The sequence below is a fragment of the Colius striatus genome, chromosome Z (genome assembly GCF_028858725.1).
Source record: "Colius striatus isolate bColStr4 chromosome Z, bColStr4.1.hap1, whole genome shotgun sequence".
Lineage (NCBI taxonomy): Eukaryota > Metazoa > Chordata > Aves > Coliiformes > Coliidae > Colius > Colius striatus.
The window spans coordinates 18,126,769-18,198,857 of record NC_084790.1 but is presented as its reverse complement, the minus strand read 5'-3'; the positions used below and the strand labels follow the sequence as shown (position 1 = coordinate 18,198,857).

The 72,089-nt window shown below is 38.3% G+C and overlaps 1 protein-coding gene across 6 annotated transcripts; it reads left to right on the top strand.

The window, feature by feature from the left end:
- The first annotated feature begins 13,491 nt into the window (after positions 1 to 13,491).
- Positions 13,492 to 60,265, top strand: ELAVL2 (ELAV like RNA binding protein 2). 6 transcript variants are annotated; one of them, XM_010195496.2, is made up of 7 exons: positions 13,492 to 13,578; positions 15,936 to 16,176; positions 36,749 to 36,852; positions 53,349 to 53,502; positions 55,944 to 56,169; positions 59,434 to 59,472; positions 59,935 to 60,265. In XM_010195496.2, the coding sequence occupies exons 1-7, from the start codon at positions 13,507 to 13,509 to the stop codon at positions 60,263 to 60,265; spliced, it is 1,167 nt and encodes a 388-aa protein (XP_010193798.1). In that variant the 5' UTR covers positions 13,492 to 13,506. The 6 variants fall into 6 exon arrangements, with proteins under 6 accessions (XP_010193798.1, XP_061873939.1, XP_061873937.1 ...); XM_062017955.1 differs by having other exon boundaries at positions 13,495 to 13,578; positions 15,939 to 16,176; XM_062017953.1 differs by having other exon boundaries at positions 13,507 to 13,578; positions 15,939 to 16,176; positions 59,938 to 60,265.
- The last annotated feature ends 11,824 nt before the right edge of the window (positions 60,266 to 72,089 follow it).

The window sequence follows — 72,089 nt, the reverse complement described above, 5'->3', positions numbered from 1 at the left end:
TACTAGGAAAATGTGATTTCTTTAAGTGGTTACCTACAGTGCAAAGAGGGAAAAATCCTGGCTTTCTGGCTGTGAGACGGAGCAGCACTTAAGCTTTTCAGATTTTGCCTATCCAGTGAGTGGTTGATTGCCTTATGCTTATGTTCTTAATTATTTTGTTCTTTTAAATGCACACACCTAAAATGTGAGCAGCAGAGCTTAAATGAGCAGCTTGTCCAATGAACAGTGTGCAGTAAATAGTTTTCTTCCTGATAAGATTTCTTGTACTCAAAGCTACTTCTATTTGAATGTGTTGAAGGATCCATTATCATCTGGGTAGTGCTTTTTTGAAAATGGACTCTATGGAAGTTCAACTCCTACAGAGAAAAAACTACTTAAGTAGTATAACTTCTAGTTTTTAAACTGTTTGGGACTCCAGTCCATACTGCGTGGGGATGTATGACCATGTAGGATAGGACAACAAGAACCCATATCTGATACCAGTGAAGTCTTTACTCCTGGCAGCCATTTGTTGAAACTTCTCCGTTATACTGATGCCTTTTGTGTCTGTTGTCAGCATGTTTCCAATGCTTAGTTATGATTTTCTTATTTAATACTGTAGTAAAACATATTCTTGACTTCATGCTAGGAAAGTGTATGTATAAATACCTCATAGATTATGAGGTTCAGTATAAACCACTATCATCTTTTTTCAAAGATAATACCAGGAGGGAAGGTGCATACTATTTCTGAACAGACTTATTAATGTACTGATACCTTTGTTTTGCAAGACATCTCTTGCTCTCCCAAAGCATGATGTTCACCCTATGAGAGTGGAGTTGTTGCTGATTGGAAGCAATTAATTATGAAACAAAGAAACTTCCATATCATAGGAATGTCACAACATAAAATCTACCCTCTGGTTCATTTTGAAGTATTCTTCAGCACTTGAGAGGTCAACCTTTGGGTGGCAAATAATGTTGTTTGACAGGTCGGCTGTAAAGAATACTGGAGGTAGGCAAAGTCTTAACTTCCTGATCTCAAGCTTGTGTGCTTAGTGAAAACATACCTTTCTCTGCCTCAGAGCTGATCCACTGCTATAGTGAAAGGACAAGGAAAATATTTGTTAGCCCATACAGTAAGCAAGGGTATCTTAAGCCAGGTAGCATCAGCATCATATTTTCCACCTCTTGATGTTCCCAAAGTAAAGTTTGGGTTGCGTGCTGTGTGTTTGATTTCTCTGTCCAGGCTTTTGTGTTTTTTGGTTGTTTTTTTTTTTTCTTTGTCCTGTAGTATGTGTTAACAAGAGGTTCTGGAGACATGGGAGACATGATAGTGCTTGAAGTGCATTGATACAGGGCAGGAAAATACAATTTTTTTTCAGAGCTGTGTGCTGTTGGACTGACATTCTGCTATTATGCCATCTTGAGACTTCTCATCAAGTTTTTTTGTAAACAGTTTTCTTGATTTAATATCAAAGTTTGAAGGTAATCACAGCAGAATAAAATAAATTGAGAAAGATATGATTCTGAGTGTTTGGGAGCTCCATTGAAGCAGTGTACTTCTGTGACTACCATTTTGCTTGCTATTAAATTATGCATATAGTTTTACTTTAAAATGGGATATTACTTCAGTATTTTGATGCAGTGATAAATCTCTAAGTCAATGAAGCCAACTTTTAAAAAAGAATTTGGAAGAAAATTACCTAACCTAAAGTCTGTTGGTATGTATATACAATGGTGGGTTAGATATAAGGAATAGAAATGTTTACTGCATAAATATATCTAGTTGGAGTTTTAGTAAGTTAGTGTGTAACACCTAGCATAAGATAACAGGTAAAACACTATAGCACCAGAGTCAGAGCCATATAGGTCAGCCTGTCTAAGGAGCAAGGGTATCCCAAGTCAATGTAGTGATAGCTAAATTGGAGTACTGGAAAATGCTAGAGTTGTAAGACAAATTGGTTAATTACTTGCCACAAACAAAAGGTTAGGAGAAATGAGCTGGAGTGTGTGGAGGCCAAATGGTCCAAGATACTTCATATTTTTCTAGACAGAATGATAGGTAAATATTAGAAGTATAAATAATGATGTATCCAATTAGAGATTTGACAAAGGGTTCTAGAGTCTTGGCTGCTGTATTTCTGTCTTCTTGAATTTGTTTCTGCAGAGATTCCTATCCACAGAGGTCAGAAACCTTAAGACTTGGGTAAGACTTCTGTGCTGACTGAAATCGAGAGCAAGATTAATTTAGAATAGGAAAACTTATGTGCAAAAGTCTGTATAATCCAACTCCATACAGTATATGGTTCTGTCATGTTATATCTATATTGCGTTATTACTCATGGTATAGCAGGATTAGGAAATTAAGTTCGTTTGTCTGCTACTGGTAGCCTTTGTGCTGCGTTCATGGAACTCCAGTGACTTCCTACTCCTGGTGGGGCAGGCAAAGGGAAGTAATAACTGTGTTTTATAAAAAATGGTGCTACTTGGAGACTGACTAGACAGTCTTTATCTGTAACTTGTTGTGGTTTGGCCCAGCTAGCACAGCAGCACCACAACAGTCTCTCGCTCGGTGCCCTCATTCACCCCCACCCTCGATAGGATGGCGGAGGCCTCAGCGAAATGGCAGTAAGAAGGTAAGCAAGGTTGTTGGGGATTGAGACAAGGGCAGGGAGGTCTCACTGCCAATTACAGTTCCAGGCAAAACACTTCAGCACTTGACTTAGAGAGGAAAGTAGGAAAGTTTATTCTACAAGAAACAAAATGAATTAAAAGCAAAAAGGGAGTAGGATGATGAGAAAATTCCAACCAGCACTTTAATATCTCCCTCCCCCATCCCTCCTTTCTTCCCTGGCCCAGCTCACTGCTCCCGATATCTCTACCTCCTTCCCCCTCAACAGCTCAGAGGGGCAGGGAGTGGGGGATGTGGTCAGTCTCTCACGGATGGGCTCTGCTGCTTCTGTCTTCTCAGATGAGGACGACTCTTGATATTCTTCCCCTGCTCCAACATGGGGTTCCTCCCCCGGGACACAGTCCTTAACAAACTTCTCTGGTGTGGGTTCTTCCCAATAGCTGCGGCTTCTGCTGATACAGGGTCCCTCACATGGGATGCAGTCCTTAGTGAATATCTCTGGTGTGGATTCTTTGCCACGGTTGCAGTTTCTGCAGTTACAGGGTCCCTCTCTCAGGACATGGTCTGCTCTGGCCATAGTGATAATGGGTCTCTCCTTCGGGATACGGCTTCTTCCAGCCATAGTTTTAAAGCAGAAAATCACTGCCCCTGGCTCGGCGTGTGCAGTGAAATGGTTGAGTCCCTGCCACAGGACATGGCCTCCTCCAGACATAGTCATTGTCCCTTGGTCAGGGCCTTTAATGAAGTGAATTGCTGCCCCTGGTCTGAGGCCAGCTTTAGCAAAATGAGTCTCTGCCCATGATATGGGCTCATTATCAAAATGAGACAGATGCAGGGTCTTTAAAGAAATGCAAATAAATTTCAGCTTCACCAGTCCTCTCCATAGAATGCAGGGGAGTCTCTGCTCCAGTACACCTCCTCCTCTCTTTCATCACTGACCTTGGAGTCTGTATGGTTGCTTCTCTCACTGTTCCTACTCCTTGCAACACCAGCAGCCAGAAGAAAAAGAAGGGGCAGAAGAAGAAAAAGATGGAGGAAGAAACCTCCTCTTCTGGCTTTTTCTTAAAAAGTGATTGTGGAGGCATCTAATTGGCTCAGCCCAGAAGTGGGTCTGGCTCAGAGCTGGGGAGAGTTGCGAGCAACTTCTTACAGGAGCCATGTTTACAGCCCCTTCCCCCTTAACAGAAAAGGCTGTCATGTCAAACCATGACACAGGTGGTGTTGGACAAGAGTAGCATGTTTTCACTCTTCCTGGGTGACCTCAAATCTTTTAAGTGTAAGAATGGAAACCTTGTAAAGCTGCAAGTGACATTTGAGCAGAAAACTGAATTGGGCAGAAAATGCTGACTGGAAATGTTCTGGTTTGAACAGTGTACCTTTTGCTCTTCCAAAGCCTTATGCCCAGCTCTGAAGAAAACCTGTGCAGTTCAAATCTGTTAGTTCCACAAATCCCTATTTTTTGCCTAATGCACTACATTAAGACCCTTACCAATGAGAGAAGGCAGGTATTTAGTATTTGAATAGTGTTTAATATTTGCAAGATGTGATCCTGGGTCATCAAAGCATTTTGGCACATTGTTTTGTTCTGAGCTGTTGGGATAGTTGATTTGCTGTAATATCTGCTGTAATGCTGAGTTCATGGCAAACTCTAGTGCGTCTTGCTCTGCCTTACTAATTGAGCTCTTGTCCTACTGAAGCTCTCTTCTTCTCTAGAAGGTGTAAGAGAAGGATTGTTTCTTTTTGGGCAACAGTGACTTGGGTTTACATGTATGTGGTGGTGGATGTTTCAGTTGGTTTAAATCCAGTTTTTTGTTGCACATAAGCTTTGCTGGGTATCAGTTTTAGAACTAAAAGGATGCTTACTCCAAATTGTGACATGGCTATGTCAGGCCACTAGTGGTCTGAACTAGTGAAGGTGTGTGAGTGCACAGGCTTTGTGTTGCACTCTACCTGAAACCGCTTTGAAAATGCTTATGAATTAAGGAAGGATGAAGAAAGAGGAGCGTGGAGTCTACTGGCTTTTGACTTTTAGCTGCTTGCTTTTATTTTTTCTTTCTTTGTATGGGATTGAGTATGTCAGTTGCTTTTGACAGTTAAAGGGTAGGAATTTTCAGTCAGGCAGCCTAATGTACATTTAAGATCAAAGTTTACTGTGAATCATAGAATGGTAGGGGTTAGAAGGTACATTTAGAGATCATCTAGTCCAAGCCCCCTGAAGAAGCAGGGTCACCTAGATCAGGTCACATATGAACATGTCCAGGCGGGTCTTGAAGACCTCTAAGGAAGGAGTCTCCAGAAGACCTCTAAGGAAGGAGTCTCCAGAAGACCTCTAAGGAAGGAGTCTCCAGAAGACCTCTAAGGAAGGAGTCTCCAGAAGACCTCTAAGGAAGGAGTCTCCAGAAGACCTCTAAGGAAGGAGTCTCCAGAAGACCTCTAAGGAAGGAGTCTCCAGAAGACCTCTAAGGAAGGAGTCTCCAGAAGACCTCTAAGGAAGGAGTCTCCAGAAGACCTCTAAGGAAGGAGTCTCCAGAAGACCTCTAAGGAAGGAGTCTCCAGAAGACCTCTGGGCAGCCTGTGCCAGGGCTCCCTCACCCTCCCAGTGAAATAAATATAAGAAAAAACAAAGTGGAACATTTTGTGTTCCAGCTTCATCCCATTACCCCTTGTCCTGTTGCTAGCTACAATAGAAAAAAGGGATGTCCCAACCTCCTGACACCTACCTTTTAGATAATTGTAAATGTTAATAAGATCTTGCCTCAGTCTCCTCTTCTTCAGACTAAACAGTTCCAGTTCCCACAGCCTTTCCTCTTATGAAAGATGTTTGAGTCCCCTGATCAACTTGGTGTCCCTGTTCTGGACTCTGTCCAGAAGTTCTCTGTCCCTCTTGAGCTGAGGAGCCCAGAACTGGACACAGTATTCCAGATGAGGTCTCGACAGGGCAGAGGAGAGGGGGAGCAGAACCTCCCTTGACCTGCTGGCCATACTCTTCTTGATGCATCCCAGAATGCCACTGGCCACCTTGTCCATGAGTGGTCATTGCTGGCTTGTATTTAGCTTACTATCAATCAGGACTTCCAGGTCTCTCTCTGCAGAGCTGCTCTTCAGCAGTTTGACCCCCAGTTTGACTGGTGCATGAGGTTGTTCCTTCCCAGATGCAGGACTCTGCACTTGTCCTTGTTGAACCTCATGAAGTTCCTCTCTGCCCAATTCTCAAGCCAGTCGAGATCCTGCTGAATGGCAGCACAGCCTCTGGGGAATCAACCAGTCCTCCCAGTTTGGTGTCATCAGCCAACTTGCTGAGGGTACACTCTGTCCCCTCATCCAGGTGGTTGATGAAGATGTTGAACAAGACTGGCCCTAGAACCCATCCCTGTGGAACTCCGCTGGCCACAGGCCTTCAACTCAATTCTGTGCCATTGGTCACCACCCTCTGGGCTCTGTCATTCAGCCAGCTCTCCACATCACTATCCACTCATCCTTGCCTTGCTGAACTCAAGGTAGATGACATCTTCTGCTTTCCCCTCATCTAGCCAGCCGGTTATGCACTCACAGAAGGCTATCAGGTTGATCAAACAGGATTTCCCCTTGTTGAAGCCATGTTGACTCCCCCTGATAACCATCTTTTCCTTCATATGTTCAATGATAACATTCAGAATGAGTTGTTTCATTGTCTTTCCAGGGATGGAGGTGAAGCTGACTGGCCTGTAGTTTCCTGGGTCATGCTTCCTGCCCTTTTTGAAGACTGGCGTGACATTGGCCTTTCTCTAGTTCTCAGGCACCTTGCCTGTCATCCATGATTGTTGAAAAATGATGGAGAGAGGCTTAGCAATCACATCAGTCAGCTCCCTCATCACTCTAGGATGCATCCCATCAGGACCTATTGACTTCTGAGCCTTAAGCTTGGCCAACAAGTCTTTAACCTCTTCCTCTTCTGCCGTCCTGACCGTCCTGTTATCCTTGCTGGATTGGGCTTCCCCAGCCTCAAACTTGGCCATAAAGACTGAAGCAAAGAAGACGTTCAGGACTTTGCCCTCAGCATCCTCAGACACCAGGACACCCTCTGTGTTTAGCAGCGGGCCCACATTTCCCCTCGCCATCCTGCTGATGATGATGTACTTGAAAAATACCTTATTACTGTCCTTAACTTCCCTGGCTAAATTTAATTCTAAGAGGGCTCTAGCCATCCTAGTTGCACCCCTGTGTGCTCAGGCAGTGTTTTTATACTCTTCCCAATAAGCCAGCCCCTGTTTCCACCTCTCATAGAATAAACTAACTCCACTGAGGAGAGGAAACTGGGGGATTCATCCTGCTGTTGGAAGGGCAAGGCTGTGATGGATTTGCCAGGTTCTCAATATCTGGCCCTGTGAGTCTGCTTGGTCGTGTCTGATAGTGCTGGGTTTTAGGCCCAACCAAACCCTCTATCTTAACTGTGAGCAAGGGGAGTGCTGCCATGTAAACTCAGCAGCGTGGCAGTGATCTGCCAACCTCATCAAGGAAGATAAATCCTGTCATCCACTACTGGGCCTTCTGTTGCACTGTGGAAAGTTGAGTGCATCAGGTACTAAACTTCTTTAGCTATGCTTTCCTTCAGGGAGAGAAATGAGGGAGCGAATGGAGTAGTGGGTGGGCTTGAATTTGACAAATACTTGCTTGATTAAGAAGAAGCTGGATTTTATAGGTTTTGGGAACTTAGTTAGAAAGTTTGCTTGCTTTTCATGGCTGTGGGTAAAACTTGTCAGTTTGGTAGAAAGGTGTAACTGCAGTGTACAACTGCAAAAAGATTTACACAGCCCAATTGGATAGTGAGAAATGTTGAAAAATTGAAGTAGGCATCCCAGCCAGTTCAAATGAGGCAGGCACTATATGTCTAAAAGTGAATGTTGACTTTGAAACCCTCGAAGCTATCGAGATTGTGTATTTGAAGAATACTTAAGTTGTCTCTTTACCCCATTGAATATTTTCAGTTGCTCTCAGTAGACTCAAGGACTGCAGATGTCTAAGGCTGAAGGGAAATATCTGCAGTAAGATACTGTTATGTCTTGCAGGATACATATGCATTTTGACAGAATGGTACTGCCTTGAGAGAGTGCTTTGCTAGGAGGCCGGCAGATACCACACAACATTGGGACAGCATACACAAACATTTAAGTGAACAAGAGCAAAAAATGTAGCTAGCAAGATACTGTGAGTAGTAGGGTGTAGTTAAGTCTGGCATATCCTTTCCTTTAAACAATGGTGTCATTTAAAGTATCAGTCAGGTCTGGATTTGCTGACAAATTGCTTGATGCTTGCTGTTTGTTAGAGGTCTGAAAAGCTTTGTGATCCAGTTGTAGTTTTAGTGGAGCTCTTGATGAACATAAGCAATGTTGTCTATGTTCAGACAAGCCTAAATTGATATTTAGTTAGAATGTCAAATATAACAAAAGTAATTATTTCCCATCACATGGGTTTAACCTTTAAGTGAAAGAGGGCAGTGAAAAGGAATAGTAATTTTGTACTGAGTTCTTTCATTGTGTGCATAAGCTAATTAGTGCTGCATATTGGTGCTGTCTTGCTCAGGGAATAAGTTATGTTGGTAGAAGTGGTTATGTGCCTATATTGACCTGAATAATAGGGAACATAAAAATGATTTTACCTTATTGGAGTCTCACTTCAAATGATCAATTAACAGCATGCAGGTGTGTGTTTTCTTTACAGAAGACTATTAGAGTTGACATTTGTAGTGTGATTTCTAAGATAACTTAAATGACCCTGTGTGTTTCCCTTCCTTTACCCCATCTGAAAAGGTACTTAATTGCAGGCACACAGAAGAGCTCTTGTATGGTCTCTAGATTACTCCATTGTCGAGTGATGTCCTCACATAGTAGTACATAAATAATTTCAAGCAGTTCTGAAAAAATCTTTATGCTGATGTCTTTCCTAATAAACTAGTAGCGTTACTGCAGCCTTGTTTAGAGTATGCCATAGGTTTTCGGTTTCTTTGCAGGAATGGTAAGAGTTTCTAAAAGCATTTCATACTGTGTGGAGACAGTTTTTAATTTGTATATACATTTTTTTTTTTTTAGTGTTCCCTACAGACTTTTACATTCACTAGGTAACTTACCCTTTCTTCCTTTTGCCCTTTGATAGTCCTAGTGATTCCAATAAAACTTTTTTCCTGATAGCAGAATTCATGCCTATAATGATAATTATTTCTTTTTCTGCCTGTCTGCAGTTATCCATTTGTCTTCTCGTTGCCTACCTGGTACGGACAACTGTCTTGCTGCCTCTTCATCCTTTCTGAAAGCTTCTGCAGATTTAACTTTTGCAGCATCAATCACAAGGGTGTACTAAAATCCTTTTGCTTCCATCCTGTATAACTTGTTTCATATTCACCTTTCATCTCTTTTCTCGTTTTCTCACCATGTCTTTAAGTGGTATCATTTAGGGATTCATACAAGAGCCAGTATAAAAAGGTTTCCTTTCTAACCTTCCACTTTAGAGAGGCTGCTTACTTGGGGTTTATTTTTTGCATAGGACTCTCACTTTCTGGTCATACAGTTGCCTTTGTTTACATTAGCAACGTTAAATTGCCTTGAAAATTTTGAGACCGCTTTTATTACCAGAAACTAAGCTTTCTGTGAGGTTTTCTTTGCCTTTGATCTGTAGTCTGTCATGAAGTTCTTCGTTATAAGTTTGTATAAATAGATAGTCTGCTGGTTGGTTCTCTTTGGATGAGTGGATTTTCTTCAGGAGTAGTACCCTAATCTCTTTTGTGCTATAGATTTTTTTCACTAATGGTAGTGAAGAAGACACAGATGAATGGAAAGGGAGAACTGCTAATGAGAAAATACTGGTTTGTGTTGTTTTAAAATAACAGTGGAAACACAGACTAAAAATTTAGCATTGTTTAGCTTGTCTGTGCAGACTCACCAAACACAATATGTACTGTTAATATCTGGGTATCAGAGTAACTGTCAAGCTCTCCTTGACAGCTGTTTTTCCTACAGGGAAACTGGAAGAGTGAGTAGTGTTTTGTTCTAACATGAAGGCTGGTGACTGAAGAGATGCCTTCTAGCTTGTATGTGCCTTTACCCATGAAGAAGTTTGGGATGTTATAGCAACCTGTGTAATAGCTTTTGCATATGCTGGATTCAGCAGCCTGCATTATCTCTTATTGTGCAGCTCTTTTGACTATGCAGGAATTAATGTTGCGCTTTCATGCAGACTCATAGATTTAAGTATTTGAGGAAAAAAAGATGAGCTCTTCAAATTAACACTCTGGTAAGGATACAAAAGAGTAAAGAAGCAGCATTAAGAATTGCTGCTATTCAAAGTACAGATGACTCTGCACTAGTTACATTATGAGGTACCTTTTTCTGCCAACTTCTGCTTTTTAATGTGAACTTCAGTAATAAGCGTGTGTCAGGACTGTTGGCTTTCACTGAGCCCTCAAATAATGATGTCTATTTTTTTCTTGTTAAGGTTTCCTCACAGACAATAAACAGCTTATCTTTGCTAAACTACCTTCGTAACTTGTAAGTCAGTGTGGGTGGTATAAATCCTTTGTAAAGCACAGTGGGTATTTAAATTTTAAAAAGAATAACTTAATTACAAGCTGAGACTGAAGTTTTAGGCTAGAACTTCTTATCTGGAAGATATAAAGGACATTGTTACTCAGCCATGGGGTTCTGCTTGTTCTGCTCTGATATTATAAAAAACAAAGCTGTAATAACTACTTATCAAAATAGGAACATGTGATAATTGTCACTTGCTTCTGTCATGTTTGTACTGAAGAAGGGCAAATACTGAGTTCTGAAGCATCTTCCAAAGCACTCCTGGTCTGTAACTCTTGAGAGGATCTTAAGGAACATTTTTAACATCTCTTATGATTTTATCAAGAGCATTGTGCCATCTGTGACCCATGAGGCATCTCATGGTGCAGCTTCAGTTATCTCTGAACAGTGATAACCTATTGGAAGAGGCAGATCTATTTTGTATATTGTGTCTGGCCACTTAGATTCAGGGTATTGCTGTTTCTGTAGTCACCTGCATACTTGTGAATGATATCATAACCTGTAACATTGCCAGGCATCTGTGCAGTGAATCTGTGGTATCTGTGCAATGGTGTGGTATCCCTAAGTAGAAGTAATGTTTATATATAAAACCTATATGAAACTATTATTTCTTCTCAATGGGAAAAAAAATACCGTGTGCACGTGTATGAAACAAACCAAGTGAAAGAAAGGCTTTGGCCAGAAGTGTGATGGACTTAAGTTTCTTGTTAGTATATGCGTCTGAGGTGGTAACAGTTGCTGAAGGCTTTTTGTTTGATCACCTCACCTTGGTTCTGTCTCACACTGCAAGGATCCAGCCTCAGCTTTTGTTTTCATCTGAGCATGAGCATAACAAAATATCCATTTTTCAGGGAAAAACCTTTAAACTTCTGTGACTATTGTTTTATTGGTCTTCATCTTGCTAGCTCCTCTTTGTTTTCTAAAGCTCTCGTATAAAACATACTGTTTATATAACTGGAACTGTTCTTTGGCAATGAGAACTGATCATATAAACCATATGTCTTTTTAACTCCTGATAGCTTTGGCCTTTTAAGAGTCCAAAGCCTACTTGCTTCTCTGCTAGGCAGATCTTACTCATGACTGACTTGAGTTTCAGGTCTGGGACTGGGATTCAGTTAAGGTCACAAACAGTGTTTTAAGAGTATTTGGATTTAAAATCTCAACTGTGCTTGGTGATTTAAAATTAAATTTGTTTGAAGATATGTTAATGAGGGAGACACTGTTGAACTGGGCAACTTTTGTCTTCTCTCTGTAAAAAAGAGCTTTCTTTTTGCAGCTTCATTTAACTGTTATTCTGTTTAGTCTGAAGGTATTTTAAGATAAGCTTTGATTTCTTTAATAGGCATAGAGCCCTGCTTCCTAAAGTTACTGATTTTATTAAGTTTCGAATGCAGTAACTGATGATCTGTTTTAGTAATCTGAACTGTAATACTGTCTCTGAGGCTAACGGTCAGCGCTTATTAATAATGTTAGCAATTCTTCAGAGGTTCAGTATTCTCTAACCTTTTGGAGGTTATTCGCAGTTTGAATTCTCTGTTAATGTGTCGTAATCTTAAAGTACAGTCTTCACTTCAGAAACTGATTTTTAAAATTGCTTTTTTTCTTTTTCTAGCAATATCCCTTTTTTCTTCAGGTCACATAAAAGTATAGATAAAAGAGTAAGAATTCTAGTTTTCCATACTAGCTGTAAAGAACGTTCTATACAGCTTTGAAAGTAATACAAGTTGTAAAAGAAGGTAGAGCAGAACTTGGGTTTGACGCCATGGTGTGTGGTAAGGAACTGACTTAGACATTGATGCAAGTATGTTGTGGAACACTTCAGTAATAGATCTTCTGCTTTTCTTGAGAAGTGCTGTGATGCTTGAAGGCACGGTGAAGTCTTTGTAGTGAGTACACTGAAGTCTTGTGCACAAAAGCTGTTCTATAAGACTTTGTCATCTTCAACCCATGGTTCAGGAAATCCGGTCATGCAGCTTTGCTGAGAGCCAGAGATCCAAATATATCACCCTGTGCACATAACTACCCTCAGTGTAGGACAGAGAATTTTGTAGACCTCTAATGTGGTCCCCTTAATAAAGCTTAAGAGACTTTCTGTTTTTCTTGATGTAATAAGCAGTTCATCAAACATACCTGCTTGTGGAGAGTTCAGAATTGCAGTTGTTACATTGTTTTTTGGGTTGAGATAGACCTGAGAGAATGGAATGCAAGCATGCAGCTGATACTGAAGCTTCAGTGTTTTGCATAGAAAGATTGTTAAAAGTCTTTATCAACCCAAGTTAGAAATCAAGACCAGACACGAAGGCAGCTAACCATATGGACTTTGGTAACAAACAAGACTAATTTACACTATTTTAAACCAGAAAAAATAATTTCAAATTATATGTTTCTAAGCCCTGGATGGAGCAGCCATCCGAAATCTTGAGTCCTTGTTTTTTGTGAAGTTTAGATTTACCTCATCTGCTAACCAGTGGCAAGATCTCAATCTCAAGCTGTGGCAACAGTCAGAAGTCTTCCTGTTTCTGCCAGTAGGTGGTTATATTCAACATCTGTACTGCAAGTGGTCTGTTAGCTTTTGTGGTATCCTAGAACTGTTCAATTAAAATCCAGCTGAGTTTGCAATGATTTGTTTAACAATGAAAAACAGTGTGCGTGGGGACAAAAATATCCTCATGAAGAACTTTCATGTGTGTTTTGCTCCCACTGTTCCACTTGAGAAATCCTTGACTCTGTTGCTACTTGTATGTCCGGTGGTACTCTTAAACAGCTATTGCAAGGAAACTTACTGAATGCTATCTGATAGATTTTAATTTACTTAATTGTTAAAGCCAGAGAATTTTAGAAGACTGGATTCTAGCGAAATAGTTTATTACCATGTGTATTTTCTTGTGGGCTGGGAAAGGCATGTAATGAGAGCTGTTTTTTCTAATGGTACAGGGTCATCTTGTGTGCTAATGGAAAATCAACTGACTGTGTTATCTATCTTTCCTCTTCCTTAAGTCTTGAGGAATTAAATTTGGCTTGTGGTGTAGTTCATTTTAGGCATGGTGTGGTTCTGGAGATAGTTTAGGGTAGATGCAGGGTTTACTGGACTGCATTATCTTTTAAATCTTCTTACATGAAATAAGATGCTTATTTTTAAGAATAATAATTTTTAAACTTATTTTGGAAAGATTAGATTGGAATTGCCTCAAAACCAATTAAGCCACACTGCATGGACGTGCTGGGAATATAAACGCAATTACTGTAAATTTGTACAAACTGATTTGTTGCATTATCTTGCTAATCTAACATATGGTACTTTTTGTGTCCATATTGCAGACGGCAACTCTAAACTAACATGGCAGTCAGACTGTGTGATGTGGCTTCTCTGCTTAGAAGTGGTTCGTGGGCAGCAGAGCCTTGGACTGGGGTCTGTGGGTTTTTTCTTAAATTCTGTAGGCTACTTTTTTACATGTTAATAGTGCTGAGGCCATACCAAACTCTTAATCTCCCATTTGGAATGTTATCTTTCTTTTATGTTTCATTACAGGCTGTAGGTTGTGTCCCTATTTGTGAGAGCCTAGAACACAGTGGTGTACTGGTGCCCCTCTACTAATGTCAATTAGATTTCAGTACCAATTAAAAATACCCAGTGGATAATTGAAGAGTAGTATTGTACTAAAATGGTTTTGGTATGGTCTGAATGCTAAATCACAGTAACTTAAACCTGTGTACTGTGTATTTCTGATTACTATTTTAAAATTATGTGTCTTATTCTAAGAAATTATTTGAAAACTGTAAGTTTATCTCAAACTATTTTTCTGGGTAGAAAATATTTAGTAACTACTGAAGATGTACTTTGTGAGTTATGAACAGTTGTATTCAACCTATCAATGGAGTATGCATTATTTGTAAAACATATTAGTATCACTTCATTCAGACCAGATGGTTCTATAGCTGAGAAATGCTGTAATTTCAACACACACAGGCTACTGCAGCTGTTCACTTGAATGTTGGCTTAGGATCTCATTCTTGCCACCTGAACATGAAAATAAATGTGCAATTACGTGAGGATTGTTTGTTGTCCTTGCTAAGTCCTGCTAATTTTGATCAATGAATACTTTGAGATAACGCGGGGGTGGGGGAAGCAGTCCCAGAGAGCCTCAGTCAGAGCACAGCATTTGTGGCTACTAGCTCTGCCAGATATATTAGTGTTTTGAAAATTAATTTACCTTAATTGAGTTCATCTACTTTCTCACCTTTTCAGAAGACTTGTTTTATTAAAGTGCAGGAACAGGTTAGCCCTTGAAGTTTATCACAAGGGAAGAAAATGTTGTTCCAGTTGTAGCTCCTTGAGAAAACTAGAGCACATTGCTATATTAAATGTCCTTAACGGATACATCTTCACTAACAAAAGATGCTTTTTTGTTAGGCTGAGGTAACCTCTTGGATAATACTTCTCTATGCAGAACTTAGAAGTATATTCCCAGGAATTTCTGATTTATAGTTTAAGATACTCGGCGACCTCCCTCTCATTTTTAGGAAATGCAAATTTGCATTCTCTGTGTACAGTTTACCTACCAGCTGTTCAGCTATACCTTGCATATAATATATGCACCTTTGACCAGGACAGTTAGGACAGATACCCTTCAGAGACCCTGACGTGATAATAGTTTTGTGGTTTTTTTTTTTAATGAGAGAATTCCTAGAAGTTTAAGTATGAGGTTGGATTTCAGTGGTTGCTGGATATTTTCTTTTTAAGGAACGTTCTTGATGAATATTGCTTTTGTGCTGAAATGTTTATTACTGGAGAATTAATTAATAGATATTTCTGTTGGCTGAGGCTGCCCAAGTTTTGGATATTAGGGCGGCATTAAAATCCTCTGTATTTACTGACTGGTACCATTCAATGGTTGACTGAGATGGCAGAGAAGTTTTTGTACGTGTCGTAGCTTGTGGGCAAGTTCTGAAATATCTCCAAGTGATTCCTACTGTATCTGCCAATCATGTAGTCGGTTACTTTTGAGGTGAAACATGGTAGTTTCTGGAGTTGTGCTCACACCCATAATTTGATGTCTGAAAGTAAATCAACTTAAAGTATCAAATCTAACTGTTTTCAGGGTGCAGGGGAGGGAAGAAGTGAGAACTGGGACATGTCAGTTTAATGAAATAAAAGCATTTAGAAACCTACTTTTAACCTTTGACAAAAAAAAGATTGACCTAGAGGCTATCAAGGAAGTTTGTTTTCCATCCCAACACATTCCTTTAGGGAGATAAAATAGCTCTTTAAATTACCGATTTTGCTTTCTGCTAGTCCTTATGAGTAATAGTCTCAGGATGTAGTAAACACTCACCTCTTTTTGAAAAAAAGCAAATACTATCACTTGAAAAGCTATATTTTGTGTTGAGTTGTCAGTTGTGAATTAATAGAAGTAGCTACCATTGCAACAGGCCAACTCGACTCGGTAGCTTCTAAACTTCAAAGGCTTGTAATGCCCCTAAATGGAGGGAATAGGGAAGGGTGGAAACAAAGATTTTAGCATTGACTTAATTGAGAGAGCTGCTAGAAGATTTAAGTCACAACTTGATTTGTCTGTAAATTTTTAAAGTGTTGCTTTGACTTAACAACTAAAATGCTTCTGTATTGGTGGGGTTTTTGCATACAGAGGTAGTACATGGATGACCCTGGCAATACCATTTCTGCATAGTTTCTAGGTTTTTGTGTAAACTTTCCTAATAGTTTGCAGAATACGAATTTTGATAGTTCCTGTTTTCTGTGTTTTTCAGCAGGTAATTGCTGCCATGGAAACACAATTGTCTAATGGACCAACCTGCAATAACACAGCCCATGGTTCAACTACCATAAACAATTGCTCATCACCAGTTGATTCTGGGAACACAGAAGACAGCAAGACCAACTTAATAGTCAACTACCTTCCACAGAACATGACACAGGAGGAACTAAAGAGTCTCTTTGGCAGCATTGGTGAGATAGAATCCTGCAAGCTTGTCCGGGACAAAATAACAGGTATGTTGGCTTTGGAGTTTGTTGTATCTATTTGTTTTTCCAAGCAGTGAGTTGTCAGATGGTGTTTTGCAATTCTGTTAAACCATGCAATGAAGTCAGAATAAAACAATGCTTATATTGCTAGTCAGAAGGAGCTTACGTTTATTATCTAGATTCTACACCCAAAAATTGCCTTTATTTGCGTTTTCATCTGAGTGCTATAAATATTTACAGGCCATTTAAGTCTTCTAAGTATTAGGATTTTTAGAGAGAAGTTTTACATGTGGAAGAGCAGATACTTACACAAGGTTTACTTGAGTTTTTGACTCCCTAATCTGTGCACCTGAGGTGGTAACAGTGGTTGACGGTTTTTCTGCTTTATCATCTCACCTTGGATTTTTTCCCCTTTCTTAAATATGTCATCACAGAACTCTTACCATCTTCTCTAATTGGCTTGGCTTTGACCAGTGGCAGGTCTGTCTTGGAGCTAGCTGTCACTGTTCTGGTGGACATGGAGGAAGAAGCTTTGAGCATCTTCTCACAGAAGCCAGCCCTTCTGTCCCACCTACCAAAAGCTTGTCAAGCAAACTCAATAGAATGAGTTATTTTAATGCTTGACTTAATTTCTACTTTGTAAGTTACCTAAAAAAGAGACATGTCCATACTCAGGCCTAAGAGAGAGGATGCTGTACTTCTGAGACTGCCTGAACAGGATTAAGTCTCGATCTTTTCTACTGACTATTCTACACATTTTACTAATTTAAAATTCCCACAAAGGAAGAGAATCTTGCCTAAGCAGCATGATTTTTAAAAGTTGATTGGCAGAGCATATACCTCTGTCATAGTGAATTCTCTAGGCCATGCTTTATGACTGTCCCTCAGTTAGAGATTTCTGACAACTTACCCTCCCTGAGATACAGAGCATTGAGCTGCACAAAATGAGTCAAACTAAGAGGCTGCTTAAAATCCAGCACTGATCCTTTGAGATCCTTGTTGAATAGTCTCTGTCTGACTTCTGTGCTATTGAATGAAGGTTGTTTTTCCTCTCCTTTGGATCCAAAAGACCAGCATTTTTTCCCCATAGCAGGTGGCTGTTGCACTTAAGTATAGTTAACGGTTAAATCTGTGAGTACTCTGCTTCAGCTTGGTAGCCTTGGCTACTGAAACCACTACTTTTTGTCCTTCTGGGCTGACCAAACTTCCAAGCAAAAGTTTCAACATAAAAAATGTTTTTGGAGATGCCAAAGAAACTAGGTTGGGCTGATGCCATATCTTTCTGTCTTTAGCTGATGGCTAGTTAATGCGGAAAACAAGTCTGTCTTCTTTATAGGTATTTACGTCAGTGCTTGGAAACAAAAGGTCTTTTACTTTGTTTCCTGATATTTTCTTGTGGGAGTAGAAAGATATAACTGGTACTTGATCAGTTAGTGAGGTGGATATTCTAAGTGGTTTGTCTTGCAGATCTGAGTTCACATATTTAGCATTCCTTACTAAAATTGCTTAAGGATTACATACTTCTCCCTATTAAGAGTGTGCTCTGCTGCAGGCACACAAAAGTGAGCCTCAGGGTGTTAATGATGGATGTGCAGATTGCCCACATCCTTACATGATGATTTTGATGTTTTCTGTGCTAGAAGCTCACATTGCTGCTACTTGATGTCAAAAGATTTCTTGCCTGGAAATAGAATGGAGCAAAATTTAATTGCAGACATATTGTTGGAAGGTGTGAGGTCATTCTGTATAGTGTAAAGTGATGCTGAAGAGGGATCCTGAATTAAAATTGCATTAATTGTAGGTTAGAACTCCAGGGCCAAAACTATTGGCTGTAAGAGTTGATGTTTTTACTTTGTCAGAGAACAGTGCTTTAGCTTTGAGGCACACATTCAGCTGCCAGCTAAAACATTGCATGAGCCTTGTTCCAAAAGGTTTTAGGATAAATGAGGTTGAGGAATACATTGACTGACCTTATAACTGCATTGGGAGTAATATTTCTGATTTAAGTAGCCTGAAGCAAGATTACTTTGTGTTTGTGGATGCAAGGTGGGGAATACTGTAGTGCCACGCCTGTTCATAATTTTTGGGGTTTCTACAGAGAGTTCTTGAAAAGCAATTTTTTCCTCTTTGTTCTATGATGTAGAACAGAGACTGTTAACAGGTTTCTGTGAAGGAAGAGAATAGGTGTGAATTTCAGAATTACATTGGTTTAATTCCTTCGTTAAAACAATATTTTTTTTTTCCAATCTTGAATGAACTGTTGTGAGAGATAGATACTTCGAAGTTCAGAGGAGAATAAAAATTAAACACTTTCATACAGGCTGAGCTTCAAATAAGAATTGCTAAGGGGAAAAGCTTTGGTCTGCCTTTGCCTAATTCAGGATGGTCCATATCAATATTAGATACATTCTCTGGCTGCTTTATGAGTTGAAATGTTATTTATGATGTACTGAGAGCTGTTTGTGAAGCACTGAGACAGTTCTAATATAGGAATGCTAAGAAATCTGGTAGTATCTGCATTGGCGGATGAAATGAAACATGCAGACAAACTGTTTCTCATCAATAAAATATTTTTAAATGAAGAAAACAAGAAATTCTAACCTATCTGTCCATATTAGCAGTCAATGTCAGAGCCCCAGACCATACCTCACCAATGTGATCCACTAGCAAATTTCTGACATGAAGCCTGCTACATACCAAGTCACCAATACCGTGTTGAAGTTTGGAGGGATCAAGGATGAGTGCTGTCATCTTGACCTAAATACTGTGGATTTGAACAAAATTATCCCACTCTTATTTAATACTCAGTCTGTAGTCCTATCTGCAACACTGCAGTGCTTTTAAGACTGCATTATACCAGTGCCCCCATTCCTTAAAGATGTCTGCATAGCTTTTAGGATTGAGATGAGTTGAACCTGAGGGCATCCTTGCCTCTGGAAAACCTGTTGGAGGGAAGGTAGGCACCTTGGAGTTCTCTATTTTTTTATTTTATGGTAGTAGTCTGAAGCTCTTTTTCTAAAGATTTGTTCTAATAGTTTCAGTAATGCTTTTTCCATGGAGTAGAATTTAAGACAATTGTTTCAATCAATGGTTATAGGTCATTGCAGCGTACAAAGTGTATGTCTTTTATTGATTTTCCTCTGAGTTCAGTTGTGAAGGAGATAGAGAAGAAAGCTGAACTACAGGAGGTTCCTCGTGGTCATCTCCAAGCACACAGTTCAAAAGAGCAACCTACTGTTGGGGTGCTATTAGTAGCTGAAGTTTGTGTTCAGTTAATGGAAAAATGCTGAAAGTATTCTTAGCAAGAATTTAAAATAGCTGGTTGCTGTCTTGTTGTTTTACTGAAGGTAGAGAAATTAAACCTTAATACTAATGAAGATGTTAAAGGGTGCTGAACAAGAGTATCCTCATGTGAGAATCCCATAAACAGAAGCAGCTTCTGAGAAGTGGGATATGAATGTTACTTGCTTTTAGTTACTAACCAGAGAATGTGTTCAGAGAGGTACATTGTGTCCAAGTGTCTTGGAGCCTGTTAACTCTTTCATGCTTTTGACTAATACAGGTATGTGTAAATACAAGGTACAAAACTACCACCTAAACTAATGTCAGCTGTATGATAGGTTGCAGGCCCTGGTCTCAACAAAGCATTTTAGCTGATTACTTATCTGCTCTAGGTAGTTGTTTAATTTTGTTTTTTCAGTCCTGCTATGTATCTAAAAGCAGAAGATAACATTTTATTTCATCTAATGTTAAGCATGTGTAATCATAAAAAATTAAGCGAAAAATAAATGTAAGGGAAGAAGGTGAAATAGAACGGAGTCTAATTGTCAAACTCTCCTTGTTCAAGCACTTAAAAGCACAAACTTTGTGTTTGTGCAAGACACAAGTTTAGCAGCTGTTGACAAAATGCAAGGGACAGTAATAGCTATCACTTGAAATTAGGACTTACTGTAGTATAGCAAACTGCATTTTCTAGGCCTACCTTTGTGGAGCTTGAATATAGATAAAAATCAATGTGCTGTCTTTAAAAAGACTGGACTACTTTTTGAGACTCCTGTGTCTTCAGTGCAAATTGAATTGTACGTGCAGAAGACAAATGCTTAGTTTTTGAGTTAGGAAATATTCACCACATTTTCAGGCTTTTATTTTTTTGTAATTTACTCAGGAATGCTTGTGGACTTGTTAGCTGAACTGAAACTGTGGAGTTCAGACTCATTTCAGAGACTGGCTAAAATTAGATGTCATAAATTTGGAAGAATTTCTTAGTTTTCTAGGCTTCAAAGCTGCTGTACTGTTCTCATAATTATCATATACTCATAAAAGTAATATTTTCTCTAAACTTGTTTGTTGATAGGTCAGATTTTCTTGTCTTTTTGACTGTGTTTTGAATTAGCAATAATGTAGATGTATAGACTTCTATCTATGGTTTAGCATGTTGGCTAGTACTACCTAGAAGATGAGGCAGGATATTCTTAGCAATCTAGCCTGGAACAATATTTCATATCCATAGACTCATGTATCTGTGAAGTCCTGGTGATACTGTTCCATGTAATACAAGGAACCAGGTACTACCCACCTGAAGGTTTCTTTCTGTGTTGCTTCCTGTTGTCAGACTTGCTGCCTTCTAAACCTGAAGGCAAAGAGAAAGTAAATTCTAGGACATTCTTGGTCCTCCCTGTTAAATGGGCCTGTTCACACTTCCAGAAAATTGTTGGTGCAGCTCAGTATGTTTGCAGTACAAGTACAGCAATACTTTCCAGTTTTTACTTCTGAAATGTCACATGTTCTGTGTCTCTGTTCAAGAACCACAGTAATAAGTGCAAAGACTTCTGGGTTGGTCATAGAAAGATACATGTATAGAACTGAATGTGATATCACCAGATTTGAGTATGTTGTTAAAAGCAATAATAGTTCTAGGAACACTGGTCATAGCTCAGTGCATACAGTGTGTCTGTGTACAGTCAGAGCAAAGTTAGGAGGGGTTCTATGCTGTCAGAGTGTTCTCCTCCAGTGCAGAGTCTGAAGAATAACCTTCTGATAATGCCGAATTGTAGTCTGCCTAGACAGCTAAGCCTGTGAGATGGAGGTTTTGTCTTTCTGTGTTCCAAGTGCTTTGTCTAAGCAGAGCATGGGTGAAACACTGATCTCTTAGTTACAGCTCTTAAGCTTGCTATAACTTTACAATAATCATCTGGTAATCAACAGAAAGTTATGTGTTCCCAGTGGAAGCAGTAGAAAGTGTGTTGTCTGACTGGCTATTTGAATCTAGAACTTGTGAACTGCATTAACCTCCAGAGTTTTCTCTACTTTTGTCATACTGGTGCAAAAACTTGTAGCCCATGTTAGTGTCTGGCAAGAGCAGAGTTGTTGGAAACTTTGTCTTGTCAGTGCTACTGCAAAGCTCTTGACTTTCTGTAAGTGATTCTCTTAAATTTCAGAGTAATCTCATTGTTCAGTTCAGTTTAAATTGGCAATTTCTGTATAATTTCTTGTCACTGTTGCTTTGAACAATGTTAGCTTAGTGTGTGACTAATTCTAGGGCATTTAACTAACCTTACAGGAATATGAGAAGCACGTATGGTCTTCTACTTACACTTTAATCTGACTCCAGACTTGATGCCTTGAAGTGCAGTATGTGGAGATGAGGTGGGAGATGAATGAGGAAAGTCATTTTCCTTCATGTCTCAGAGGAAGCAAGAGAAGACGTAGTATGGGATGTCTGCAGAGTGACTTAGTGTGCAGAATGACTATTCATCCACAGTTTAGAAAGTTTTAAGTGTTTCCATGAGAGAAAATTTGAGAGGATAGGCAGTTAGTAGCTGAAATTCCAGGTGTTTTGTTCATGTAGCACAAATGCCTGGTACAAGAACCACCATGCGAATGAATGGGCTGCTACAACTTTGCCACTTAGCAAAAGAGGTTTGTGATTTTTGCAAAACTCACCAACTCTATCCTCAGTCTTTACTCTGAACTGCTTGGTGTTTGCAGTGCTGTGCCACTATAATCCATCAGATGTTTCTGCAAGGTTTGGAGTGCACTCAGGGTGGTAGACTTGAGTAGTTTGGCAGCTGCTCCTTTGTGATGTGTTGTGTCTTGTGACAGGCAGGAGTTCTTGCTAGCTGCTGCTTAGTGGTGTGCTGGAATAAGGGACGAGTTCTGTCAACCTGACAATTTCTGATTTGGGCAGAGATATGGAGAAAAGGTACTGCATGGCAAACTGCAGGATGCCTTCTGTGGAACCTGAATCAAATGTGGAATCAAGAATAACAATCCAACAGGACTGAAGGCAAATTTGTAGTTATATATGGTGACTAATCTCTTTTTCTGGGGCAACTGCTTAAGAAGTAAGATTTCTTGAAGCATAGATTTTCTGGGTGTCAGTGTGAAAGGATTGTTCTTAATGTAAGCTTTCCAGTTTTCCAGAGAGTCCATGTTATAAACTGCAACTGTTGAAGTGTAGTCTCTTATGTGGTATAGGGACTCTAGTGTGGTAATCAAGTAATTTTGGACTTCATATGCTTGTTAGAAGACAGTGCAACAGCAGAACTTGGACTACATACAGCTTGATGGCTGGAGTACTGTCCTATGGTCTGGACCGTAGAAATAATCCTGAAAGAGTTATGTTTCCAAACAAGCTTTATATGTGGATCTAGGGCACTACTAATGCAGAATTGCCTTATGCCTGTCTTTATTGGATCCGATAGTTACTCTTCTCTGATTCTACATGTTGCTAATTAATGTTATTGAATAGGACTTAGTGGCATTTACTATTCTCTTTCCTAGTAAACTGCATAATTTATTGCACTTTGCATGTTTCTTGGTAGTGAGCCACGAAAGCAAGTGGAGTTTGAAGGAACTTGTTTCATCTTATGTTGCTCAGACACTTGATGGTCATTGCACTTCCACTTACTTTTTCCTCTTTTGCAGCCATGACACTATTCTGACCTTTCAGAAGCTTATAGGCTTTGCTTTTGGAAATAAAAAGGTAGAAAAAACCTGTTTGACTAAGTCTGTTCTAGGAATTCTGTTACGTTGCCTAGTTAGTTCTTACTACAGATATTGTGGAAATAAGCTGTTTTTTAAATCGTTTATTCATCCATACATTAAACTGAATTAATGAGCTGATCTCAGTATACAGTGTAAGCAAGGGCTTGATATTTTAAAACTAAAAGGCTAAATATGATTAAATACCTCTCTGAAGGTAGTGTATCAGAACGTCTTAATTGATTTATTCTACTTTTCAGCAAGCACTGTGCTTTTTGCTGGGGATGAATGCAGTATATATTCTCTTGCACTTTTCTGCAGACAAAAAAAAATTCAGTCTTGTCAGCGATTGCAGTAACTTTTAGGCCTGTGAAAGCACTGAGTCTTGAAAACTGGTCCTGGTCCTCAACTGCTCTGGGGACATATTGTGTGCTTTTAGTGGAGGTAGTGCTTTCCACTTCCACCTTGAGAGTTCCCAGGCTGCCTGTTTGGCATGTTTTATCACTGCTTACTCTTTTGTAGGTGCTTGTAGGCATATATTGCTATTAAGTCCTAGTAATTCTAGCCCAGCTGTTTGAATAAATGTTAATTCAGGTGGAAATTAGTGTGTGCTAAAACACCTCGAGTAATTTCAATCTTTTACAGGTATCACTGCCTTTCAGGATAATTCTGCTGTGAGATTAATGCAAAGTATTTATATTAAGGCGTGTTTCAGTGTTTACTTCAGTTTGGGTAGTAGTGTTACTGACCTGCACAGCCTGAAGACCTGTCATACTGAGGATGTCATGTGGATTATAAGGATCTGGGTATCTCTACAGAAAGTGGGTACTTCCCCTCTGCCACCACAAGCAGAGTGAGTGATACTTCAATCAGCAGGTAGTCCTAGATGTTAAATATGTGCAAGGATCTTTCTTTATCATCCTGTATTTATTTTTATCTTGCTATATGGAAGCACTTTATTGATACATTTAATTTTTTTTCATCACGGTACACTCAAACTGACAGTTCTTACAGTACAAATTTGCCAAGCTAACATCATGGCTTTTGTGTATGTCCGCAGAAAATTATTTCTTACACTATTCTCCGTGGAGATTTTTTTTTTTGGTCTTCGAGTATGCCAAGTGTTTTTAGAACTAGTTAGGAAGTTGTAGAAGGCAGCAGAAGAAAAATGTGAAAGCCTCTGGTTTTAGTGGCATAATACTCTGAGGCATTTGGTAGAGCTGGCTAAAACAAGAGATGACTTCTAATCTGAATTGTTTCCTGTCTTCTGAGTTTCTGGAGTTGTTAAAAAGTGTATTTATTTTCTCAATGTCTTTCTGGTACATTCAGTTAAGCAACAGCTCTTTTGGAAATGCATTTGAAGCCTAATGTCGCTGCACAGTGGTTATGAAGTATTGCATCTATAGCAAGATGCATTGATTATCTCCTACCTACCTCCTTTTCTTGGTAACTAAAAAAAAAAGAAATCTTCCTTCTGGAAGAGTTTTGCTGTATTCCTATAAGAATTACTTTGTAGAGATGTATTTTGATTTCAAGTAATAAAAATATCAGCTTTTCTGAGCATATTCTTTTCCTGTGTGTGCTCACTGACTGTGATAAAACTGCTTGTTTTCCACTACTTAATATTGCAGATAAGTAGTTGTTCTTGTTTGTTAATCACAGCTATTAAAACTGAAAGAAGGATATTCCCGTTTGACTACTTGCAAAGACATATTTTTGAGTTCACAATTAACACATTGTAGGGAGAGAATTTATCTTTTGTTAACAATTTGCTGGTTTTCAGTCCTCAGTAAAGACACTCTATGTGACTAAAAGAAAAACTGCAAGTTAACTTTTCCCCCCAGAGCACAATTTGCAAAAGTAGTTTTCAAACTTCTGATCACAGTGTATTTTAGAATGTTGGTATGGGGTTTCTTTCCTGAAAGAAGCAGAAAAAAATCCAAAAATAGTATGTGTTAAAGTGAAGTTTGGGGAAAGAATTTGTGTTCAAATGTCATGCTAGTTAGTTATTTGGATGCCCAAGTTGTTAACGCATGCTTCTGAACACCCCAGCAGTAAAACAAGATGGTTTATCCACCTGGTTGTTAAAGGTGAGTAGGTGGTATAATGGGCCATAATATTTTACACTAATATCCATATACTCCTGACAAGAAACAAATTAACTACAGAAGAGAACTTCTCAGCTGCATAGAACATGTTACTGCTAATAGTGGTATTAAAGGATAAAGCCAGCATTCAAAAAAGTAACTGACTCAGCAAATTCTGTGGTATACTTCCACCCTGGCATAGGAAGGAGCTTCATTTGTAGTGCATGAGGTAATTTCTAAGCAAGCATGCTGCCTAGGTAAATCATTACCTCAAATAATTCATGGTTCTTGATAGTTAATATTTCAACATGAGAAGCTAAAAAAGGCAAGACTGTCAATTTTCAGTGCTAGTGCTGCTTAGTATCTATAAATAAATGCCTTGTTACTTTTGCTTGTGTAAAAGCATATACCTTCCTATTCAGTCCTTACTTCCAACTCTATTTTTGAGGGTTCAGTTTTCTTGTGTGGACATAGTATATCAGTTAGTAACCCTCAGTTAATGTTTTGTCTGGTCAAGTTCATGTAAATCTCAGCCTGTAGGAAATAACTAGAGTTCTCATTTTTGTGTCTTAACGTAAACAAGCTTGTGTTGATGAAACAGCAGGTGATGTTCCTCATGTGTGAAAAGCTGTGCAAGATGTAAGGCTATGCAAGAGGATTGCACTAGGTTAATAAAAATATAGAGTTAAACGCTGTCTGAAATAAAACTCAAGCATCTATTCCTGAAAAGTCATCTTGTTTAGGATAGGTTGCAGTTCTGTTAATAGCCATTTGTTTACAGATGTAATCTTACTGTATAACAGGATTCAGAGCAACAGCTTATAAACTAGGTGTCAATTAATCTAGTAGTGAGCGTGGTTTACAGGTGTCTTGCAAGCTGCAGAACTTGCTAGCTCACTCGTGAGTTACGAGTATTCAATAGGTAGAATCCATCTACTGGAACTATGAGCGAACTACAGTTAAGTTGGGGATTGCTCTGCTCATGCAGTTGCCTTTTGTTTTGCTGAAGCTACTTTTAAAATGCAGTTCAAGCCTCAATGCAAAGGGCTGTGAGATGTGAACAATAGTTTACATTGGAAGTAAATCAGAAGAAAGCAATACTGACAAGTCTTCTGTGCTTATTCCTTTAGCCCTTTTTGTCAGAGAGAACATAGCTACTTGTTGGTAGTTTTAGGTACTGTTGCAAAGTTAAGTGAATTGCAAGTGTGCTTCTAGCCTTATTCAGTATTAGAACAACACTATGTTAATCTTTATCGCTTAAATCAGACATCAACTGGTGATTTATGAATGTTACCGTGAAAAAGAGCTGATACTAGCAGAGTGATCCTTCTGTCTTGGCACACAGCATGCTCTGTGGGCTTATCTCTCAAGAGGATTACCCTAGCATGTTCTGATGTCCCTTAACTGCAAATTTGGGCAGAAGAAAGGTTTACATGTTCCTTACTCCTATATCTGAAACTCCTCTCAATTTGCTGGTGATGTCTTGTGTGGCCACACTTGTTTACCTTCAAGACATAGTAGACTGTGTGACTACATGCAGTTTTGAGTTGACCCTAACACTGTGTCTTTTATGCAGTACTACTGTTTTTGGTTTTTTTTTTTGTGTGTGCTGCTCAGGGAATACATCACCAGTCAAATATTACAAGATCTGTGAAAAATTGAGTCAGTGAGATGAGCTTAAATGAGAGTGTTTGTATAAAGGCTTGTAATGTCCTGTGTTTCTTTTAACAGCGTTCTTCCACCAGTTCATGCAACTGTAGGAGTGATGAAAGGCAGAATAAAGCTTACTGTCAAGTATCTGTGAACTTGTTTTGCTTCTTTTTATGAAAATAGGAAGGTGGTTTGTTCTTACAGTACTTAAGTGGATGTTTACCTGTTAACATCATTCACAGAGACAGAATTTTATGGCTTTAAACAAAGTTATACTTAGTTTACTGAAAATAGTGTTTGATGTAAAATGAATACTTGCATGGCTAGTGGCAGAAAATGAGTTAGTATTCACTAGCAAATAGACTCTTTCAATCAAGGACTGGCTGAATCTTCAAGGAATAAAGCTTTGAAGGCAGCATATGTAGCTGAAGTTAAATTACAGAAAAGTTCCTCAGTCTGCTAAAATTGGTATGTGTGTTTTTTCTTCAGACTTGAAGACTTTGAGTTTCAGCTACTCAGGTTTACTACTTAACCTCACAAAAGTATGTTATTTGCTGTCATATATTGATGCAAATAGTATGGTGGTTTTTTTTTTTGTAAGACCAGCTTTCGTAGCATTTCTTTTGTATGATATAGTTCTTGTTGGTCATATTATTTTAAGCTATTATTTTGAAGTATGAGCTCTTGCAGAAATTGAAGTAGCCTAAAATGTCTGAAACATCACTATACTGAAATCAGTTACTCTGTTGTAGAAAAATCCCATTTTCTTTTAAATGTCTACTTATTTTCAATTTGTTTCATTTCCCTCTGTGGAGGGGAAATGTGTGAATGTGTTTTTTGCTATTGAGACTTAATTTTCTAGAGTATGGTTAGTTATGTGCTTGTGGTAAATGTTGGTACTCGACCATGAAACTAGTTTTATGGTTTAGTGCTGTGTATTGGTTTTCAGGTGTATTACTAATCAAGTGTTAAGTAGTGTTCTGGCTTTTTTTTTTTACTACTTATTTAGTATTCTTACCAAGATGATAATTTGAAATTTGAATTATAGTTTGGGTTGTGTTTCTTCTGATAATTGTCAGCACTCAATTGATGGGGCTGTTATTACTATATTACTTCTACATGTTACGTCGATGAATGAGAGGAAGAGAGGTGGAACTTATAAAGCTAGCTCTGCTTGCTCCTTGAATCAGTTTGTTTCATAGAAATCATTTAGTCTTAGCCCGTGTAAGAAGCTGAGTTCATGATGAAAAAGGCTTTTGAGAGCTCAGCCAACTTGCAGCATTCATTCTGGCTCTTAATTATTTTCTGTGGAAAAAGGCATTACCTGAAGTTGTTGCTTACTTTGTTTGGTCTGCAGACCTTAGAGGAATATTTAAGAATTCCAGACATAGTGTAGGATTAGCTGGAGTAGTCCGGTAACTGCTTCCAAAAGGAAGCTCGCTCTAGCCCAGCCGCAGGGACGTGCGAGAGCTCGTCCCTGGGAAAGAGCGATGGGAAAGAGCGGCCAAGGGCGCCCTCGTGTGGCGGGTGTGCCACTCTTCCAAAGGCCTCTCGCCGCCGCCTTCACAGGCAAGTGCTCTGGCTTACGGGAGTAGAGAGAACGTGGCTAAACCCTTATAGGAGATGAACCGGGAAGAAATGCAGCCATAGAATCTCTTCTGACACAGAAGTTCCTGCTTTTCAGCACTTGCTAGTCATCTGGCAGCAATACTATCGTATACTAATGGTGTAGTGCTGACAAAATTGCCAGCTGCATGCTGAGGTGAAGATCAAGTTCACAATTAGCTCTGAATTTTGACTGAGAAGATAGGCTTCTTACAGCCACGTGTGCAGGAAAATTATCTTCAGCGGGTATTTAGTGAGGACAATCATGAGGACACAGATTCATTAGGGAACTGGACACCAGGAGACTCCAAGAACACAAATAGTCTTGATACAGGACAGAAATTTCTGGAGTCAGACTTCTGTTTCTTCCCAAAAACACTGAGAAGACCTAATATATTAGAGGTGCTTTAATTTGCTACGAAATATAATTAGTCAGCTGTTCTCTGGTAATTATGTTATACAGAAGATAGTAAGCGTTATTTTCCAGGAGTGATAAGATGCTGCAAGACTACTGAAAATGCAGCACTTAAATTCAGGATGCGTTTGTAATCTCACACCTGGCAGGGACTCTTCCTGTGTGATACAGGTCTCACAATTTCAGAAGTAGCTTTTGAAAGGGCTTACTTAAAATCTGGTAAGTTAAAGCTCATACTTGTCTACCTTTGAAGTCTTTGTCTTAAGGTTTAATGTATTGTATATGACACTTGAGCGCTTTCATCCAAATTCTTGTTAAAAGGACTGCATAGTAACAAATGACTGAACTCTCTCTTACTATGCATCCATCCCAGGAGCATTGAGTAAAGAGCTGTTGAAGATACTGCTTTTGGTATTGGTGTCTGAAATAGTATTTCTTCTTGCTTCTGAACTGCCTACTGGCTTTAGGGAATGTTACTTCTGAAACTGACTGGAAGCTCACAGGTTGAAGATGTAACAGCAGCATTTTACAGCAATTCTGCCCTCCAATATCTGTCATAAAATAGACTATCATCCTTTGGCCATTGCAGAAGGTAACAGCTATACAGACATTCCTGCACAGTGGTCTAGTTAGAGAAGTTTCTTCTTGTTGAATGTTATAGTTACAGTTTATTTACTTTCACCTGTTTTCCAGGTTTACATTTATAGTAGTTAAAGAGAAAAGATCTTCAACTTATCCTTCAGGGCAGCTCTTTGATCTGAAGGCGCTTGTCCTTTCTGACTGTTTTAAAAATATAGTTTGGAGGAACTTAGCTGTTAAGTGGCAGCTATATTAAAGCTTTAGAAGACAAGCCACAGCCTGTAGGTGTTGTAGCTGCATCCAAAGAGAAAAAGGAAGGAAATTAATGTTGATGGGTATAATTTTTCTTGCAAGAAAAATTATCAGACAGACACTCACTATGAACATTGAGAGAAGATACTTTTTGTAAAACATCTTAATTTCTGATCTGATATGGTTGGCCTAAATGTCCCAATTCAACTGTGTAGCTGCTTAACATAACACTAGACTTTTAATGTGGGTTTGGAAAGAGGAAAACAATCTTGATTGGGGTACATAATTTAGTTTGGAATGTCTTTTCAGTTTTTTTATGTTCCAGTGTAGTTGGATTACTGTTTGGAAATAAGTTCTGGATTTTCCAGATAAACTGGAATCTTGGACACAGTGAAAACTGAGATAAACAAGCTACTAAGAGATATTAATTACGTATATTATTTACAGACAGCAAAACTATTGTTATATTATCATGTCTTTATTCAATACTATTTATATGTACTGCCCTGAGTCATAAGTTGCTGCCTTAGATAGGTAATCATCACTAGCAATCCAGCCTTTAAAACTACCATTAGACAGACAAAAGCAAGGAGGAGCCACTAGCTTTTAAAGTGCAAACACTTCATCTGAATCTAGAAAAATAATTGTTTTATGCTATAATCAGAATGTGTGATCTCTGCTAAGAGAAAAGTATGCATGCAGTTGAGAATGACAGCAGACACTGAGACACAAATGATATCCATTTGAAGAGACATCTTCCTAATCAAACAGGGGAGATTACCTCTATTTACTGTGGAAGTGGACTTAAGTGAATGCTATGGACTACAGCAACCATGAGAAAGGTCGGTGATCTGTTGCTCCACTCTTGATAATGTCATATTGTTCTCTGTAGAGCAAAGTTTATTCTTACATGACAGGTCTCCCTAGCTAGTGTCTTGGTGTTGAACTGGAGAATGTCTTGGGACACCTTTATTGTTTCATACAACCGATTATCTTACATGTAAACACTACTACAGCAGAGGATTTTTCTAGGTAGTAAGGTGCAGCAGTGTTTAGACAGCTTCAGTACCTTTTGTCTTTCATGTCACCAATTCTTGCTTATCTCTCGTGAATATTTTTTGGGTCAAAACAGGGCAATAGAAAAAATTACTTTGTCTCTAGATATCTTATTCCATCCTGAGTTCATGAGAACTTTGCATAAGTAATTAATGGTGACAAGTGAAGTGAGGTGGCTTGTAATTACTATTGAACATTCAGTAATTCTTCAATAATGTTTTCTAGGTGATGTAAATAACTGTATCTCGTGGAAGTGTAGAGTGTACAGTACAGTAGTGGCCCACTTTTTTATCCCACAGTGTTTGAGTTACCTTAAAGGAAAAACTAGATGTGACTTGGATTTTGCTAACGAACTGGTTAAGTTTCTTGATCTTTTTGACATTTATTCACTTGTGTCACATCTTCAGTAGTCCATCTTAAGTCTTCCTTGTGATTTTTATTTCTAAAATTCAAGTCTTGCAACAGGACTCTGTTAATAATCAGTGCAATTTAAAAATGTTCAAGCAGTTGCTGGAAATAACCAAAGAGACCTTTCATGTAACTAGGGTTGTAGAGTGAGATTGTTCCTATCCAGAAATTTAGATTTTTGTGTTCTCAGAAGGAAAGTATTGGTTTACCTGTTTGTGTATTAAAAGGGAAGGGTTCTTCTGTAAGACTATGACTACTTTTAAAGGCAAATTACTGTTAAGAATGGGCAAGAGGCATCATTTCTCTAAGATATACTTCATATGACCACTTCATCTGTTGATAGCATCCATTTGGCATTTTCTCGTAATATTATATAGATGGGTTTTCTTTGGGCTTTGACAACTCTATATAGTATTTAAACAGGCTTAGTTTATGGTAGGCAAGTAAACACTTGTGAAACAGCTTGGACAGAATAGAAGTAGTTCATTTGTGATTGTTATTCCTCTGATAAATATTGTGAATTAGAGCCTGTGCATTTTTAAAGCAAAAAAGAGTAACTTTTCGAAGCACAGTAGTAAATTTAGGAGCACTGTGGCTGTATCTTTAGACTTATTTATTTCCATCTTTCAACTTGAAACTTTTTTTGTCTTTTACAGACTTCTATTTGTGAAGTCTATCTACTTTTCTTCCCTAAATACTAAATCAGTGTGTTCTTTACTTGCTGCTTATTTAATGTTAAATGCCTTTATCTACAGTTTTGTAATGTGGATCTCCACTCAGTCTCTTGTATGGTTGTTTCAAACAGTGATTAGAATGGAGTAGTTTCACCACCTCACCTCTCAAAATCCATTCTATATGTTGACTGTAATGCCAAAAAGCAACTTGACATTATCTAATAAATTATTCTTTAATATGCATCATCATGATTCCTCGTGTTCAAATGATATTTGTGAAGCTCAAACTTGAAAAATAAATGGAATAATTTCTACTATTGAAGTGAATAGCATGATGCTTTCCAGTTCACATTTTCCTATAGGCCACATATTTAGAGGCTGAATGTTTGTCAGTGACCTACTTAGTGGTGAATATGTGTTCAAAGAGATGGCTCAGTGAAAAGAGCTTTTACCACTTAGGCCTGAGTTTGATTTTTGCGAATGTTACAAAAAATGCAGAAGTAATGAATGTAAACTTTCAAATCGTAACCTTATCTCCTTTGCTGTCTTACAGGCTTGTGAGGTGCACTTCTACTGCCATGTGAGGTTTTGGTTTTTAATCTTTTTTTATTGAAGGAAAATTCAAGTCAGACTGCTTTTCCTCATTCCTTTGATGTCATTTTGGCGACTTGAGATGTCTTCTTTTACCAATCAGTTGACTAGTACCACACCAAACTAATACTCAAGCATAAAATCTGGTAGAAACTGTACAGAAGCAATTTTTAACAGTGCTGCGACATAGCTACGAGAACTATTGAGGAGAAGCTCAACTGATAGCTTGAGCATGCAGTTTCTGAAGTATTGCTTGCATCTGTCAAAGAGTAGAGTATTCTCATTGAAGGTGGTGAATATTTCCTTCTTATTGTCACAATAATACACAAAAGTAAGAAGAACAGTTACTCCTTTCTTTAAGATAATCTAGATTAATACTGTTCATAGGTTTGGGATATCAAATAAATATCTGATAAGCACATAGAGGCTCTTCTCTCTGTTGGCTTGGATGGACCTACTCTGCAATGAGTAGAAAACTGTCTGGATATCCAGGCCTAGACAGTGGTGCTGGATAGAGGAGGGGGGAAAAAGCTACATGGAAGGAAACTTGTTTCAACTACACTAGCCAAGTGTTTCTGAGTAAAATACATGTGCAGTGGATATGCTGCTCTTTATCCATCTGAAATCCACAATCAGATGGCATTTATGTCTGGTGGGTACAGCCACAGCACTACTAGTATGGATTTGGGCTGAAGTCCTGTACATCAGTGAAACACTTGGAAATAATAGTATTCGTAACCCAGTTAGCACTTCTCTACTAAGTAAAAAATACCTCCAGCTGTCACATATGCTTTGCAATAATTCGGATATCTGATCAGTCACTTGAAATAGCTGTTTCCATTGCATTTTGTGAAATGCCAGTCAGGACTTTGTAAAATGTAGCCATCTGTGTATAAACTGGCAAATTTAAACAAGACACTTCCTTAACACAAGCAGGAGACTTAAGTGTGTTCTGTCAAGCATCTGACTCTAGTAATCAGGCTCAATTTCCAGTTATTTGTATGGCATGTTAAGAGCTAAGATTCATTTTTCTTATATTCTTCTGTGAAGAAAGTAACGTTTTGATTCAATTATTGATAATGTTTAATTGAAACACTAATATTCAGGCAAAATTTCAATCTCTTAAGTTTTACCTTTTTTTTTAACCTCTGCAAATATACAAAACCTTTGGAATATCAGATCTGAACACCTTTGAATTTTATAGCCCAAATTCAACAAAACTGAATTAAAGTAATTATTCAGAGTTATTGAGGGTGGAAGGAACTTTTTGAGATAATCTAGTCAGTTCCCTGTCTTCAAACAGTTTTTTCCTCAGGATAGTCTCTTTCAGTGTTTTACCACCCTTGCAGTGAAAGCTTTTTTTTTAACTACAAAATTGCAGAATAAACCTGCAGCAATTAGTTCAAGCTTGTCCTGAGTAAATTACTGGATTTTGTGCAGCTTCCTAGGCTAGACTAGTAGTCTTTGTCAAGTGTAACTAATAGAATGTCTCCAGAAGAACTTGTCATGAATGATATCATTTGTAACAGCTGGGTATGCTCTTTAGCCGAAGTGGTCTCGGTGTTTTAATGTGAAAAATAGATCTCATGAATACGGGAGTAGTAAAAATAACTTCTGCACATCTTTTTCCGCTCACTCTGGAATTAAGTATATGTACAGGGAACTTCTCACATGAAATAGCTTTCTCTTTAGGATTTTAGCATGTTTAAATGGGTTCCATCCTAAGATGAATAGTAATGCCAGAAATCATCATTTCTGTTTTGGGAGATGAGACTAAAATAAAAGCCATACACAAGAAACATCCCTTTACCATACTCTCTTTTGAAGGCACTGCGGGGAAGAATTCCTGCAGACAATAGGAGTGATGGAGGTGACAGAAATTGCTCTGCTGAAATCAAACTAAAAAGGAAAAAGACTCTTCTAGGATAAGGAACATGGCTATATCTAGGTAGAGCTATAAATGGGTACATTTATACATAAATCTGTCTGCGTACTTCCACATTGTTTGAGAAACAGATTTGCTGAGGTTGGAGGCACTCCTGGAGATGATGCAGTCCAACTTTCTGCTAAGAGCAGGATTGTCTGGAAGCTCAGGAATTTGTCCAATTGGCTTTTGGGCATTTTTTGTTGTAAATTGGCATATATTAACTTCCTAGTGACTTCAGCTAGCCTATTTGTGCTTTTGTGTACTGTCTTGAGGAGGAGATAAGAAACAGTGGGGGTAACTTTGTGGCGTGGGGGAATGGTGGTGTCCTCTAATGTTTGGTGGTATAGTAGACTAACTTTTGTACAAAGTCATGAATACCAGCAGTGGTAGGCTTATTACTGAACTATCTGTTGTCTTATTTAACTAGCTACAAACTTACCATCAGTTTTTTGTAGTATATAGTATTCGTTATCTGTTGTACAGATACCATACAGGAAATCAATAATGACATAGGTTCTTTTATGTTCTTGCTAGCAATAAATAAATTTGTCATTGATGCTTTATGTAATGTTGTTATTCCTTTTATATTGTATGTTTAAGATAATCTTTCAAGCTATCATTTTGTGAATTAGATATACTGGATGCTTCCCTTTAGCTTTTTGATTATTTTTTTTATCTCATTGTTTCAGTTTCTTTAAAAGAAAAAAATGGTGAAAGAGAATGGGAATGTGCTATTGAGAAGATCCATGCTAATAAAGGATAGTATTCTTAAAAAGTTATATTCTTTTCCTAGGGAACTTTTTTCTCCACTTTTGCATTCTTATGAGCTGAAGTATTTTTTAAAGGGGTATCTGCATTAAGGGATGGTATACTCTGAGTTTTGCAGTTGTTAGGAGATAACTACTGCTAAACTCTCCTTTGTTTAATAGGAAGTACTTGGAGTAGAAGTGGAGTACACTGTTAGAAGTGAGCTGTGGTTCAGTGATTAAGAACTAATTAAAAATATTCTCTGTCAATTTGTTATCTGAATTACCAGTGCTAAAAACCTGAAAATGTTGTCTCTTTGAATGATATTTAGCTCATGACCAATGCACTTACACCAGTTGTTTTGAATATAGGAACAAAATGAGCCTTTAAACTCCTTGTTACTGAAAGCCTCTAATTAGAATCATGGAGTTGTTTAGGTTGGAAACGCTCTTTAAGATAGAGTCCAATCATTAACCCAGCACTTACATGTCTACCACTAAACTATGTCTCTAAGTGCAGCATCAACTACAGGCCCTCAGAATACCTCCAGGGACAGTGATTCCACTGCTCCCCTGGGCAGCCTGTTTCAAAGCCTGACAACGCTTTCAGTGAAGAAATATTAATATCCAATCTAAACCTTCCTCTCATGGCACAACTTAAAGCCATTTCCTCTTGTCCTATCACTTATTGCTTGGGAGACCAACACACACCTTGCCTCAACCTCCTTTCAGGTAGCTGTTGGAGGGTAAGAAGGTCTCCCCTCAGCTTGCTGTTCTCCAGACTAAACACCTGCAGATCCCTCACGTGCTCTTCATCAGACTTGTTCTCCAGAGCCTTCACCAGCTTCATTGCCCGTCTCTGGATATGCTCCAGCACCTCAGTGTCCTTTATAGTGAGGTGCCCAAAACTGAACACAGTGTTTGAGATGCAACCCCACTGGTGCCAAGTAGAGGGGCAAAATCACTTCCCTATTCCCGCTGGCCACACTCTTTGATACAGGCCAGAATGCCATTGGTTTTCTTGGTCACCTGGGCATACCGTTGGCTCATTAAGGCAACTATCAACCAATACCCTCAGGTCCTTTTCCTCTGGGCAGCTCTCCAGCCACTTTTTGTGAATTAGTATGTGAATAAAATCTGTGAAAATATTTGGTTTCAAATTTGGCTCAAATTCTGACATTGAAGTACATTTGAAACATACTCGTTTTCAAGCACTGGGTCTGGAATTTTGCCACTATACTTTCTGTGTTCAGTGGCAGTTCAAAAGTGAGCGAGTATTGGATTTTTTACGTCATCTTAACTTTGAAACTCCTGTACTTCCTGTAGTATCATAGCAGTTTATAACAAACCCATGAACCTGTTTTGCATAGCATTTTAAAGTTGTTTGTTAAACTGACTGTATATATTTCTACATTCAACTTAGGGTAGCCTATGACAAAGGAGGAAGCTAGTTTAAAAAACACTAACCTTACTGGAGGCATTGTAAGCCTTTGAAACTTTGTATGAGATAGATACTGTTCTGCAATATATAGACAGAAAAAAAATGCTTATAGGTTTTAAACCTAAGCTATGTGTTGTGTATCACTACAATACTGATGATCACTCTTCTTCCTCTTTTTAATCAGGTCAGAGCTTGGGTTATGGTTTTGTGAACTACGCTGACCCCAAGGATGCCGAAAAAGCTATCAACACTCTGAATGGATTGAGACTTCAAACTAAAACCATAAAAGTATGTGGTATTATGATTTTAAAAAGTAAAGTGATCTTGTTGCTCAGATGCATAATCTATTTTCTCTTTGCAAGTGTAGCAGGCATTCTACTAATGTAAGTAGAATAGACTAGGGCTTAACCATGTAGTAGATGCTTAGGCATTTGTATTCTATGTTAGATCATGATTAAATGTAGGAAATGTATGTATTTTTAATGCACTTGGTAACACTTCAGGTATGAGCTTAAATTGTTTTAACTGAGAAACTGTATGCTTTAGTTGCAGAAATGCAATATTGCATGTACTGTGAACGCTGTGCTGTCCCCTGACCTCCATACTTTCTCAAAGAAGATAGCATAACTTAGCAACCTTAAAAAAAGGAATATTAATAAGTCTTATTTCTTTTAACAAATCCTTAAAATGAAATGCTGAAATAACTGTTTTGGTTATCTGAATTGCGTAATAGGTCTCTAATGTTTGGGAATCCTGTTTTTTATATATTTAGTCACTTCTTCATCTCTTCCTCACTAAATTTGGTGTCTTGAATTTCTAGAAGCAGAAAACACTTCTTAAAGACTTACTTTTTCTCATCTACTGTCTTAGTCCATTATCAGAAGAGAAGAATACTCCATCGAGCAATTGTTTGGGCTCTGAAATCTTGAGAGAGGAGATAAAATAAAATTTATTGAGGAATGCAGACTTTTGAACCCGTTTCACACGTGTTGATGCCTGAAGGCAATTGCTGTTTCAACCAGCCCATTATTCCTCAGGGAAGGGTTTGTTAGGTCGTCACTTGAACAGTGACTGCCCTCTAACTAAGATGACTTTTGAGCCATCAGGTAAAGCTCACCTCCAAAAATGTTTGAACTTAAAGTAATGCAGAGCCACTTCAAAGATAAGAGACAAGAATAAGGTGGTTGTAATAACATGTCCTACTTGCTTGGGATTTGTAAGATATGATAAAGTAGATTATGCTATTTGAAACTTAAATACTGGCGTTTAACAGAGTGAATCATGGCTCACAATAACAATGGATGAAAAACATGAATAAATGCTTTCCTATGGAAAATTCCTTATGTGCTTCTGGCAGATTTCTTGCCCACAGGCACTCTCTCCCATTTTCTGCACTGGGGGAAATTGAGGAAAGCAGTTTTGTACTCCCAATATTTTTTTAAGCTGTCTTTTGAGCGGTGGTAAGAAAGGGAGTGGGTTTGTATTCCAGTAGTATTGCAGGTATGCTGTATCTTTGTTGTCTATGATTTAGCACATAAAAAGTATGTTCTGGGGTGATAGGTTGGAAGTGCTATTGACTATTTAGTCAGGCAAAATAGGATGATGTTACAGTGAATCAAATGAGAGCTCCTAAATAAAAATAAATCCTTAAAGGGGTTTCAGTGACTTAATTTATACTGAATGAATACTTAATTTATATGGATTCATAATTATCTTTTACCTTGCTAAGTGATTAATGCAAACAGTCACTGTATTTCTGCGACTAAAAATGGATTGTAAAAAAAGTGTCAGAGAAAAATGAAAATGCAATAGACAGGTATGGGTGATGACACTGATGGTTTTACTATCCTGCCTTCCCAGGACATGAACAGTAGAACTGTAGATTATAAACCATACTAGACAGTGATCCTTGCACTAAAATGATGGAATAGTATTGTGTTGATGGGTGTTTTGACCTCAAAGGAAACAAAATAGATGCCTGTTCTCTGTACATCTTCAGGACTTCTTGTAGAAATGTGTAATACTTCAGATTGCTGATTTAAAGTGTTTTCTGTTAGCCTGAAAAACTGGAAGGAACCTTGTTGGTTAGGTGGTGACCTATCATGTTGTTGCTGAACTGCGAGTATTCTCACCCAGAGGGAATTGTGCTGATCTGACGTGTGATGGTCTAGATTGGGGCCGTAAGATATATCTCTAATCGACTGCTTCTGTGCTAGCCTGCCTGTTAGTTGTTGGATATATTTTTGCTAATGCCACCTACTGTTTTCTTGAAATTAAATACATTGAAAAGGTGATGTTGCAAAATGCTAGCTTAAGCTTTTCTGTATGAGTAGCAATACTAAAACCTATTGCCTGATACTTTTTTAAAAAGAACAGCATCCTGTGGACTGCTTTATGGAATATTTTATTGAACTGTTTGCAAAATATCTTAACCAAATTTAAGATTCATACATCCAAAGCAAATCATAGCAGTCTTAATCTTGTCTAACCTGGTGTCAGTTGTGTTGTCTTATGATTTGTCTTGAATATTAAAACTGTGGGGTGAGTATGCATTGATGTTGAAAACACATTTAGGGGTGTTAGATACCTGAACCCATCCTGCAAGGCAATATGCCAACATATGTTGTATGATGCCCTCTGTGGCATAATTTGTGCTTTACTTGCAATGTAAACAGGCTTATTTATATTGCAGGTAGCTTGTGAAGTTTGGGTGTCATTTCATGATGTGATTTGAGTGAAAAAAGTTTTATTTTAGAAGTAAAACATTTTCTGTGGCTAGTCTTTGGAAAGAACCTGCTGGGAAGCACTGTGGCTCTGCTCTATTTAAGAGCCAGTGAAAATTTGGATTTTGGATCTGGAGTAATACTTCAGCATGGTTATCCATGACTTCTCATTTGTTTTGTTCTGGAAAGATCAGTTCTTCCCAAGCATGGAAAACTCCTAGGAACAAACAGCATATTAAGAGTTACTGACTTGCACGCACTGATAAGAAAATACAGTGCCTGTTTTTGTTGGTTTGGCTTCTGCTTGCGATAGGGGAAATACTCTGACTTCTCTCCCCTTGCTCCTGGGAAAACTTCTTTAAAAAACAAAGCCAATAAAAACCCAGGTGAATTTATTGAGACATTGCCTGATGTAAAAGACTTATTAAAAAGAAAGTTCAATAAGGTCCTCTCTTGCGAGTATGCAAACTAATGGCCTATCCTTGAACTGGTATACAGCTGTGTAAGCTGCTGAATAGCCAGCAGTGTTTTACCTAGATAATTAGATCTATCAGGAGGACACAGGAAAGTCTCTTTAGCTTTTCTCTGTGGATGCTAGACTGCTGGAACGGCAGACTTGGTCTCTTGTGGATCGTAGCTGCCAACAGGACACTGCAAATGACAATAATGTAGTCCTCATTCCTCCTTCATAGGGTGAACTGGGGCTAAGTTCCACTCCTCTGTCCCTAGATCTCCAGTGTGAGAGGGCCTCAAGTGACAGAGCCTCTGCATGTGGTAGCTGGTGTGATACATGTATGGGCATGTATGGAAGTATGCACTGGAAAGGGGAAATAGTTTGTCCAAGGCTAGAGGCCTAGGAGTTGTTTTTTTTATAAGATAGGATTGATTATATAGTTATATTTTACCTACCTAGTACTTCTTAAAAAGTAAATTGAGTAAGGTTTCTTCCTTTTTAAAATTCTTTGGACTATTAGAGTGTTTACATGGGTAATTACTACCTGTCAGGGGAATAGAGATTTAAGAAATATTTTATCTAAAGTATTAAATCTGTGGGTTTCCTTCCCACTCCTTTATAGCTTCACATACTTACTTTTTTTTTTTATATACGGTTTAACATGTAGTGTTCTGCAAACTTCCTGTTGTAATCAAGTTTGACAATTTCCTTTGCTACAATCACGGGTGTCCAACATTGCTATCATTACCTAATTAAGTGCCCTACTGTAGAAAGGTCTGTAATGATAAGAGCTAGTTATGATTTCAGTTTAAGAGTGAGCACCAAACTGTCAGCTTTACGAATGTCCAAAAAGTGCAGTATGGCAAGTGTGGACGTGAGGAATGTGAGACGACTTCATAGTGTCCTCTGAGGCTGTGTCCTTAAAACTTGGCCTTATGCCTTGAATTATTGCTTAGATTTACAAGAAGATTCATTTTAAGGAAATCACTGTAATAAGTGCTTAAGATCTTCACCATTATGAACTTCTACCTGTGACATTACTCTTGAGTAAACACTGTGGACACTTAGTAGAAAATAACAAAGTGCTTAAACGTGCTAGTTTGTCTGAGTTAGTGCAACAGGAAGAAGATTAAGAGTGTTTCTTTCTTCACCATGATATTTGTAGATCAGAATTTTGGTAATTTCACTTTCAGCAGTAATTCTTTCACTAGCTAATGTCCCTGGGGAGCAATGAAATAAAAGTTGTGTAAAAAAGTCTATTAAAATACCAGAGGCAAGTGAGCTGTGAAGGTGAGAGAAACTCCTTACTTTCTTGATTTTTTTTTTTTTTTCCCCCCCTGCACTAAAGAAAATTAATCTAGTGAGTAGCAAAAGGGGATCCTATTTAGAGGTTTAATTAAAGCTAGTGAGTTTTACTGATGCTATCAATCAGCAAAGATTGATACAGGGGGCATGGTGCCAGACCATTTAGTGGTCTTGACAGGGTAATTAAATACCTCAGGACTGTTTCTCAGGGTAAAATTGAAGTGCCCTAGAAAATTTGAAGCAGAAGAACAATTTGTCTTTGAACAAAGGTAAAGGTGTCTCTTTTTGCCTTAAATTTCTGCAGGAGTTATATAAATGGTAATTATACAATCTTTTAGAAGTGTTACAGCTAAAGCTTTGACAGCATTTCCATTTTAAACCCCCTCCCCACCCCACACATGCCTTTTCACCCCCAGGTAAAATTTGTTCTTCACTGAAATTCAAATCCCCTCAGACTTTGAATGTTACTTAACCAGATTAAGCTGGCTGCTTGTTTTTCATGTTCCTGAATAATATAAAGAGGAAGATTCACTTCTGAATGCATATTGCTGTTATTTCCTGTAAACCACACCATGGCCACTCAGTTGTTCGTTAATACGTAACCACTCTGAGGAAAACAACACAACTTGTCAGATCAGACTTCTAAATGTGCTAATCTTACCTTCACTGACTACAGAATTTGTTTTCTGTGTGGACCCCAAGTGCTGTGTTGCAGCTGATTAGCGTTTCCAAGAGGAGTCTAACCCTGCTTTACCTGATCCATAGACAAGTGCCACTCACCCTAAAGCTGCTGAGCTGATTTGTAGCCCAAAACTTTCGGGGCAATAATGCCCTTTGTGGCTCTCCATGGGAGAGTTCTGACACCAAAATGAAGATATTAGAAGGGAACAACAGTACTGTATGGGAGCTGAAGGAAGGCTGCAAGAATTGTTCAAAATCTAAGCTCTAAACAAGTGAAGAAAGCCAACAAAAGCAACAAAAACCTGCTTGTTACTACTGAAATCAACTAGACACTGTCTTGGCCTCTGCCCTCCCCTTACTATGTGAAGATCTTTTAAGTAGGATAAAGCTTTCTTCGTGGGCACAGAATACTGCAAATGCCAGATGTGGACATGCGTATTCTCTAAAAAAAATCCAAGTACTTGTTTTCTCCATGAGAGTGTTTTTACTGTTGTAAAATATGGCTACATTTTTTTCTTAATTATCGAAGTCTTGAGACAAATTGACATCTATTAAGCCTAGTGGTTTTCAAGGGGATTTTTTTTACATATTAATTAAATATTGACTCTGAGTGTCTTTCATCCATGCAGTAATAGGTTCTCCTGAAAGGCTGTTAGATATTCCAGTGAAGCAGTGACTGTGAATGGTAATGGGTGCGTGTTGTGTGTTTTTGTAAGGTGTATTTGTGGAATGAATTGCAAGATAGACCTAAAGAATGTGCTTGCCTGTATCTCTTGTCAGCAGCAGCAGCTATCTAGACATGATAGAGAAAAAATTAGTATACTATTTTCTTTCAGCATAAGGGAAAATTGATTCAGCTCAACTCCAAAACTAGAAAAGGCTCTGCTGTTTTGAGATTTTGTTCTTGTTTGTGTCAGTCCTGTGGAGACCTGGCTATTATCCTGTGTACTCTTGTCCTCCAAAGTATTAAATGGTATGGTGGGTTTTTTTAAATTGGAAGTGTCTGAGACTTGCATGCTTTTACAGGTCAGGCATGAGTGCAGGGAGCGAGTGTTCCTCTGATCAGAATCAGGGATACAAAGTATGGGGGAAAGACTTAGACTATTTTAAAGTGAGATGTAGGAATCTAAAGATGTTCCGAGTCTGAATTTCTCTTTAGTTTTTTTGTACATTAAATTCTAAGTATTTCTTATTTTTAAGAGAATTTTAACTAACAATTGCAAATTTTATTACTCTGTGTTAGTCTTGGCGTTTTGGGCCTCATGTATCTGTTTCAGACAAAGTCTTGTGAGATCCTGTTTTTGGTGTTCCTTTGTGCTGTGTACAGCAGAAGCTTTATAAGGTCTTCCTCTTGAGCAGTGTGCTGTCCTTAATCACTTATATCCTAAGGAAGACTCCTTGTCCTCTTCAGCCATATAAAGACTGGTCTCAAGTCCAAATTCATCCTGGTACAGAGCTGTTGTAAAAGAACGCTTGTGGACTGACAGAGTGGAAACCTGTAGACCTTGAACCCAACAAAAAGAAAAAGAATAGGAGGGGGAAAAAAAGCACTACAAGTAAGTGTAAACTGTCTGTAATTGAAACAGTGAGCTACCATTTTACACTTTGCTTCTAGGACAAGTAAGGCCAAAAACAAATTTAGAAGACAGTTTTTTCTCTAATGTTGGAAAGTCTTCTAGTACTTCAACATGCTCTATAAACATCCTTTCACTGACTTTTTTCACAGTCTAGCCATGAAAAATTGTAAGGACTTAGAAGTTTTTGAGTTTTAAGGCTCTTAAGGCATTTTTTTTCATCTATGTCACTGATTTTTTCCAAGGAACGTTTTTGGAGAACTTTACGAACATACAAGGTACCAGCATAGTGCATTTAAGTGCAAAATCAACATGATCTGTCCTTACTTGCTGAATCATAAAATTTGTCGCTCTTAACACAAAGTAAATTCAGATACCTTTGAAATTATTGCCTTTAAATTTTTTTACAAATTGCAATAAACTATTTAGAAGCAATATTCCTCCTGAGAATTGTGGAACATTGGATTGTTTTCTGGTGGCTACTGAAAGTCAGAAGGGACCCATTGATCTTATTGAAGCACCTGCACTACACAAAGAAACCTTCTGTTGCTTGCAGACGGTGTTACCAGATACACAGTGAACTCTAGTTGGTAATTTTCTCTGACTTGTAAGAGACCCCAAGGTCTAAATCCTTTTGGAGCACGTTTAGCTGCTGGGAACTTCTATAACACAGTGACACCTGGAATCTCATAAGGATGTGACTTTCCAACATCATGACTGCTGCTTTTCCAAATATGGAATGATTTTCTTGGGTAGTCCTATCTAATGGTGGGACACTGAGCTATAATCAAGACTTCTTGAATGCAAAGCAAAAGGCAACCATCTATCTAGTTGGATACATTCAACATAGACTAAAGGAGGGGAAGAGCCTATTAAGAACATTTCTTTTTAAACTATAGCTCTGATCAGGCCTGTTACTGCAGTGTGTATTGAGTTTGATAACAATATTGATCAGTATTGCTCCTGCCTAGTGATGAGCCCTGATGATATTGTCTTAAACTCATGGCAGAATGGCTGCTTTGTGATGGTGACAAGGGAGATAAGTTGATGACTTAGTAAAGAACAGGGTTCATCTAATCTATATTAATGTATCTGCTCAGGTGCTTGACATAGAAAATCCTCAGCATATGGGAAAAGACCTTGGCTTCACAAAAGATGTTCTGGTACTTCATTTCAAGATAACCTTGATAACAGTACTGGGAAAAAGTACTTTCCAGACTGGAGGATCTCACATAAACAGTTAATCTCAAGAGGAATTATGGGCTTTCTCAGCTTCTTAGTCTGTTTGCTTTAATGTCTCACTTCTGTTCTAGGCCTTCATCAGTCTTCTTGTACAGACAAAAACTGTTCGTAGTAAAGTTCCTCTTCAAACTTGCTTCCCTCTGCAGAACTTGCTGCTGCCTGTGCTTTAAAAATGGCTTAAAGCATGTCCTGTTCTGAGGAAGTAGCGAAGGTGAGAGGAGTGGATGAAAGTGCTGAGCTGGAACTTGAAGCCCAAATTATAACTAGACTTTCCTTAGAAGTAATGTTGATACGAATAACCTGAGTAGCTGTAGCTTAGTTTCCTAGCTTTGTGGAGCTAGTGCTTTTGACCCACTGACTGCTGGAAAGCAGGGTGACTATGGACTATGCTGCAGGTAGTAGTGCAAGTGACTGTGGTGATTATTTCCTGACTTACAAGAGTGAAATAGAGAAACATGGCAAAAGAGGAACAAAAATACAAAAATAGCTTCACTCATTGATGTATTAGCAGTGCTCCTCTCTGTCCAGTAACTAATTGGAAAACTGGTGGAAGCTGCAGGTGCTGGAGACCTTATATCCAGTGTCCATACTACACACTAACATACTCAAGAGTTAAGTTGATAGGTAAAGGTGGAAGACTTGCTAGTGACTGATTTTGAAATGCAGCAAGAAACTTTTGTAAAGCACATCCTCGTGTTTTTTCCCTCAACTCAAAATTTCTGTCGAGTCCTATTAGTTTGAATGGGTGTGGTATGGCATATTTAGCCTACAGATCATGGCAAATTCATGTTATCTAGATAAAATTATTCTTGTTCAAAGGAAGAGTTTATAAAATACACTGTGTTGGCTAGCCATGCTCATGTGAACTACTATGCCCATCAGTAGTTGCTCTAAACATTGTATTTTAGGCCTGTTTGTATAAGGAGTTTGTAACGGAGATGAAGCTTCAAAGCTGTTCTAGGTGGGCTGTTGATTTGGACATGGAAATAGCTACCCTGGTCATCATAGCGCTCTTGTGTGCCAGGATTGAAATGAATCTTTTGTCAAAAATACATGTAACAACTGTCAATAATGGCTCTTGTGCTGCAATATCCCGAGACAATTACTGACTTTACAAGTCCTTGAAGTTCTATTCTCCTTAGTCTTTGAGGAAACAAAAGCTCTGATATCAGGGTGTAGTGTACAGATGAGCTATTTGTGAAGTGTAGCTTATTGTGATGCCTCACCGGTTACCACTTCATGGCCAAATCTGATTCTGATTGTTTGGTGTAGGAACAGTGTGTCAGGGTGGTCCATTCATGCCCTCAGCTGCACAGGCACAGAACAGATGTGGGTCCCATGACTGACCTCAGGCCTGTCTCTAGCACTGGTTTTAGCTGTTAGAACTGACAATTTTCATGAGATATGAACTGAAATAGCAAAACTTCTTGCGGTAATGGTGAAAGGCTGTTACTTCTGTGTAATTTTTTTAATGTGTTGACCTATTGCAGGGCAACTGTCAAAGCAAAGCCTGCATGAGATAGTTATATTTATTAGCTTCATCTACACACATGTGTTGAGTAATATGTTTTTGTAGTTCCAGAGTCTAAACTGCCTTTACAAAAGGAAGTCTTCCAGATTCTGTGTTTCCAATTTGCCTAGCCCACAGAAACAAATGCTGTTGCAAGCTTGTACCATGAACTCAGCACAGTGTGTACATGTTTAACAGGACAGTCTTGTGTATACTGGGAAAAGAGGCCTTCGAGCTTTATTTGGAATGGAACTATCATGCATTTGAGGGGAAACAGAAAGGCAACTTGAACAGCGATGTTCTCTCCTGTTTGAGACAACCTATCACTGGCCAATGACAGCTGAGTCTTGGTCTTAAATGTGTGCTGCAGCATTTTGTTACTAGAAATCAAATTAAGAAGAAGAGTTCTTGAGTCATGGTATCTAATGTACTAATTTAAGTGCAAGTTAAGAACACTTGCCTGGAACTAAGTCTCTGAGAACATTGTGGTAACAAAAACAAAGAAAAATGTCCTTGTTTTTATTGTGCTTGCCAAGGGGGTGTATATATTCCTATTGTATTCCTCTTCCCAATATAAATCTATCTGATTTGCACAAAAGTTTAACTCATTTTCATCCTCACAGACTGAGCGGTAATTCGGATTTTTCTATTGCATTTTTTCTTGCCCTGGAACATGCATTTTAAAATAATTGTACTATTCACAAGGCCAACGGTGTTCTAAGCTGGAAGTTTATGCTTGAAATTACAGAACTTAAACATTGATCAAAATACATTTTAACACTTGAACACTTGAGATTTAAAGATTTGCAAGAATACCTGAAGTACAAGATGTTTAAAATTTTAAATCACTGTAAAAAAATTTTGCAAGTAATTAAAACACTCTTGTTTATCCTACTAATAAGTTATAACATAAAGATGGAAGTAAGATGCTGAGGTGTCTAAAGGTAGGAGCGCATAGTGACAAACTGAAACATTCATTTGTGGGAAATTTATTTCTACTTTTTGGCAACTTCTTTGTTTAGCCTTCACAGTTTTGACTTAAATTGTAAATCAATTGCTTTTGAGAGATGAAATATTAAAGCAGTGAAAATACTTGGATTTGGTGGTGTAATGTTTGAATTTCTGAAAACAAATGTCTTTTTTACTAACTGCAGTGGAAAATTCCAGTAAAATTGTTTTAAAATTGGTGTCTCCAGAGCTGTGTTCAGTTGTGTATAGCGTGTGTCATCATTAAATATTTAGAACTGTAGGGTTTCTGACTGCTTCTTGATGTGCATAGTGTTCAGCGATTTTGACATTGCATAGTCTTAATGTTTATCTATTAAGTATTCACCTATTGAAGCAGCTGTGGAAGCAATGTTTCAGCACAGCTATTGGTTCAGTGCATATGTATATTTAAAGAGACTGAGTTTAGAACTTTAAGCAAGTAGTTACTGAATGAGCAAACTGACAGAATATAGGCAGGGAGGTGAATCTGGACAGTCTGCTTTAAATCTGTATCACGAGTGAAATTGCTGTATTTTGATATGAATAACGAATACAAAACATATCCTATATTCTTTTTGCATTCTAACTGGTTTCCCTGTACCACTAATTTTTCATGGTGTCCTGTTTAGTGATGCTAACTTGCAGTAATCATAGTTCACTAATGTGTCGCAAAAAAAGTCAAACTTGAATTACATTTTGTCACGGTTTGACATGACAGCCTTCTCTGGTAAGGGGGACAGGACTGTAAAGGTGACTCCTGTAAATAGTGGCTCAAAACTCCCCCCAGCTCTGAGCCAGACCCACTTCTGGGGCTGAGCCAATTAGACACCTCTACAATCACTTTTTAAGAAGAACCTGGAAGAGGAGATTTCTTCCTCCTTTTTCTTCCTATTTCTTCCTTCTTCTGTCTCTTCTTCTTCTGGCTGGTGATGGTGCAAAAGGAGTATGAATAGTGAGAGAAACAACCATGTGGATTCCAAGGTCAGTGAGGAAAAAGAGGAGATGTGCTGCAGCAGAGACTCCCCTGCAGTCTGTGGAGAGGATTGGTGAAGCTGAGGTTTATCCAGTTCCTGCAGCCTTTCCTCATATGAAATGTTCCATACCCATGATCATCTTGGTGGCCCTGTTGTGAACTCTCTCCAGCACTTCCCTGTCCCTCTTGAGCTGAGGAGCCTAGAACTGGACACAGGACTCCAGATGAGGCCTCACCAGGGCAGAGTAGAGAGGGAGAAGAGCCTCCTTTGACCTGCTGGCCACACTCTTCTTGATGCATCCCAGGATGCCATTGGCCTTCTTGGCCACAGGGGTACATTGCTTCTAGATATTTGTATCTTCTTAGATCTGAAAAATATCTTGTAAACACACTTGAATTAAAAGGAATTACACTGAAACAGAACTTGTAATGGTATGCTTGTGGTTTAGAGCTTATTGCTTTCATTTGTAGACTTTCTTGAAATTGCTTTTAGTATAGACATTGACTACTGTGCTAAACTGTATTTCAAATAACATTTACGAGTTTGGGCATGGGTAATGGACATCACTACATCGACTGGCACCATGGAAGAATTTGTATTCATTTGACAGATGAAAGGAGGGGAGTCTTGCAGATGTGACAGATGTGCCTGGAGGAGATTTTTCATTATTATTTCTTGAGTTGATGCTGGTTGGCCTTTACCCAGAGAACAAGAATTTCTTGCCTCTCTTGAAAATGGGTGATACTTGCTTCCGCTCATTCCTCAGAAGTCTCCTCTGTTCTTCATGACCTTTCAAATACAACAAAAAGCTGCATTGGATTAACATCCATCAGCCCAACAGCACTTGTGAGTGCAGTCTTTCAGATGCCATGGAATTTTGCCTGTACAGTGTAAACATTCCTCAGTGTGGTCTTCCTCCACTGAGGGTCAGTATTCCTTGTTAGAGACTTTCTACTGTCATGTGGGTGTGGGATCTCTGAAGGTCAGTTTTACCTGTAAAGACTAAAGTGGGGAAAGTTTCAGGTATCTTGTCCTTTTTTGTGTCTTTGGTCAGTAATTCCTCTTCCTTCTTCAGTCTTCCTTTTGCTGCCACAATGTTTGTGCAGATTTTTTTTGTTGCCCTTGAGATCTTTCTCACGAAATTCAAATCCAGGTGGGCACTAGCTTTTCTAACCTCCTCTGTGCATCAAATTCCTGTTTTCACATCCTGTACTCATTGTTTTTATGTTGTGGTATAATCTGTTCTCATCTAAGCAGGCCCCCAGACATCTCTACTTGTTTTCATGCTTGCTAGGTTGTACTGAAGACTTAGAGGTGGTACGTCAGTCAGTGGAGATGGTGAGCAGGGATATCAACTTGGTTTCCAGACCTATACAGCTGTTCTAGCAGCTTGCTTTGTTAAAGCTGTGGTATCCATGCTTGTGTTGCTGGGCTGTGGCAATCACAAGGGAGGTCCATAGAGGTGATGTGAAAGTAAAGAGAAGAATTTAAATTTCATTGTCAGTGCTACTGAACTTAAACTGCAGTTCAGGCAGACCTTGTGAATTAGTAATTTGCTTCTAGCCTACTCTGATGTCATTGACTAGGAGGGAAAGAAGCGTTAAATATTAAGCATTGCCTTACAGGTCACTTAATTGATGTATGTTTTTCTTTTTATGTGTGAATCATTGTTGGTGAAGAAGAGAACTCTTATTTCTGCTTAGATTAAACTGAGGAAGTACAATGTATCTAATGTGTGGAATCAGAAGACTTTGACAATTAGCAGTGGATGGCTGGATGGGAAGTCCATTACTGCATTAGTTTGCTTAGAAAATTAGGCTGTCAACATCTATAGAATTGTTTCTAGAACTAATTTTATAGAGTAAGCCCAAAATACTTCACTGTTATTCAGTAATCCATAGGGTTGGGGTTTTTTTGTTTCTCAGTAGTGAAATACTGTTTGACCAGCAGTTGCAGTTGCATAGCTTTCTTGATAGATATAAAGATAAGTCACTTTGTTTCTTGCTTAGCTGGTTGTTACTCCCAGGAAAACTTGTCTGACAGCTGAGATAGGGCTAGATACACTGAAAACTGTTCTATCTCAATGAAAGAATTAAAAACTGACATATGAAATGGAAATGTACCAGTGGCACATGCAGCTATACGGCTTTGTACGGATAACTTATAGATACCGAGTACCTGCCTTTCCCTGCTTCTGTTGGCATCTACATTAGTAACATTCATTGTGTTCATTTAGAAAATGGACCTTGTTACTGTGCCCTCCTGCCTTGTAGAATTAAATTTTAGGGGATGGAAGAGTTTCTTTTGAAAACAAACATTAACTTAGCTGTTCAAAACTCCTTGGTTTTGATAATTTTGTTTTGTCTAGTCCTGCACATACTGCAGAGTGTGGCATGGAGCTTTATTTCTTAAGCTCGTAGCCAAATGGGCAAGTTCTTTCTTTCCTTAGCTGTGTCATTTTTCTGCCTTTTGAGTAACTATCACTGTCCATACTGCTTCTTTGGATGAATGCAGTTAAGCTTTATTCTGCCTTCTCTGGTACACACAACTATACACTGGTAGCACTTATAGCATTTCAAGAAGGAAATCCTGTTTTTATAAAAGTTTGGTGTTAAACCCTTCAGCAAAGAAGTGACAAAATTAACCTAGCTATGTCATCTGCTGTGCAGCTGGTAGCTGAAGTCTGATTCCTCTTCTCTTAGTCTGACAAGTCAATCTTCTTTCCTCTTATTTTTATTTCTGTAGTTCCACTGGTAGTTGTTGCTCACGACTTTGAAAATACTGGTGGCATGGCTAGTTAAGCAGAAACAGCAAAAATAACAACAGTAGGCCCTTCTTCTTCTTCCCATTCCCCCTCATGTTGCTGGGGAGATTTGGACTTGAATGTTGAATTTACTCTAGCAAGTTTTAAGAACTCGGAGTTTTGTATTTGCCATTCCTGAAGTACCTGTTAAATATCTACCTTGTGAAAGGCTCTTGGGAATCAAGTTTTCTGTTGTGTGTAAATGCAACTGCTATTCTTGTAACATTTATTATCTGATATCCTGTTTACAGTATTCTCTAAGATTCCATCACAGCTGAGATTTGAAGTGGAAAAATTACAATGCTGCAAAATGGCCATAATTTTTCACTGCTGCAATTTTGGTCGTTAGAAAGTCTTCCTGTGACAGGTTACAGGCACTTAAGTCCTGAGTGCTCATGCTGTATAAAGCTGGCTTGAGTAGTTAGTAATTATCTTCTAAGAATAATGCTGTTTTGACTTTAAGTGGCAAGAATCAAGTGAAAATAGAAAATCTATCAATTCTCAGCTAGTCTGCAAAATGAGCTACTACTTTCTGTTTCCACTGTATCTTGAAAATATTGCAGGAGATACCAAACACATTTTGAAAGGGAGAAAAAGAAAATGTAATAGAAAATATCCATTTTCAGTGTATGTGACTGGATTATACAGGAGACCTCTGACATGGGACACTAATGTGGAAGACTTTGTCCAAAGTTGCATAGCACATTCCTGCTGTGAGCAAATGTCAGGAATATTACTTAGTATTTGATGGAGTCTTTTTTTTTTTTTGGCTATGGTGGGTTTTTTTACACTTGGCATCATAGACACCAAATTTGCTGAAGGGTCTATGGCTTGTTATTTGACACCTTTATGGTGGTAATTTTCAAGAGCTCTTCTATTGACAATTCCCTAGTACCTATTTCTAATAATTTAAAAAAAAAAAAAAAGTGAGGAGGAATGTGGAAGAGGGAAGATTTAAGTAATCTTCAGTTCAGTGGACTCGGCTCCAGGGGTTGACAAACTGTTTTTCAGTGTAGCTTTACTGATACTGAAACAAACAGCATGGAAGCAGGGAAATTCTGTCATTCCTGCTGTAAAACATGACACTGACGGCTTTTCTATTATGATACATTTGTGCATCTTCAGGGGGAAAAAAAAAAAAAATAGGAGAACAGGCTGAAGTTATTCCCAGCTGCCTGTGTAGGAGATAAGGCAAGCACTTTGAACCCTGGTGTCTGTCTTGTTTGGCTCTCATGCTAAAAGATCGAGGCACTGTGGCTTGCAGTGCTTTATGTTGAGTGGTGTGTTATCTTGGACAGGCACAGGTTTTGTAGGTCAATCTTGTTGAGACAGCTTTAGAAGATACCTTGTACAAAGCCTCTGGTAAAACCTTGAAGGATCACAGCAGTGTTCAGTGTCCTGCTTACTTAGTTTCTGAGGTACTCCATCTCAATTATCTTTTTTGGGGTGCTTCCACAGAGTCTTAAAGAGTCTACTGCTCTGCATGGAAATGAGACAGGGACAGAATTTGAATAGAAATGTCAAAGTATTAGGCAGAAAATACATTTACAGAGTTAGTTCCAGTTGCCCAAGAGTTGGGTGATTGTGCAATGTAGGGTGGGAGGAAAAGGAGATAAATCTGACTTCTTGAGCCTTCTTTTTATCTTTACATTTTGTACAGTGAAAATGCCAAAAAAAATATTTTGTCCTGTCAGCAAGCATGGATGTTGTATTCTGATCCTTCCTACAATAAGGATAAACCACTTGTGCAGGCTATGTACAGACTTTGTAGGAAGGTACTGAACTCTTCAACAAGCTGCTTTTGTGGCATATGTCTAAGGGTTGAAGAATCTAGTAGATAACCTTAATAAAATATTTGAATGAAACTTTGGGGCAGTGGGTAAAAACTTCTGTCCAGAAGGATCTAAGAAGCTCACTGATACTCAGCTTTTGGTTGTAAGACCTCTGTGTTGCAGAAATTGGTGTGGTGCTGAAAAGACAAATAATTCTTAGGCCTGCAAAAGTTACGCAGCAGAGCTTGTGTTGACCTCATGAATGATTGCATGTCATTTGACAACAACATTAACACACGTGTGAAAGGCACAGCACTTGAAAAACACTTCCAAACTTGTAAGGGATTTGGGCTGTCTTTCTATGAGTTTCACCTAGATATCGAAACTGAAATTTTTATTCCTTGTATATTTTCATGCTTTTTAGTGGTATTTAAAAGGAAAACATTCTTGGATCATCTTAAATTTCCTTTTAATCTATAACAAGATGAGAACATGTGGCTTCCACCAAGGTTTACTGAAGCTATGTGCCATTATTTGAAAGTACTCCATAAATTCATGTTGTTGGCTTCTCCTATGTGGTCTTTGTTGCAGTTCTTCACTGTTTTCAGAGAAGCCAGCACCAAAAAACACCCATTTAACTGACTTTGAAAGATAATTTTTCTGTCTGCCTTTGGAAACGTTTCAATGTCACAGAACAAATGACACTGTTCTGTTTCAACAATTTTTAAAGTGTTTGTTTTTTTTAACTTTTTTCCTAAGGTTTCCTATGCACGACCAAGTTCTGCTTCTATCAGAGACGCAAATTTGTACGTTAGTGGACTTCCAAAAACAATGACCCAGAAAGAACTGGAACAGCTCTTTTCCCAGTATGGACGCATTATTACTTCCCGTATTCTGGTTGACCAAGTCACTGGTACGTAGGCAGTTTGCACTTCCTCTCATTTTTGGACTGACAGTTTAAGAAATATTTCACCTTTCAATATGATAAGACTTTTCTCCAGAACATATGAAAGGTGTATGTAGGCCAGTAAAAACCATTTTCTGCTGGAATTGTTCATAAATATGCATGGACAAAAATAAACTATGGAGTATACTGAGCCAGCTTGAATCATTTCCACCCTGAAGGTGCAGGTTTGAAGCTTGTTTCATGGCTTGTAATAAATGTACAGCTGCTATAATCTTCCTTTCCAAGCTGCTGTGTGAAAATAGTCCCTATGCTCCTTATGAAATGCTATTAAACACTTTTTTGTAAAAACAAAATTCTATGCAGAAATGCCCAGCTGGTGCTCTGAGAAAAGGATTACAAAAGACCCACACTGGTATAATTGTAATTAAGACCGTTTTCAAAGTTGCCTCAGTGACTTTGGGTCCAATGAAAATCGGTTAAGATCTGTGCTTGGCAGTGCCCTGAAAAACTAAGCTCTAATTGTTTACTTGTGTTGTTACAGTGTATGTCTTAACCAGAGAGAGAGTGAGTCAGTGGCACTCTGTGGTTACTCTTCAGACTTGAATAGTACACATGTTGATTTTTCTGGCTCAAATTGCTGATCTTGAGGATCTTTATAATTTGCTGCCTCACCTACTTCCAGTAGGTCTGTTCCAAAAATAAGCAATCAAATGAAATGCCAAGTACATGACAGAAGTGTTCACAGTTCAAAGGAAAATCTGAAGGAGCAGAGCTCTCCAAATTCGCATTTCTAAAAAAATAGAGGTTTAGGGCAGAAGAGTTCATTTAATGACATAATTACTCCCTGGATAATAAAATAGCTTGAATTTTTTTTTTTACAGTTACACTTTTCAAAGCTGCAAGTCATCATGGATGACAGCTTTCAGCTGTAGAAGGCCATAAAGTTTTATAATGGACTTTATTACAAAGGATCATGCATGTCAGTGTTTGACACTTTGCTGACTTGTAAAGGACCTCTCATGTACTCCTTTGCAATTCCATTATGTTAACAGAAATTTCAATATTAGCACAGTATTAAAATACTCCACAAATATTATGTGAGGCCTTGAGAGTGTAGAGAGGCTGGAGAAGGAAAGCTAAAGGCTAAATAGTGACTTTGCAGAAGCATCAGATTCGCAGGTCAGATTTTTATTTCTTGTGTGCAATAAATAGTATGTTTCTGCATATTCATGGAAAAGATGATGGCATTTGACCAATGGGCCAAGTAAATGTAATTAAACTTTTAAATATGTATGTTAAGTCTAAGTAGTCATAAATTCTGTTATGTGCACAGTAGTTCTCCTACATAAACTGTTGTTCAGATTTAAACTTTCTTCCCTCTCATCGGTAGTTTGGAAGTTAGACTCAAAATGATAATAAGATTGTGACACAAACTGACAGATGAAAAATGCAAAGTTGAAGCTGTGACATTTGGCTCTCTAAGGCTTTCTTACGCCTGTTCGTTGTCAGTTTGATGGTTTATATCATCACTGTTTATGAACAGAATATGTTTCTTGTTAATAACTTTCTCAAGTGAGGATGAGCATCTAACTTTTCTAGTCTTGAACCAAAATGTAAGTGACCCCTAAACAGAGTTAGGAATACTACAATGAAGTATGCAGCTAACTAGTGCTGTCAGTAGCAGCTTTACTGTTAACTGGTTCAAGTATTGATACCTCATGCGTTTATGTTTAAGCTACAGTATACATTTTTAGGTGTTATCTTTCATAACCTTCCGTAGACACTTGCTGATCCCCTTGCATGTCATCTTAGATTCTTTGTTGGTATAGAAAAGTCAATGACACAACAAAAATCTGTGTCGAAAATAACACCTACAAAAGTATGATGGTATGCTGAAGCTGAATCTTTTTCACTTGAGACAGACAGGGACTGGTAAGAGGGCCACTATTCCTGTTAGTGTAGTTTAGAACCTGCACTTCAGTGTTTGTCCTTGGCATACTTGATTTAAAGGGGTCATTTTGTGCCGCTAGTGAGCAGATCCCTAAGCTATTAACAGCATTTCTGCGACTTAAGTACTGCAGAGTAGTATGAACTGAACAGAGGTTACATTGCAGCTGGTTCTGGATTTAGTTCCATCTCCTTCAAAATTGCCTTGTTTCAGAATTACTTTGGTTCACTATATTTGAGTTGTCTCCACTGTGTTTTCCCTCAGCCCTCCACACTTTCTACACCAATGTATCTTATGTCACTCATTTTTGTTTCTTAAACAAAGGTACTATAGAAGAGTCTTACTTTAAGCAAAAGCTCAGTTCAGATAAGCTCAAGATAATCATGCATTCACATAACATGGCCATTATTGTAGTAGTTTGCTATGAAAATTATGTGTTAACATGTAATATTCCTGAGTCTCTGAATTAATTGTTACGCATTTCCTTCACCTTGTGCAGGGGTATCAAGGGGCGTGGGCTTTATCCGATTTGACAAGCGAATTGAAGCAGAAGAAGCTATCAAGGGCTTGAATGGCCAGAAACCTCCAGGTGCCACAGAGCCCATCACTGTAAAGTTTGCTAACAATCCAAGCCAAAAAACCAATCAGGCCATCCTTTCCCAGCTATATCATTCTCCAAACAGAAGGTATCCAGCACCTATAGCTCAGCAGGCTCAACGTTTTAGGTAAGTCAAGTACATACTTCTGTGCAACTGTGCTAGAAGCCACATGTTCCCATGGGCCTGTTTGTTTCCCTCCACTCTTTCACTTCCCTGCTTGTCTCATTTCTGTGAGTGAAGGGAACACCTTGCAAATGTTGAACTTCTACTGTGCTGCTAGAGTAAAGCTAAAAGCAAAACTGCATTCCATCCTATTGATATTTCAGTATCCAGAGTATCTACTGAGATAAACCAAGATGACAATTTTTTTCTTCTGTACATCAAAAGTATCCCTTTTTAAAAGGCTAGTTTCCTGTATAATTATTGATTAGTGTTCAGGTTGATTCATTTAACATTGATCAAGGCAATTCAGTTTTCTTCTTAGCCATACAGCATACCACAGCTGGCCTCTCCTCTTCCCCACCCTCTACCTTTACTCTCTGTTCTGGCTTTCAGGTTTTTTTCTTAGTCAGCTGTCTAAATGCTGCATGCCACACTTTGTCGTCTCTTACTGCAAACTTTTATAATGAAGATTATTCAAGTATTTTCTGTATGCGTTTCTTGTGGTTACGTTCCCATTGCATTGAATATTCAGCCATACAGTTCCCTGTGATATTTAGTTTGATGAAAGGGACAGATGGTGAGAACAAAGTGAAGCAAATATTGTATTATCTACATTCATGAGTACATCAGATTTTATTTTTCAGTGATACTGATCGTTTCTTCCAACCCTCTGCTACTGGGCTATGTGACTGGAATGTGTTAGACAATAATAAACAGCTTTTGTTTTGTTTTTCAAGAAATAAAATCAGCTGACAGTTTGCTTCAAAAAGAATATACTCTATTTCAAAAGCTGTGCATTTACTACCCTCACTTTTAGGCTGAATATTCAGAGTTCATGGACTCTAATTCTGGCAGAACTTCTGAATTCTGTCAGCTTTTCAGTCTTGTGTGCTGCAGTTGTTTCACAGGTGTGAAAGTCAGCACTAGAGCAGGCTTTTTGCCCTTAAGGAAACGGATAACTGCTTTTATTCATTACTTGATGGATTTTATTACCATTACTTGGGGAATGAAAGAGTTACTTTCAACAGTGTGCTGCAAATTGAATATAAAAGTAGGCTTGCTTCTGTTTCATCGGTAGAGCATAGGGGCAGAAGTTGTAGAGTGGAGCCAAGTGCATTATATGATTAAATAAGATCATGAGTGACCACACATGGCCTATGTGTTGTAGCATTCAACATAGTCTAGCCTACTAACTCCTTTGAGGAGTTCTGAGTGTGTGTGTTCCCAGTCACGTAACTGTGTTCAGTATTACTCCCAATACTGGCTGGGATAGCATCCTGATACTTCAGGTAAATCTATCATGATTTGTAAAAATTATCCAACTTTGAGTTTTTCTTTTGAATAGGACATAAAGTTCTTTGCAGTTAATTAATTTAGGTAGATGATTGCTTCTGCTCTATTAGGCTTTAAACCTTAAAAATTCTGTTCTATTTGGGGTTTCCAGTGTAAAAATGAACTGTTTTTGTGAATACTCATTTCAAATTCGCTGTTCTTTTTTTTTCTGAGATACTAAGTGTAAAGTGGCACCTGAAACAACCATAGGAAATGGCATGATTTGCTCGACTTAAAAGTATAAAGGTAGCAAAAAGCACTGAGTAGGTACAGAGTCTGTAGTGAATCGAAGGAGAGTAAAATCTTGCTCACTCTTACCAATATGGAAGGAATAACAAGATTGAACTGACTGGTCAAAAGGTAAACTGGGGTTGCAGACAAAGTTTAGGAGTTTTTGGCAGGGATGGAAGGCAGCAAGAGGAAAGGCCTTAGGGCTTTTGTTTTTAAAATTTGGCAACACTGTCTCTTTTACACTTTTATAGCTGTAAAGGGAAATTGTCTTTTCAGGTCTTTGCTTTGTTGGTATAGTGTTCCTGCTCTGTTGCTGAGTACATAGTTCAGATTGCACCGATGCTTCAGATCTTTCATGTCTTTCACTTGCTAGAAGTCTTAGCTGTTGGCATTTCAGACAGAATTACCTTTAGCTGTTGCCCTGTCTGTCTCTGATGGCTGACAGAGTTCTGAAAACAGCATCAGCAGAAACTTCATTGGTAAAGAACAATAGGATCACTACAGTGTTTCTCTTTTTTCTTCTGAGGAAAGATCTTGAGCTGGACTTTGAAAAGTATCTATGTGTAATTGTTCCTCAGTTTCTGCAGGTTTTGTAACTTAGAGCATCTTTAAAAGTTGTCTAGTGATTGCCCTTAATTTTCCTGGAATATTTAAGTTGTCCAGGTAATTGATTAAAACTGCTGCAGTGATACCATCACTGTGTGAAGTCCTCATCCAACTGCTCTACAGCTGGAACTCTTCACTCTCCTCTCTACACTCAGATGTTAATGACAGTAGACCTCTTTCATCCACACTAAATCAACTGATGGTAGTTGCACATTTTTTTCATTTCCTTGTTTTTCATTTCCTCTCTTTGGTCTTGCCTTCTTGTAAGTCCATCCCACAGACCCTGCTCACTGCAAAATCATAATGTTATGTGATTGGAGATCTTTAATTGCAAACAGGATCAAATAGTTTCAGGTTTTCTGTTCACAATGTGGTTACACTCCTGCAGCATTTGAGTTCAGATTCTGTTATCAATATTGCTCATTACCGGACAGAAAATAAGATACAGTTCTGTAAAGTAGCTGTAAGGAAAAAAAAAAAAATCAAGAACAACCTAGATTAAGTATATCTTTTTTTACCTAAGGTAATTCCAAAGGGCTTAGGATTGTGGTGGTATACTGTGTGCAGTTCAGCAGTTTGGGAGAAGGATGAGGGAAGAAATACATGTAGAAAATGTGTGCATATGTATTGTAAAAATAATTTATTCTGTAAGGGTAGGGAAATGAGAAATCTTTTTTGCAGTTCATGTTCAAAACTTTACTCAAAAAATCTGCATCTGTGTTAGAACTCTTTCAGATGTATCATTGAAGCCTTCATCCAAACAAGCTAGTAATCTGGAAAATTCCACTGAGATGATCACTGAGTGTAGCTTTATTCTAACGGTGTTTGACTTAGTGTATACTTCCTAAACTGAAATACTTGTGGTTGTGGAGGCTGACCTATTCTGGTAGTCACTAAATGTATTGAGTGTAATAAGATGCCACAGCTCTTTCAACAGTGATACTTTCACCTTTACATGATATTCTGTCTAGTGCAAGGGAGGTGACAGTAACATACCAAGTTTCCTTAAGATTAAAAGGGGAAGTCTGAAGACTGAACACTTTGCTAAATGTTTTGCAGGTTGGACAATCTGATCAACATGGCTTATGGAGTAAAGAGGTAATAAAGCACTGTTAAGTTCATAATGACCAAATTGTTACTATGTATTTTACATACTCTTTCAGTAAGACTTACATCGGATTTTTGCATGTTGAGATGTCAACTGAAGTTGTTCCTTTTGGTGCATTGTGCATGGAAGAAAGAAACCTTTTGTATCAGTTTCATGGAATTATTGTTTCTAATGACTTACTACTCCTCACTGGCTTTATATCATATTTTTCTTTTGTTTTTCTGGGTTACTTTATTTCAGACAAACCAGGCCCTGTCCCTCACCTGCCCCTTGCATATAGTATTTGTGCAGTTGGGGAGAAATACGTATTTGTGATATCACCTCATTGGCTTGGCCAACATGTTCACACTGTGAAAAGCCTTCTATCGGGGTTTTTTTTTAACGTTGAAATTACTGAGATTTTCAGTAAACAGCTACTTTATGATTCTGTTTTGTGTTCCCCCATTCTTCAGTAGGTTTCCTCCAATGACCATTGATGGAATGACCAGTTTGGCTGGAATTAACATCCCTGGACATGCAGGAACTGGATGGTGCATTTTTGTGTACAACTTGGCCCCTGATGCTGATGAGAGTATCCTCTGGCAAATGTTTGGACCCTTTGGAGCGGTAACCAACGTGAAAGTCATCCGTGACTTTAACACCAACAAGTGCAAAGGTTTTGGATTTGTGACTATGACAAACTATGATGAGGCAGCTATGGCAATAGCCAGCCTGAATGGATACCGTCTCGGGGACAGAGTATTGCAGGTCTCCTTCAAAACAAACAAAACGCACAAAGCCTAACTGGTTATACTCAGTGCATTAATACATGAAAACTATACAACAAAGGCAATTTACAGGAAGCTTTATGCATTCGTAAGTGCCTTTGTTGTATACCAGTGTGGAAATGGGGATAAAATGACTACTTAGCATCCTAAGAATATGTGAGATTTTTTTATTGCTAATATTTGAATTTAAACTTCTGAAATATCTTTTGTGTTTGAATATTGACAAGAGGTACAGGGTTTTTACCTGTCACGATGCATATTCTATTGCCTTCTTTGAAGAAGGTGGACCTTTTAAAATGTTTCAGCTAAGGGAAGAAGTTTTTTCTTTTTACATGACTGCCTTTATGAGTAAACATTGAAGCTTTGTGTTACGTTTTAAGTTGGATTTTTTGTGTTATTTCTTAATTTGCCTTGTGTTTAGTTTACATTTGAAAGCATTGCTGTTATGTTGATCAAGAAAAGTATTTGAAGTTTACATTTTATTTATAAAGTTGTAAGCAGTATTTATTTCATAATTATCATTTGGGTTGGGGAATGGGAACACATTATAAAAGCTTATTGTAAGAATACTGGAGAACTTTTCGTAAAGCAGTACCTTGCCAAAGAGATAAGAGCCTCTTTGATGTGGGTTTAACAAAGCATCTATTTTTATAAAAAATAAAAATAAAAAAATTTGGAGAAACTTTTTACTGGTCCTGGAACAAATATTTTGACTTGAATACTTTGAGAAATCTCTTCATATGACACCTTAGTGAGCTTTTAAAACTTACCAGGAAATTCACAGCTGTTGGGAAAAATTTAGAAAGATTTATGATGTAGAAATACTTTTGAGACCTTTGTATTAAGAGACAGAGTCAATGGGATGCACTGCTGGTTTCATTTTTTGCAATCATCAGTGGAGTCTTTGATCATCCTGGTTATGAAGTGATAGGTGGCTCACATTGATTTGTGATTTTGAAACAAATGAAAAATTTACAAAAAGAGTATAAGAACAAACAGGAAACTCAAAATACTGAGAAATGGGGGAAAAAAAAATCTGTTCTTCCTAAAGAATTCCCTTCAGATAGAGCTCATGGTGTTTAGTGATGTACTTGCTATTGTTTGAAGAATTGTTTTGTCTTAACAAAAGACATTGAACACGGTTGCCCAGCAGCAAATCAGCAGAAGTGGCCTGAGTTTGGGTATACTTGGAGGCATTTTGAAAGTTATGTTAAAGGCTAGCACCTGAGCTTTGTGTAATGTAAATAAGACCTTGAGTTATGAACCTTTCAGCTAATTTTGGTTTTTAGTTTATTTTTTAAGTTACATGCCAAGTGATGTTCAATTTTGAATGTTTTTGTATGAGTTTTTTCTTTGTAAATGGCATTAACATTGTTACTTGAGGTCTGCTTATTAATTTTTGTTGTCCTGAGGACTTGAATTTACAGTGCATCAGATCTGTTGCTATTTTTGTCTGTAGATAGTCTAGCTTCAGCTGTTTATGGTGATGCTACATTTTTGTTTATGAATATGTTTGTGGTAAAAAAAGAGTATAATCATAGGTTTTGAACAAATTTCCTTACATTTTTCATACAAAAACCATAAATACCTGTATGCTATTGAAATTTAACTTTGTATGATGCTTAAATCACTATTTGGGGAAATAGAAAAAGTCTTTACCATGTATTGAAGAAATTTAAGAAAAAAATACAGACTATTTTCTGATTAGCATCTAGCTTATAATTAAATTTTTAAAAAAAGCTGAGGGTTTGATGCCTTCACCAGGATGCACTGACAACTATGTAGTTACGTCCTGCTTTTTGTATAAACTGAGATGCTCATATGCTTCCCCTTAGAAAAAGCAATGTTCTATGCATAACATAGTTGTACACTTTGCAGTTGCTTTTGGTTCTTATTCTTTTAAACTGTAGCTACCAATTTTTCAGTATAGTACAGTACATATACTGTGAAGCGCGTGCTAAAGTGAATAAGCGAGTTTTCATGCTGACCCACTCAATGCTATTCAAAAGTCAATTGGCTTCCTGAGCACTTCTTCATTCTTAGGTGCATTTAGATTGTTAAAGCTAATCCTCTGCATTAAAAATTATGTATATACTGTAGAATTCACAAACTTTCCAATGTGGGGAAAACAGTCGCTACATGCTTCTTTCCTATACTACTGTAGCAACTAAAGGCATTGATGAGAAGGCATGTAAATTGGGCTTCACTTTACAGTGTTTATCAGAGCACTTAGTAAAATATAAGGCTGATATTTATTTGAAGTTGTATAGTATGACTTAATTCACATCTGTTGGAATAGAAAATATATTCTGTTGAGTATTTAAGAGGTTGTACATGTTTTCTTTTGTGTTTGGATCCTTTGTACTTTTTCATGTTCAGTACATCAATAAACAAAGTTGAAGGGAAAACAGTGTCACGAGCAGGTCTTTCTCTATATTGTCCTCTTCTTAATGGGTAAGCTAGCTGGGTGAAAGGTTTCTGCATAGCTCCCAAGCCTCTTTTGATTTTGCTTGGGATCCTAGTAAGTCACAAGAAGCTAAGACAGCAGAGCAGTGTATCAGCTCTGTTACAGTTCTGCATTCGTGCCAAAGCTTTTCAGTTTGGTTTTACATGAACCACTCAATGCTTAGGCTGAGATAATAAGGGTCACAAAAGGCATTCAGTAAAAACTGATTTGTCATCTGTCTAGCAGACTGCTCTTCACCATGGCTAAGTTAATGGCCTAGTGTGTTAGGATACATACAGAAGAGAGGGAAGGATTTACTCTTTATTGCATTGTCCATTTGCTGTTTAATTACTGCGTTAATTCCCGGGCTTCATTAATCGAATGCATATTCAGCTAACTTTAGGTCACTGTTCTTTTCCCCTCTCAACTCTTGAAGTGTTTTTTTTTACATTAGTCAATTGTCTGTTGCCCTTCTGAAGTACATATACTCCTGAATTTATTTACTTGGCTCATTTGAATGAAATCCCACCAGTGAGATTGCATAAGCCACCTTTCGGAGTTGTGGTATAGCTTTTTAAAATTGTTTTCTATCACCTTCTCTTTTCTATCTTTACCATGAGAACGCAAAACCTTGTAGTGTGTGATGTGGAGCATTTCCCATCACTACAGTGTGTTGCAGTTTAGCTTCCATGGATGATGGCATTACAAGACTCTGAGCAACATGTGTAGATAAGACCTCAAGATGTCAGTCATAACCAGTGTTAACAAACACTGGCTTATATTTACTTGTTTATTTATAGAAACAGTGTGTACTGATGATTTTTCATGTGGTTGTGTTCTCTGGTGGCATGAGTAATGAAGGGATGCAAGACACAGTGTTTGGCAGCAAATGATGAGCCATATTTGGAATTCATTTTCCAGCAGGGACATCTGTGTGTTCAGCTTGCACTCTTTTGTGGAAGGATAGTTTAAGTTCTTAACTGACACCAGTTTGAGTAGAGTGTAACTAGCCATAGTTGAGTTATTTTATTGTATGGAAATGAAGACAAAATGTGTTTATGTAATTATTGTTACATGTAGTGAACACCTCTGTGTAGGTAGAGCCCATCAGAGAGGGAAACCGATGCAAATTTGTACAGAAGTAGCACTTTTCGTACTGTATTGCAGTTTTATGATAAGGCTAAAGACGAAGTTGTGAAACTGCTTCATGTAACATGTTACATGAGTACCGATTCCTTCTGTACCTAAATAATAATTACTGTTCTATATTTATATTGTCCTTTTGACCAACATTCTGCACTGAGACATAAATGGAAACAAGGGAAACATTAATTTCTACACTTGTAAGGCCACTGTAAAAACCAGGCATAACTGCAGAAAGTTAATAAAACATTTGATTTTATATTTTATGTACTGTTACCTTGTGACTTACACATAAGTGAGTTTAAGTCAACATGACATTTTTTGTGACTTTTTTTAATACTGTAAGGAAAGTTGCAACAATTGGTGGCAGACTATTGATTCTAAACACTGCAGATTTCACAAAAACATAAGAGATTAATTTGTAGCAACTGTTAATAAATTATCTTATTTATGCAATAGGACCTGTGCTTAGCATGGTATGTGTATTTCTGTTGCTTTGAGTGCAAAGATATTCTTAGTTTCAAGAGTTTACTTGAATATTCTGCTGACAAAAGCTTCTGCAGGTCACCTAGCTGGTACAACAGGGCTATTTGCCAACACTTACAAAAGATAATATTCTCTATTAAAAAAAAAGAAAACCCTGAACAGCCCTGAAAGCTAGTGTCGATGACTACCTGTGTCAAAAGTTTGATATTAACGTTTAGAAGGAAGGTGGTGGTAAGTCAAAGTGAAATGCTTATGTCCTCATACCATATGTGCTTTGTGCCATCATAAAAATATACAACAAGCAAGAAGGTGGTGACAGACTATTTTTTCTGTTCTTGATGAACATTGGCACTGATGGATCTGAAACAGTTGAGTTCTACAATTCACTTCAAGCTGCCTCTCTTCCATGTTTAACAGTTCATGTTTTCTGGGAAGTTATGACTCCAGAGACTTTCTGCTTGAATTATGTCTTCCCTGAGGTGGTCTGTTGCATATTCATTGCAAACAGCTGCAGTATCTATTGTTATTGCAGCAAACTCAGATATGTTATAAATCTGGTTTTTGAAAGTAACAATAATGCTCACCATAAATTACGCCTATTGATGGTGAGCATTCTTTGTACAAGTAAAATACTTAGTAAAGTGAGTTTAAGCTTCCTCAGATTCATGTTTATTGTACTAACACTCAACTGCCACACGTGATGTGTGTGTTGTGCTCCATCCTGCCTCTCTGATCTGTTATTAACCAACCACTTCATTGTGCATCTAAGCCATGCAAATAGTTTTGTGCAAGTAACAGGAGAGGCTCAAACGGCAGAATGTACATGGCGAAGGGTTTTACAGACTTTGGGGAAGACCAGAAAAGGTAAAATTAATCTTCCAGTTAGTTCCATTGTGTTGCCTGTCCAGGATTTATATAAACTGATACGTAAACTTACTTTCTGGTTATTTTCCTGATTGCAAATCAGATGTTCCACATTCTAGATAGCTCAGCAGTATTTGCCATAACCCTGAAGCTGATACCTTTGCAATTTGTATGGCCATCCCTCACAACAATCGGGGGAAGAGGAGGGAGCCTCAAAAGTGTCAAGTCTGGACCAAGTATGTCTGAAGCTCAAGACTTGTCTTGTTTCAAAGACAGCCCTTAATTTTTACTTCCTCTGGGGGAATAAGTATTTTGATTTTGTACTTCCAAGATAGCTTCTCCAGAAAAGCAGAAGCGAAGCAAAAGAAGGATGGGGGGGGAAAAAAACCCAACCATAAAAACAAAGGCAGAAGAAACCTTAGAAGGAACTTTAAAATTATGATACCACATTTCAGCAGTTCTGATAGTTGAAAGTGGTCTGCTTTGAAATCTATGCAAAGCATTGAAAGCAGTAAGAAAAAAATCCCTAATAAAATTAGAAGTGACTTCTGACAAAATAATAAGTACACTTCCTCTTTGTTTGACTGAATTGCCACCTGTGAAAATCTGTATATTTCTTGAGGATTTTCTCTGGTCATGGTAAATCTTTGGAGAGACTTCAACAGCTCCTGCTTTAAGCAACCATTCACAAAGAAATTCTATTGCTATTACTTAAAAAAGGAAAGGAACCATTGCAAGAAATTGATGGCCAAATTTCCTTCGTAATCACAAAATTTCAAGTAATTATTAGAGGTATCAAAATAACTTATTTCTCTGTTCTCCATAGACATTTTTCCTTAGCAGCAGCTACAGATGACAAGGAATTGATCTATACCAGGCACTTTACAGGCAAACTTGGTTTTCTTGGAAAAAGTTGATATTTCTCCAACTATGTGTAATTCTTTATGGTGCTGCCACAAAGCCTTTCTTTTGCCTTCTGGCCCCAAGCACTGGCAAGTACTTTCTTCTGTAGATGAAGACCAATTTTGTAAAATAATGCAGGTGGAAATGTTTTTGTTTCACTTTAGAAACAAAGGCTGAGATAGTCTTATGACATTGTTTGGGTCTTTTATAAACTCTGAACTGCAAACAAGCCTTACAGTGAACTGCAAACAAGCCTTACAGTGTAATCCAGAGAATACATGGTATACGATTTGAAGGAGTCTTGTCAAGGCATTATGTGACCATGTTTGCAGCTGTTTGACAGTGCTTCTTCCTGAGATGATTCTTAAACATGAAAAGTCCTTCAGTAGCGTGGCAGTATTGTGACAGATGTCACAAAATATTCCTTCTCAAATTTTGATCTTTAGCTTTTTCCAATTGCCCTGTTTAGGAAACAACTCTGTAATTTGGTGAGTGTTGCCTGTGTCAAATGTCCATTCAGCAGAAGGGGCTTTGAATTGTTACATAAACTTGCAAATTGAAAGCTACTGGGCAGAATCCATTAGTAGTCACAGAAACAGGTACCCAGTGGGTTTTGGACTAGAAGCTCATTTGGAATTTTGTGTGGTTTTAAGCCAAGCAGTCTTCAATGTCCACGTTTTGGGGGAAAAAGCAACATTAGGCTCTGGGAGAAGACCCCATTCCTATCATAATGTGATTGCACTTAGCCACTGAGACAGGTGGAAAATTCAGGGTTGAAACTTTGAGTTCAGAAAGTTGCTTTAAGCTTTGCTAGTGTTTCTCCAGGAATGCAGGCACTATTCAGTCGATGCCACCCAAGTGACAATAACAAATGGGATCAAGTGAGCAGCTTTGTGTAGGAGCCAGTTTAGAGCCAAAAGAGATGCACTTCAGCTTGTTAAACAGCTGAGCCTGATTGCTGAGGAGATTAAATAGTCTGTTGGAGGCATCGGTGTGAGTCTTCTATCAAACTTGCTGACTCTTTACCTAAATTTCTTTAACTAAATGAACCTACTTGTACAACAGAGCTTTCGAGAGATAGCCACGTTCTTCATGTTGGTACTGTCATCTCTCCACAAGTAACTCCATAGAAATAGGCTACCATAGAAATACCATCTGGGGTCTATCTAGTTTAACTCTTGCTGTGTGTTTGGTCCCTTTTGGCTATAGATGTGGAAGTCTATAACGTTCACAGTGAATGGCACTTCACTTTGAAGGCCATGGATTCTTGTTTTGTGTTAGGTCCATTTAGATGTGTTCTATTATTGGAAAACCTGTCAGATTCTGGTCCGTTCTAAGTCTGCACCAGCTGAGCTCTATCAACCCCCTTGAGAGTCTGATTTGTGTAGTAAATGAATCAAAGATGGTTTAGAGGAGGGTTGTTTTTTTTTTTAATCACTCAGACACATATTGTCCACAGCTTTAGCCTGATGTTTTGTCATAGTGCTTTATGTAAGGAGCATTGCTTCACCCTCATTTATTAATACCAGTATATTGATATTTCCACTATGACGTTTCCAAACTGGAGAAAGAGGGGAGCAGAAGGATGCGTCAAAAAGAGTGTGGCCAGCAAGTCAAGGGAGGTTCTTCTCCCCCTGTACTCTGCCCTGGTGAGACCTCATCTGGATTCCTGTGTCCAGTTCTGGGTTCCTCAACTCAAGAGGGACAGAGAACTTCTGGACAGAGTCCAGCACAGGGCCACCAAGATGATCAGGGGTCTGGAGCATCTTCTTAGTGAGAAAAGGCTGCAGGAACTGGGGCTGTTTAGTCTGGAGAAGACTGAGGGCGGATCTTATTGCTATTCTCAAATTTCTAAATGGTGGATGTCATGAGGCTGGGACATCTCTTTTTATATGATTTTTAGCAACAGGACAAAGGGTAATGGGATAAAGCTGGAATATAAAAAAGTTCCATTTAAATATAACAAAAAACTGTTTCACTGTTCAGGTGACAAGAGCAGTGGCACAGGCTGCCCAGGGAGGGTGTGGAGTCTCTTTCCTTGGAGGTCTTCAAGACCCGCCTGGACATGCTCCTGTGCAACCTGGTCTAGGTGAACCTGCTTGAGCAGGGAGGCTGGACTATCAGTGATCTCTAAAGGTCCTTTCCAATCCCTACCATTCTATGACTGTATAATGTGGGAGTGTGATTTTGTTTTGAAGCTGGTATGTTTTTTTCTCGTTTTAGCTACTAACATGAGTTTGGAAGATAAGCATTTTTCACCAATGCAGTGCTCTTGGCACGGTGTGGACTGAGATGCAGCATTTGTATGAAGCAAATCTATATTCTTATTTACTTTCTGTACTAAAATTACAATAGCATCCTACTGTATGCATTATTGATGCAGTCAGAAGATCATAAATTCCCACTACTAGAAATAGAGTTATGAAAGAAATTGGGTGCACTGGAGCTGATACACTTCAGCAGATAATGCAAAATAAAAAGAAGTCTTCCTAAACCTGAGAGCAATCCATGTGGGGAAGGTTTAGGAAGAGGGGATGAGAGTTATCTTAATGTGCAAATACTGATGTTTTTTCTTTACTTTAGATTGTATATGGCTTTTTCTATTGCTATAAGTTGTTGGGGTGCAGTTGACAAGATGCAGCTTTTCAAGGTGCTGGTAAGGAGAAGACCCCAAAAAAAGAAGAACCCAGTGCCTTGATTAAGGAGAGTGGAAAGACACTTTCATAAGCCATTGGAAGCTTATCTGGATTCCCCTGCAGCGGAGGTCTTAAATAGGTAAGAAGACATCTCATTCACGACTTCAGTGTAATCTTTTTCTCTCTATTATTTTCACCATGTACTTTTCACTGCTCTAGAGCTGAAAGGAAGATTTGGGAGGAGCATAGGACTAATAACCAAGTGGTTTTAAATATTACACATAGCACTGATGCTTCTGCAGGCTTAGCTTGCAGAGGCAAAAGTCTCTCCTGAGGTAGACATATCCACCATGTGCTTCTGTTTGTATGAACAGTAGTTGCATCCCGATGTAAGCTTGGAGCTTTTCATGTTGCTCTTCCACCACAATGTACTTCTGGCATGTGTGTTCTTGTAAGTAATGTAGCAAACTTTTAAGAGGAGTAGGTTCCAAACACACTAAATAGTTCACAGATAACACAGCTCCTTAAAAGCATGCTTCAGGAAATCATAAACTATTGTACAGTGCTAGAGATGTACAAGAACAACTATATGGGAAGAATGAAGCAGGACTCTTGTTCTTTGCCTATGAAAGCTGAGATGTTGTTTTGTGTGTCTCCTGTAAGGAACCTGTCACCCCTTGTCTCCACCTTTTCTCAGAACTGAAGTGGAGGCAAGACACCCACAACTTCAGACGTAGAGTGAGAGTATAGGCATCTCTGGTTGATGGTCCAGAGCTCGCCTGGTCTTTTCAGAGGCTGCATGTACTGGGTCAAGTATGTGTTGGAGGGCACAGTGTGTCCTGCTATGGCTTCTCTGGGACATTTGTGGCAGTTTACCATCTGGTGTGTGTGTCTTGGCGGTAAGGCAGACCTCGTCTAGAATATTTAGGGACAACTCTGTCAGAAGTCTGTTAAAAAGGTTTATTTTTTTTTTTTTGGAAACTGATATTTAAAGAAATTATAAATGTTAATACAACTTACTGGGGTAGTTTGCTGTTCGGGGTTTTTAGGAGACTTTGTCCTACAAAATTCAGAAATTCACTGTGAAAAGTAGAAAATTATGCAATAATAGTGAGGTCAAAAGAAAAATGGCACAGAGATAGATTTGCTTTATTTCTTCTAGAAGAGAAATAATTACAGTAACGGTCATTTTTCACTCTGATCTTGTCAACCTTTCTGTAGCTATTCATACTCCTCTCTACATTGCAAATTGAGTTTGTAAATACATTGACATTTTCAGGAGCTGCTAAGGTAATTATTTTTCCTGAAAGTGGGTCACTTACTGTGTTTCAGTGAAGATGTTGCAAATTGTATCTGAAGGGTGAAGGTCAAATCTCTGATTAATGAAACTACTAGCCTGTGTGGTGGTGTGTTCTCTTGGTGCTCAAGACTTTTCTAAGAGGTTTTAATGAAGCACAGAGCCCGCTGTGAAATCAAGAAACTGATTTTCATGAAAAAAGGTATATAAAAAAAAAAAATGCTTGAGACTGAATTAGTCTTTAAAGGCCTGTGTCTGTGGAAATGCAATCTCCTTCCCCAAGTCCCTGGGTGAAGTGGAGCTGAATTTGTTTGGTATTAGATGTTCGGAAATACTAATAATTAATATCCTTTCAGTAGGAATGGTTATCAGTTGTTCTGCTTGGTAGAGGTAAGAAGATTCCCTTTTTTGCAGCATATTTGAGGCAAAAAATATTTTGACCCTTTCTACTGCAGGAAAATAAAGTGCAAAACCAAACCACCGTTTAGTTTGAGCTCTGTTATGTAAATTACACTGCTAATGATTTCTTTATTGCACATTGTCACTGTGGAGAGGAAAAGCAGACTTCACACTGATTTCTGCTGTACCAGTGGCAGGTGAATCTATACGCAGTTTTGTTCAAATTGCAAGATCAAAGGCAAAATGAGCTTTCCAGTTCTGAGCTGTCAAAACAGTAGTTTTGCACATTCCAAAAGATGTTCATGAGCTGAGTGATCAGCCGAGACAATCAGTTTTGTTTAATGCTAAATTCTGCAGTTTGGGCACACTACAGCAAATATTCTGTTTAAAACCAACAGGCAATAGAAGAAAAGAAAATGAAATCTTGATCCAGGTATATGCTAATTCCAAATAAATTTGTTCTTTTCACTGGAAAATGGACCTGTTGTATGAAACAGAGGCAGACTGGTAAAAGCAATTAGACATTGACCTGTGAGGGGAAATGATGCTTGAAAACAAATTCATTTCTTTTGAAAACATTGTTGTCAGCCATCTGTCTCCATTTCCTGGTCACACTCAGAAGCCCTTCGGGCTTCTAAATGTAACACTATCAGCCATGATAGTTCAGATAATGCCGCTGCAAAGCATTGACCCCAGGGGCATCCTGTGGACATAGTCACAAACACGAGGGCTCTATGCATGTGAGAGTGGGCGGGGGAGTGGGGGTAGAGATCATGAAGCCTTTGCATATGTGCAGAACAGGAATGAGCCCCTAAAATGTTAAGCTGTGTAATCACTTATGTACAAGAGCTCATTTCCCGTGATCTTCATTAATCACCTAATGATCTTATTGGAACCATTACTTTTAGTACACTTGCCATACCATAACCATGGCTAGATGCATCGCATTTTAGCATTGATTCAGATCTAAGTGCTGCTTCTTGGAAACACTTGAGTGAAGAGTATTTGGTTCAATCTGAACTCAAGCAGTACAATAGTAAATGTTGGTGAAAAGGAAAATGCTTTTGAAGAATTTACTTCCAATGATGGGAATAATCCCTACTGAAGAAGCTCTTAATGTTAGAACCGAGTCTATGAAGTGAAAAATGTAAAAACACTACCTTAAACTTACTGCAGATACTTTATCTGATCTGTGAACAAGGGCCTGGCTACAGCGATTTCGTATTTGCTTTGCTACTGGGCTCCACGGCCACTATTTTCACTTAGCTGGAGACATACAATAATGCATGATTTTGTGCATAATTGTGTGCCATTCTTCATGGCTTACGCTGCTAAAACTGCAGGAAGCATCTTTGCTAGGGCCTTTGGATTGCTGTACCACTTTGTGTAATGCTAGATGCCTCTGTTTTGAAATGCCTAATCAGTCACTGCTGAAGAGCAGATCTGTGCTAAAGAATCACTGAACCAGCTGCATTCTTCAGGGATAAGGCACGCCATGATGTTGTGGCAAATGTGCTTGCAGGCTCAGTGAAGAGTAATTCGTAAGAAGTTATAGTTATGAACAGACCTCTATAGAAAGCAAGCAAATGCAAATTTTAAACATTTTTAGGGTATGCTATAAAATATTTCTACGAACAGGTGGTGTTCTAAAAAAGTAGTTTTAGAC

What these genes read in the sequence shown, in the direction of transcription:
- ELAVL2 (XM_010195496.2), top strand. Translation starts at nt 13,507, where the DNA reads ATGGCAGTCAGACTGTGTGATGTGGCTTCTCTGCTTAGAAGTGGTTCG. An exon ending in TGTCCGGGACAAAATAACAG is followed by an intron (nt 16,177 to 36,748) that starts GTATGTTGGCTT and finishes CTTTTTAATCAG; the next exon opens with GTCAGAGCTTGGGTTATGGT. An exon ending in TTCAAACTAAAACCATAAAA is followed by an intron (nt 36,853 to 53,348) that starts GTATGTGGTATT and finishes TTTTTTCCTAAG; the next exon opens with GTTTCCTATGCACGACCAAG.